The sequence below is a fragment of the Saccostrea cucullata genome, unplaced genomic scaffold, assembly GCF_032062105.1.
Source record: "Saccostrea cucullata isolate Sc308-1 unplaced genomic scaffold, CSIRO_AGI_Scuc_v1 ctg2705, whole genome shotgun sequence".
NCBI classification, from domain to species: domain Eukaryota; kingdom Metazoa; phylum Mollusca; class Bivalvia; order Ostreida; family Ostreidae; genus Saccostrea; species Saccostrea cuccullata.
The window spans coordinates 9463-81551 of NW_026921835.1; the positions used below are offsets into that span (position 1 = coordinate 9463).

The window sequence follows — 72089 nt, forward strand, 5'->3', positions numbered from 1 at the left end:
AAGTTATTTTAGGGTTAGTTAAACGTGTGATATTTTCAGTGCGTACAGTGTAGAAGGCGTGAGGAGTGTTTGGGGAAGTTCCTCGACGACTACCTATATGATACCTATACGTGGTGTGAAGTGACAGTATGGATGGTCATGCGGGTGCTGAGGGTGTATGGTTTTAAGGACCTAAGACGTTCTTTCCAAGCCGGAGGGTGAGACCAGCGAGTGCGGGCCTCCAACTAACGTGGTGAATCATCTTTAGGCGATTGTCCGCATGTGTGTTTTTAGGGGCGGATCAGCACGTGGTGGAGGCAGTCCTTCAGCGTGACTAGTGTCGTGAATACTGAATTTCAGTGAATGGTGTTTCTAAATAAAATTTGAGGAAGGAAATTCTAAAAACTATTATACTGTTTATTTATTAAAGTGAACTTTTTCTATTTCTAATAAAGAACAGCTATTTGTTAATTTTTATATGTGATACGTGAATTGAACAAAAATGTTGATTTAAAGTTATTTCATCTGTATCAGATATTTGTTAAACTTATTTCTGCTTTATTTCATTTCTTGTTTGAGTGTGGTGTGAAAGGAGGGAGAGAGAATATTATCATTTGTTTTTGTTTTGTTTTTTTTTTGTTTATTTTCTTAATATTTTTTTTTATAAAGTTTATAATTTGTTCTTTTATCTCAGCCGTACAAAATTCCAAAGAACTCATTACAGTCAAGTATTCACAAAATATATTATTTTTTCAACAAGTAAATTTGAAAGAATGATAAGGAGATAACGAACAGTATTCAAGTGGCCTTATATTATTTTCATCCACAATATCCTTTAAATATAAAAATCTACGAACGCGAAAGTATTGTTCTCCCGCCTACCTCTAAGTCAATGCTCAAAAGTTAACATATTTGAATGATTTTCCAAGTTTTTTATAGATATTTATATGAATGTTCAAAAAACGTTTCCTCTTTGGGATACCAAAGAGAGATAACTCTATGATTTTGGTAAAACCTGTGTTTTTCACTATGGGAATCAACGGAAAACGAAAAAAATTAAAACATTTTCCCCCTCCCCCTGAAACAAAAATTCCTTTTCACATTTTATATGGTCTGTCATTTTACAAATTTATGCCAAAGCTTTTTGTGTTTTATGGAGAAAACATATGTTTGTGGACAATAAAAAGAAAAAAAAAATGGTGAGTTTTCACAAATTTTAAAGCTATTTTTAACTAAATAATTGTATTTTATTAATTTATATATGTTGTATTTATTTGCGTAAAACATAAGAAAAGATATGAGATACATTTTATCATATTTAAGACTATTTCAAAATATGGTGATTCTTGAAAGTTCGATTTCACTAGAAAATATCGTCTATCCCCCTTTTTTTCAAGACCTGGAATTAATGATAATTTACTATCTAGCACTGGAATTGAAATGATTATTCAATTACCATAGAACTGTTCTTTGGATTAAACAAAGATTTAATGGCCAAATTGCCGTTAATATTGAATTTAATGGGTGCAAAATGTAGGCGGGAATCAAAATTTAGAGTTCGTAGTTCTTCCGGCGTTATACCAGTTTTCGAAGAAAAGTAACTTGTTTTGTAATTAAAAATCTTTTTTCCCCATATAGAAAAGTCTGGTTTAGTCATTTTACTTATTTCTGTTGAGCTCTTAGATTCATTAAAAGCTTCAAAAAATTCTCTATAAAATATCGGAAGACGCTTAAGTATATTGTAATTGTTTATTGCTAACTCATTAGTGTGTAACATGTAGATAATAACTTGCTTTCTCAAATTAAAGTTTTCTTAAATCATTTTAATATTGTTGTTATCGTTAGATATTAATTTGGAAATCCAAGCACATTAAATTTAGACTATATATCCACAACTCCTATACCACCCTCCTCTATGTCTCCTATTACGGTTTTTCGTTTTATTCTGTCTCTCTTATTCCAAATAAAGTTAAAGATAATTTCATTTATATTTTTATGATGTCAGCACTAGGGCATGGTAAGAGTGAGAGGTAGTAAATTAATTTGGATACAGCAAGGTTGTTAATGATGCAAGTTTTTTTTTTTTCCAAATATAGTTAATTTTGTTTTCTTACATGATTCGAAAAGTCTTTCGAGCTCTTTTATTCATTTTCCCCATTTTTTCTATATACATTTCTCTATGTCATTACCTTCGTGAATTCCTAAAACTTTAATACATTTTTTGTTAACCTTTATCCCATATATGTTATATGTATGAGCTGTATCCTTCAGACTGCCTAGTAGCATGCATTTAGTTTTGCTAATATTAAGAGTCAACCCAGATATATTTCCAAAGTTGTTTGTACATGTAATTGCTTGTTTGAATGATTCTTTATCGCGGAGTGCTAATGTAGCATCATCAGCGTATTGTATCATTTTTAATTCAGTTGACATCTTAGGAGTTTTAAATCCAATAATTTGTTTGTCAGACATTGTTTTTATTGATAAAATTTCAAATAGGAAGTTCATCGAAGAAATAGGGCATCCTTGTCTTATGCCCCTTTCCATTTTGCACGTTTAAAAACCCATCCATAATTTTTAAGTTTAAAGATTTGGTCTTAAGATTTGGTCTTTATACAAAATTGAAACTACTGAAGAAAATTTCCCCCGAAGTTAAATCGTTTCTAGGTTTCAAAAATGAAATTCCATTCAACTGAATCAAAAGCTTTCTGAAAATCTAGGAAAAGTAAAATTCCATCGTAATTTTAATTTTCACAATATTCAAAGATATCTAAAATTGTTCTTGCATTTGTTCCTATACATCTTCCTTTGTATATGCAGACTGATGATTACTAATTAGTATGTCTATTACTTTTTGAAGTCTATTAGCTAGTATAATCGCTAATATCTTATAATCAGTATTTGTGAGACTTATTGGTCGATAGTTTGCTAGGTCTGATTTATCACCCTTTTTATGAATAAGAGTAATTAAAGATAGACGTTGAGAGAGTGTCATACATTTGTTTTTAAAGGTGTATATTAGATTATTGTAGAAGTGCGGCTTTAGTTCATTCCAAAAAAATTGAGAAAATTTACGTGGTAACCCATCCAGGCCTGGCGATTTATTGGATTTCAACCGCTTCATCACATTCTTTCATTGTCGAAAATTCATCTAATTCAATTTTCTGTTTATCATTAACTACCTGAGTTATGTTAGTTGCTTCTAAATAAGTTTTGATTTCGTTATTATCAATATTTGATGATTTGTACAATTACATTTTCAGTATTACAAGAATGTTTGGCTATCCATTTATTAATTTTAACGAAAAAGGACTTTCGTTCTGCTTGATTGTTTAGTGCATATATATTCTTTATTGTAAGCGTTTTTTCTTCCAAAATTAAAATAATAAGAATCATTCTTCCATCAAAGTACTTGTGAATATCTAATATTTTAAAATTTAAACCTTGTCTAAAAAAAATGAAGTTCCTCTACTATATTGTGAGTCAGAAAAGTTGTGTATACTTGTACCAAACCATCTTGCATTATAGCATGCCTCATATTTTTCAATGAAATGTGTTTCCTGTAATAATATAACATCAGCTTTTATGTCAGATAACCAAGTATATAATTTAGTTTTTTTCTCTGTAGAGTTTATGCCTCTACTGTTTAATGAAAATACATTTAAAACATTCATGCAAACTTTCAGTAACTAACTTAATGGGTGTTGAGATTCTGGAGAAAATATCTTGATTGTTATTTTGTCAAACTACCTGTATTGCCGCATCAAGACGGCTGGTTACGTTGAGGCATAGCACGTTCTCGTTTTGATCTGGCGATGCTGGTAACAATGCGTCCCATTACATTTTTTCCCGGCCAGGAAGTGGCAGAAGAGTTGTTGGTGCCATGTTTGTCAAGCCCAGATCCCCAGTAATCATCATAAGCCGCTTCTACGAATAGGGTTGATTCACTGGATTTAAGGACGCTTTCTTTGAATTCCAACACCTGGTCAGATTTTCCTTCAGGATCTCCTTCATGACGTCGTCACGCTGAAGTAGCTAATCATCAGATGTTGTAACCTTGGCTCCCATACTTTGACCTTTAAAGCGGTGGTGGTATTACGCACTGCGGAGGCATTGACGACGTCTCCAGACTGCACAGCCCTACTATACTGGAAGACTTGCTCGGCAGATCATGCGATATTCCAAAGATGTTGATATCACAAGGATAGAAGTTAGAAAGAATATCCTCCTTTCCGCTGAAAGCGATGATGTTTTTCTCGCCATTTTCAGAACTTGAATATTTTGGGTCTCCTGGAGTGTGGCCATGTTGTTAACAGATCTTGCAGCAAGTCTCATACTCACAATTGAAGCGAAAATGATCTTCGTCCCAACAATGTGTGCATCTCAAGGATTGCTTCTTTACTGGTTGTCCCTTATGTGAAATAGTGCATTTTAGCCCAGCACATTCACTGGTTTTTTTTTGGTAGGAGTTTGCCATTAAGCATTGGTTTATATACAAAAAACGATTACCATTTAAAACTTCTGTCATTCTAAGGGTAGTTGGGTTGCGGATTTTCTCATATTTAATTTCATACGTAAGCTCAGCTCCAAGCTTTCAAGCATATTTATTACACACAAATCCTCTACAGAAAGAGATACTCCCCTGACTGTAAGCCTTACAACCTTTCTTCCGGTTTTTCGGTCCCTGCAGAGAAAGGGTAAGTGTCAAAACATAGACACTTATGTTCTTTAGGGTGAATCCGTTAGAGACGAGAAGATTTCGGCTCTCTACAGATGCGACATAAATACGCCATAGATCGCGATCTCTTTGGACATAGATAACATTGGAAGCCACAGTGTTCACAGCACAGGCGAGGGCATAGTCGGATATTGGTTCCTTTTGTTTATTTGTATATCCCTATTTCTTAGGTACACTGGTTTGATTAATCGTTTGTCTCCCATATTTTGATTGTTGATTGTAGGGCACTCTAGATCACCTATGCGAATTAAGTATCTAGCAGTGAGTGAGTAGATACTCACACATAACACAAACAAATGTCAAATTATTTAAGAAGTTTTCACACATCCAAAAACACTGAAATATCACAATATAATTTGTCCTGATAGTTAATGTCAATATAAAAATCACTATACACAAAAAAATTGCAGAAGACACTGAGAATTTTCCTGAAAATTGTCAAAAGAGCACGGAGGGTAGAAAGCATGTCTTTACCTCTCTGAGTCACGTGACTACTTGTCAACTCACACTAAACTTAAAACATTCCTTATATTTACATTTACACGTTTAGAAGCAACTTCAATATACTCAATATTTGAATCCCTTGCTGCCTTATATCGTTGCAATTTAACTAACATTCCTGAATATACACTAAAATGGTTTTCAAATTAATTTCACAGTTGGCTTAGTAGGAAAATACAGGGATATGTTAATATGTACAAATAATAACAATATAGACGATGTAAACGCGATATCGTATCAACGTTGTCAACATTGCGATGTAGACGATGTCGTCATGTAGAAACAATAACAATGTAGACGATGTAAACACGATATTACGGAAACGTATAACTGCCTCGTTTTGTTGTTTTAGAACGCGATATTATGATATAAAAATGTTGTCGAATAAATTTACTTCAAGATTTGGCGATTTAATTATTACAACAATTTCTGATGAATAATACTTTTATGATATGTTTTAGACGACTTATACACTTCGATATATCCAAGTTGAATTCCTCAATGTCGCACATAAAATAATCTGTAAACATTATGCCGCTTAAATTACATATCGCAGACATTAGTGCAATAAAACATATCTGAAGACTTAGCGTAGACGATTATTTTTCATCAAAGAGAAAATTCAGCAAAAATCGAACGACTCGTAACATCAGATTTATTAATATAACGTATTGCATTGCATCGATGTCTGATTTAATAAAATAATTCAAATTATTATACATGTAGCACTACTTACAGACTTGTGGTGCATGTCTAGACAATGCTTTCCTCTTTTTCTGAGTGCATGCTTTTCTTAGCTAGGACCCGGAACACTCTTTGAAAACCGTAGCTTCGTGTCTGATTTTTATTTCTCCAAAATTCATTATTATAAAAATTAATATAAAAAATTCAAATCAAAAATTTGATGCTGTCGGTAATTGCAATGATTCTACTCAGAATAAACAAAAGGAAATTTACAGGTTTTACAGTGTTATAATTCTTTATGTAAATGCCTTTTTAAATGTGCTTAAACAGCAACTAAATAAAATGTATATGATTGTGTAGATTATAAGAAAAATCTGAATTTACCAAATAAATCAAAGCATGATTTGGGGAAATATTGTTTCTGTGACAGCACTAACTAATTAGCTTGTGTATTAAAAACAAAGAGGACAAAATGCAAAATATTTCATTCATTTTATCAACCTACAAATAATTTTAAAAATTAGAGGATGTACAGACGTACGCTCGATTTTTACCCATCAAATTTATCAAAGAAGATATACAACTTTCTTGAAATTTTAAATTTATAATATTTTGAGGTCATAATTAATGCATGACATCACATCAGACGAAAATAATTAATGCTTATATGTCTGCATAATATGTTCTCCAAGCTTAGAGCATATCAAAGATATAGTCATCATAGTTTTTATTGAATAGTTGACAAGTATTACCAAATATAGTGACTGTCCTTTGAAGCAACATTCATAAGATTTATTATTTAGTGAAGAGCCTGCAAGATATCTTATAACTATTTGAATTATTTTATTTAAAACAGACATCAATTTAGTGCAATACGTTATATTTAGGATGAAATTCATTTTTTTTTCTCGTATGTCTTCACCTTAAAGTACAAAGACTTGAACTCATAAATATTTGTAAACTTAAATGTAAAAAAAAAATTCAGTGTCTATCTTATGAAAACCAATTTTATTGGTTCATGACTAAAGAAGACCTTGACATCCTAAGATCACTTCCTAGATTCCTTCGTAATCTACCATAATTCAGGATATTTTGAAATGCATATATGTATTTCTTTCTCAGTTTCTTGCTTTTGACTAAAGTATTATTATAACATATATGTATATACAATACATGTGTGTATAGTCAGTATATCTGATATATACGTTTTGATCAATTACTCTCATTATATGTAGGATCATGTTTGTTCTATTAATTAGATTCTCCTCCTTCTTTTGTTTGTAAATCTTTTTACTCCTCAAGGGGCCCAAATGGGACTGATAAAATAATGTATCTTGCATAAATCTTATGTTACAAGTCGCTCAGATTTTGTTGATTTTTTTCTCTTTGATTAAATCGTCTAAGCGAAGTTTTCATATATGTTATATTACGCTAGTTACAATACTTTCGTGAGATATTATCAGTGAACAACCTAGCGCATATCCAGATTAAAATATTCCATACATCTTTTACATGAACATTCTTGTATGGCTTTTAGCCCCCCAAAATTGTGACAATTATTATCGTACTACTTTGCACGATTTTGGCGATATTAAATATTCTGACTACTTTCATTTGAAGAATAATTTAGGCCTCTTTTTCTAATCTATTTAATGATATGACTCTGCCTAAATGAGAAATCACGGGCAAAGGTATTGCTAGACGTCTTATATTGAATTTAGTTTGCATTTCAAATTTTCAAATGCTCAGTTGAAGAACAAACTACAGATAGAGGGGAAAAAATTAAATATTATATGTATGAAACAAAAACAAACAAACACTAGAATATTAAAGTGCAGAATTTGATAGAGAAGAAATGGTATATTTATTGTATTTAAATCAGAGAACAATATATAAGATAATCAACATCATATAAAAATCTAAAAATATTTATATTAGCATCAAAACATAAAGTGAACGTAGGTAATTGTCTAAAAAATATAATATCATATAGCCACTAAAAGCAAATTAATTAGTTATTCTTTAGCAATTAAAGAAACGATACGGAAGATAATGAGCTTAGCCGATTACGAATATCATATAATCAAATAAACTATATGAGTCATACAATTGTATACACTGTCCTCACATAGGTAAGGAAGGGGTTATTTATTCCTTTTTAGTTTACGTGTTATATAAAGCCCACAGCTTGTTTACCAGTTATGGAATGTAAAATTCCATATTTAACACACAACAACGATTTGAATAGGTGCTGGAATATAAATTCACCTGAATATTATTTTAAACCAGAAACAACGAAAGATACATGTGTGTAATTTTACAAACTGAAGATCAAGTTTTAGTAGATCTAGGAAAAAAGACAACATGTAATGTTTTCTCAAATATATGTAATAAATACCTGACATGATGCTTTTTAACACTAGCTTGGTCAAATATGATGTTTCAGGGCTTAATTTGTAGGTAAACAAGACCCCCCAAAAAATTAAGCTAGCATTTTATAAAGAACATATGAGGCATGGGCCACATTAATTGTTCACCTGAGTAGCTTTGATGATGAAGTTCTTTACCAGAATTCCCCTCTTTCTATACCTATTGTGCCCCTATCCTACACTACCCCATGATGCTTCCACATAAGTGTCACCTTTTCTGGCCACGTAGTTGTTGAGAAGAGCATTTTAAAAGATTTTTCCGATCAGCTTTTCTGGCCCTTGGTTCTTGAGAAGAAGGCTTTTTAATGACCTCAAACTATTTTTCGTATTTTCTTCATTTAGCTCAGGTGAGCAAAAAAAAAAAAAAAAAAAAAATTTGACATAAGCTTTCAAGACATTTTCTATTGGGAATGTATCTGTACATTTAATCATCCGTGTCATCTCTTCCAGTTCTTTTTGAGAATTTTTTATACCGTAGATTTTCGTCACTGTCATACGATGACATCTCTAGATCAAGGATTGACTGTGATAAAGAAAAATAAACACATTTAGAGAAATAAAGTTAAAGTAAGGGAATCAGTTGTATATTAATTTTAAGCTTTTTGAATCTCTGATATTTTCTATTCAATACATATTATTTTCTCATAATTTAAAAACTAAGCCTTGGAATAACTAAAATAGTGCTCCTATTTTAAAGACATTCGTACGTTTCAACCAAAGATTACTTTTATTGCACACTATATGTAGACACACTGATACATGTACATTGTAAAAAGACTTCAGCTTAACGCATATAAGTTCTAAAAATTCCAATTCTTTATACCATTTCTTTGCTAACAATCAAAACAGAATGTAACCACTAAAATAAAATCGACTAAAACGATATTACACATGAAATTATTCAACAATTTAACTCTTCAAAAAGCCCATGCTATTGAAAAATGTTCGCTTACAATATGCATGGAGCAGCGTATATGTACGGAAATTGTTACATTAGGACTATATCAATATAGTAAATATCTAATTTCTCTTTCAGGTTAATTATCAAGCAAAAATATTGATAATTATCTTTTCTAATAGCTGCCTTTGGGACGTAAAAAAATATTTGTTTGAATATCGTCTTGCAGTGGAACTATTTTGTTAATCGGTAGCGTCTGCTTTGACGCTGCTTGTTTTTGTTTTTGTTATGTTTACTTTTGTACACTATGCTATCTATACTAGGACAGTCGATCATGATACCTTCGGCCAGGACTGGATTCCGCAAAGCCCGGCTTACAAACACGATAAAAATGTCAGCGGAAAAGAAAGATCTTCAATTAATTGACTACCAAAGAATTTTAAACCCAGAAAAAAAAATATTTGATATTAAAACAAGCTTTTAGTTTTACCTTATTTCAGATAATCTTTTAAAGAAGTCGGTTCACTTTATGCATAAAATGGCCCTGTAGATATACCAATTAATTGACTCTATTTGAAGCATTAAAATAAAATAGAGACTTGGTGCTTTCATATCCTATTAAAAAAATTCTCCTCAAAGTACAGGTCTTGGAGAATTGGCTTTATGAAATTGCAATGTTCTTGAATTTTTAGGTAAACCGGTATAATTGAGTACTTTCAGTGAAGAAAAATAATATGAGCGCACCCTCTGATCTAAAAAATAAAACATGTCCATGAATCCTCAGAAACAGTTCTATCATTTACTAGTTGCATATTTTAGATCAGAGGTTGCGCTCTATATCAAATATAAAAAATAACTTTAAAAATAGGCCGTTTTTGGTAGACTTTTTCGGAATATGAGGAAATTGACGCATTTTGTGACGTCAAAATGCATTGACTAGCCAGAAAATGACGTCATTTTTATAGGATCGTAGTCACCAAAGATCTAAGTGATATTTTAATGCATTGTTATCCAAAACTATGCTGTTTCAGTTTTTTTTTAGAAATTCACAGGGCCAAATAAGGCAAAAGTGAACCTTGTTCTTTTGTTGAAAACTTTCCTATGATCTCGATCTCTACAATTATAATAGAATTGAAACTAAATACTTTTGAAAGAGGACGATGCTTATTGAAATACAATAATATCTTATTACATTGTAATAGATAAACACACTTAAACACCCTAGCTTCTCAATATTGAAATCTTTCAAAAAAGATTAAACAATTAATCTCATGTTAAAATTGATGAAAGTTTTTTTTTTGTCCTTCGAATAAAAATAAGAGGGGCACCTATTTACTTGTTATCATTTAGAAAAAGAGAATAAATTCAGAAAGATCTCCATACTCGAGGAAATTGCAAATAAAGAGCACTTGTTTAGATATATTACCGTACATTTGAGTTCATCTAACAATGTATGCCGTTATTATTGCTCTACCCTTTTATTGTATGTCTTCATCAATCTTTTTTGTGAATAAAGACCTGATAAATAAGTTAAGTCGAAATTTATTTATCCATTTATACAGTGTCGGTACATAGTATGTGTTTACGAATAATCCCCTCTTTTCTATCCATCAATGAAAGTGACAGATCAGTGGTGAAGGGGAGGAGATCGAGGGGAGGAGGACATCTTTGAGGGCGTCACCTACAAACGGAACGCACGCTACTATATATCCGGAATAGGCCCGCGGTCTACACAGCACGGAATGATAAACTTTCTTAAGGACAGAGGTATTTCCGTTTCTTTGTGTGTGTTTTTCAAACCTAAACGAGAAGGCATTCGACGCAACGCTAAAATCAACGTGGCTGTGCGTGATGCTACCATTATAGAGTCTACTGGCTTCTGGCCTAAAGGTATCTCGTGCAGACCTTGGCTTAGCAACAAGCAGTGGCAGGACAAGATCGCGCGTACTGACGATGCAGACTATGACGCAAATTACGGTGATGAAGACTGGAACCCTAAGGACCACAGTGATGATTAAACAAACACTTCTTGTATTTGCTTATTTGTGTATTTCATCATTATCTATACACATGTCCGGCAATATTAGTGTTTTATCTTGGAATGTCAGAGGCATTATGTCATCTTCGATTAGTCTGTCAAATATGCTTGATTATGTTAATTGCGATGTTGCTATTGTATCTGAACACAAGCTTAAGACAAATAATGCAACATATCTTAACTCGATCAATTCTAATTATCTAAGCTATGTACGTACTGAACCTATTGTTGAAAATAACCAGTTTTCACGTTACTTAGGTAGAGGTGGAGTAGGAATTCTGTATAAAAAAGATTTAAAACTGTCTGTATGTGAGCTAACTGAAATAGACTCTTCACGTATTATAGGATTAGAAATCAAACAATTATGTGGCCGTTCCCTATTCATACTTGGTGCCTATCTTCCAGCAGACAATGTTATTCAGTCTTATGTAAACGAGTTAAGCTTACTTGAAGACCTGATAGCTCACTTCTCATCCATAGGCGATGTTGTTGTTGGAGGAGACTTCAATGCTAGTTGTTATGATATAGATAACGGTCATGTTAATGCATGTAAATCGAATTTGCTCAAACAATTTGTAATTCGCAACTGCATAGGAAGCCCCCGCGTCGATTTCGACGCAACCGGTTCTCAATTTACCTTTATGCAAACTAAGTCTACACTTGACTATATATTTTGTACTAACTCTCTGTGTAAATATGTTAAAACGTATCATGTGTTTGAGGAAGGTTCAATTAGCTGTACATCTGACCACCTTCCAGTTTTCATGGTTCTTGAGTATCATGCTAAGTATCACACTATAGACAAAGGTTTTCATTGTTTGCCAGCATGGCATAAAACAGACTCCTGTAAAATCAATGCATATCGCGATTTTGTTTCAAGTGAATGTAAAACATTGCATCATAGAAACCTTGATTGTGTTAATGATATTGATACTTTTTGCTCTGATCTCTACTGTCTGTTACACAATGCTGCATCCCAGTTTATCCCTGCGTCTAAATATAAATCATACTTAAAACCAGAATGGACCCCAAAAGTTAAAGAACTCCATGACGAAGAACGTGAGACACGCAGGATTTGGATGAGTGAAGGTCGACCGCGTGGTATGGGCCACGAATCCTATAGGAACTACAAGCGCGCCAAAAGGTACTTTCGTAAAGGGCTTCAATCTGCGCACGACGACTTCCTAACCAAGGTATTTAAGGACATTGACGAAGCCTCAGGGTGTGATGTGCGTTTATTTTGGAAGCTCATCAAACGCCAAAGACCCCGTAGCTCTCGAACATATCCTGAAATAGAACTTGATGATGTCACATACTCAAACCCAGATGATATATCCAACTGTTTCGCACATCACTTTGAACGTATATACAATCCACAGGATAACGGTACCTTTAACCCTGACTTCTCCCAATACATTGAAAATTCTTACACCAATTTGAAAACAACTACCAAAACTCTGACCGACAAATCCTTCCCAGGCGGAGATGTCACCATTGACGAAATTTCCCTGATCATCAGTGAGTTTAAACACAGAAAAGCTCCTGGGTTAGACAAAATTCAGAACGAACATATAATCTACGGAGGCTTAGAACTTAAACTATGTATACAGCATCTTTTTAACTCAATCATAAAAACAGGTCAAATCCTAGACTCCTGGATAAAAGACATTATTGTCCCTATACACAAGGGAAGCAACAAGCTATGGAAATCCCCGGACAGTTATAGACCAATAGCCTTACTTCCGTGCCTTCTTAAGATTTTTGAAAAACTGTTATTAGGCAGGATAAAATCTCATGTTCTATCTGCTATTGAATTTCCAAACACACAACAACATGGATTCCAGCAGAAGCTCGGCTGTCTCACCGCATCTTTCAACCTACAAGAAACTATATATCATAATATAGAACTTGGTAGTCCGGTATACGTTGCTTTCTTGGATACCCAGAAAGCATTTGACACAGTGTGGCGACATGGTCTTATGTACAAACTGCACCGCCTAGGAGTATCTGGTCGGCTCTGGACTCTTATAGACGACTGCCATACGAATACCGCCTGTTCTGTTGTGGTAAATAACGCAAATTCGAACTGGTTTCCCGTATCTCAAGGAGTTCGTCAAGGAGGGGTACTCTCTACATTTCTTTATTTGGTTTTCATAAACGATCTACTTCAAGACATTCAAGATAAATGTCCCAATATGGGTATCTACAACATCACAAGTTCTAATCCTGCCCTTGCAGATGACATGTCCTGTCTAGGATTATCTCCTGCAGCAATCCAAAACATTCTTTCCACAGCATATGACTATTCTAAAAATTGGAGATTCAAGTTCAACGCTGACAAGTCTAGTGTTCTTCGATTTTCCAAAACATCTACCAACTATGACGAGTCCCCAGTATGGTTTCTTGGTCCAGACCCTGTGTATTTATCTAACACGTACAACCATTTAGGAATTCTTCTCCAATCCAAACTCATCCATACCGAGAAAATTCAAAATGCATGCAGGAAAGGACGACAGGCTTATTTTGCCCTCCAAATACAAGAACACCTTAACCCAGTCACCATATCACGGCTTTACACCAGAATTGTACTCCCTTCGACCTTGTACGGATGTGAACTTTGGTCCAACTTACGTCAAAGGGATCTGCAAACCCTTAGCACTTTTCAACACTTCATTTGCAAGCATGCTGTTGGTCTACCAAAAGACACCAGATCTGTTATCTGTGAATCCTTATTTGGACTTCTTCCGATTTCGTCTGAAATTGACAAAAGAAAACTGCAATTTTTTGGCCGCTTATGTGAACTGGATAGCAAAACTCTAACTAAACAGATTTTTCTCCTTCGGCTTTTATTTTACTTACAGTCTCCCGAACTTAAACATTATGGCTTTATCAATGACGTCATGGCTCTTTTGCATAAGTATGACCTCCATCAGTACCTCCTTATATACTTACAAGATGGTTACTTCCCCCCAAAATACATGTGGAAAAGATATGTTAAAGCAGCTGTCACCAACGTATATTTGGAATCAAGACGTAAACGGATGTACTCTGATCCGTCCTTTCTTCTCTTCAACACTATAACCGCAGGGAAATCTCCGCAAACTATCTGGGAAATTCCAAGCAACATTCACGAAATAGAAACTTGTTAATTTATTGTCAAGCTATGGACTCTTTCAGACTCTCCTCCAGAACCTTGTCCCCTCTGCGAAGAAAACTTCAGGAACATTTTCGAGCACATCTCTACAACCTGCTTGGGCACAACCGCCATCCGCGAAGCGTGGTGGGACACTCTGATCGAAGACTTTGATATTATATAAAATGCCGAAATTTCCGGTCTCAGTCCACATGACCTATACCTTTTTCTATAGGTGCTAGATTAAACTCAAGCACCTTATCTCATTTTGATGGTCCCAGCTTACATATGTTGAATTTTCGTTTCCTCAGGGATACTGCAGCATGGTTTAACAGACAGTTGCGTAGGGGAACAGAGTGACGTGTCTTTACTTACTGTTAGCAACCTAGTTTTTTTCTTTCTACCTTGTATATCACTCTAGTCAGCAACCTTGTTCTTTCCTAATGTAATATAATGTACACATTTATTTATTTTTTTTTCCTCCTAACTGATTTGTATTTATTTTTTCTATTTTACTTTTGTAATGTTTATATGATTTGAAATGTTCATATTCATGCAATCTCCTACGGGGGGAAATAAAGATAGAATGAATGAATGTACACTATGCTATCTATACTAGGACAGTCGATAATGATGCCTTCGGCCAGGACTGGATTCCGCAAAGCCCGGCATACAAACACGATAAAAATGTCAGCGGAAAAGAAAGATCTTCAATTAATTGACTACCAAAGAATTTTAAACCCCGAAAAATATATATTTGATATTAAAACAAGCTTTTAGTTTTACCTTATTTCAGATAATCTTTTAAAGAAGTCGGTTCACTTTATGCATAAAATGGCCCTGTAGATATACCAATTAATTGATCAACACTTGATTTTCTATTTGAAGCATTAAAATAAAATAGAGACTTGGTGCTTTCATATCCTATTAAAAATTTTCTCCTCAAAGTACAGGTCTTGGAGAATTGGCTTTATGAAATTGCAATGTTCTTGAATTTTTAGGTAAACCGGTATAATTGAGTACTTTCAGTGAAGAAAAATAATATGAGCGCACCCTCTGATCTAAAAAATAAAACATGTCCATGAATCCTCAGAAACAGTTCTATCATTTACTAGTTGCATATTTTAGATCAGAGGTTGCGCTCTATATCAAATATAAAAAATAACTTTAAAAATAGGCCGTTTTTGTAGACTTTTTCGGAATATGAGGAAATTGACGCATTTTGTGACGTCAAAATGCATTGACTAGCCAGAAAATGACGTCATTTTTATAGGATCGTAGTCACCAAAGATCTAAGTGATATTTTAATGCATTGTTATCCAAAACTATGCTGTTTCAGTTTTTTTTTAGAAATTCACAGGGCCAAATAAGGCAAAAGTGAACCTTGTTCTTTTGTTGAAAACTTTCCTATGATCTCGATCTCTACAATTATAATAGAATTGAAACTAAATACTTTTGAAAGAGGACGATGCTTATTGAAATACAATAATATCTTATTACATTGTAATAGATAAACACACTTAAACACCCTAGCTTCTCAATATTGAAATCTTTCAAAAAAGATTAAACAATTAATCTCATGTTAAAATTGATGAAAGTTTTTTTTGTCCTTCGAATAAAAATAAGAGGGGCACCTATTTACTTGTTATCATTTAGAAAAAGAAAATAAATTCAGAAAGATCTCCATACTCGAGGAAATTGCAAATAAAGAGCACTTGCTTAGATATATTACCGTACATTTGAGTTCATCTAACAATGTATGCCGTTATTATAGCTCTACCCTTTTATTGTATGTCTTCATCAATCTTCTGTTGTGAATAAAGACCTGATAAATAAGTTAAGTCGAAATTTATTTATCCATTTATACAGTGTCGGTACATAGTATGTGTTTACGAATAATCCCCTCTCTTCTATCCACCAATGAAAGTGACAGATCAGTGGTGAAAATATCCCTTTATTTTTTGTATAAGAAATATTCCATAAGATTAAAATTTCAGTTTTTAATGTAAAGCTTCCTTTGAAAGACCTAGCATGGATAATCTTGTTATCAGTAACATTGCTCGATTGCAATTATTTTATTGGTTTGAAACAGATCGATGTGCCACCTCTTTATATTTACACTGGCACATGGTACAAAACATTACAATATGGAAATTATAATCAGTTTTTTTAAGAAGATTTGAATGTAGAAAATATTACTTAGTTAAAAAATCTTTTTAAAAAATCTAACCTTAAACTAGCAATGAAATTCAACTTAATTCAGTGCAATTTATTCAAGGTCAATAAACACCCGGTAGCCTATATTTACATTGGCCTTACTTCAGGGGATATGAAAAAAGGGAATATGCCTATAATTCTTACAGTTAACTTTTGTAACTTTGAGTTTGTCACATTATTCAATTTTCTTATAATATTCAATGACTCAAGGTAAGAAAAATTAATAATGGCTAAATAGATTTTTAGTCAAAAATTGTTTTTTGATGTACGCATTACAATGAACAATTCCGACTGCAAAATGTGAGGGACAAAGGCACCATGCTAACATAGTTGAATTGTACATTGAGTACAAATTTACATAATAGTTATATTAGGGTCAGCAACATTCTCACCTATCAGGATACCAATTAATTCTTTTATTAAAGGACTTTACAAGGATGACAACATTGGACTCAACCAGAACAATAAGAATTGTGCATAGTTATTTAGGACAACAATTGTTCACTAGTTAAGAGAGGTAGAATTCCAATGATTTAATTTTAATTACCTAGATATATAGCAAAGCTAGCTTCTATTGCGCTTGTTGGTATAAATCAAAGGGTTCAGGTTAAGTAAGATGGAGTCAACGACATTTCAAAATATATTCAGTGTTGACATTCAAGATCATACAAAAAGGAAATAAAAGACGGTCATTCTGGAGGCGTTGCCCAATTATATAATCACGAATTTCTCTTACAGCGCTTGTACCTGAATTTAGTAGGTCCTGTAACCAGGGACTTTTTTATATACAGCTCAACGCACTTTTTAAGCTTACATGGTTTTTCGCACAAATTAATGCCACATTGTTATGATGTAATATTGTGTATTGAGGCATCAAAATACATAAACGTGATGACTTGAACTTGTCTATCGTCAACTTCCCTTCCTTATGCAGCGATATACCTTCATCACCTGCATACGGAGTATATACATCTCAGTTGATTCGATACGCAAGAGCATGCTCTACGTATGAACAATTTCTTAAACGAGGTAAATTATTGACACGTAAGTTGATGATACAGGAATATCAGCGTTACATTTAAAGTCATCATTTCGTAGGTTCTATGGTCGATACAATGACCTTGTCAGCAAATACAATTTATCATTGAGTCAAATGCTGACTGACGTTTTTCATACCAATTGTTAGTCCATTATTTATACACTGAATTTACGACGGATTTTTTCCGTTATTTCCTGATCATGACAACGAGCACACGGCGGGTGTGAGAGGTCGGCAGGGGATGCTCACTCCTCCATGGCACCTGATCCCACCTCTAATGTTTCGGAGGTCCGTTTTTGTTCTGCTCTGATTTTGTATATTGTTTAATGGGCTTTGAGATTGAATACTTTTCGTTATCTCCATATCCTTATTTTAAAAGCATTTGTTTACATTACTTGAGTTTAACCGGGGGGTATTTCATTTACTAAAACATAATGCACACATATCGATTGGTAGAACTTTGATATTTTCATGGCTGAAAAATAACAACTACTCTTATTTGAATTTTTGTGGTTTCTTGCCAATTGCAACTGTCTTTTTATCCGTTCTTTTGAAAGCAATAGCTCTTTGCAAAAACGTAGACCACGCATTCTCAATTTATAGTGCCAAATCAACTTTGGGAAAAGTTAAAAAAAATGTGAGCTGAAACTAACATTTTTATATTTCATTTGAAACATGAAAGTGTATAGTTATTAAAATTCACAATTTGATTTACAGACTTCATTCTGTGTTTTGTTGACCTCCTTCGAAATGAATGCGGTTGGAAGGCTAATTTTACACAAAGCTATTTTACGTGATGTTGTAAATCCATATTTGGAAACGAAATATTTTTTTTAATACAAAATTAAGATAATACACTTTAAATTTTAACTATGAATATTTATGAAGCCGTTTAAGCACATTTGTAAAAGGGTATAGAATATTTGATTCAATTATGAGTAGAAACAAAGCAGGCATAATTTTCATTTTAATGAAATTATTTTCTTTTCATTTTATAAAATTTTTTATCAAATCTGATGATAAGCTAAATAATGACAATATTCCCTAAAATGCTTCATTACGTGAATCTTTATTAATCTGTTAAGAGAAACGCACATTATTTAAGATATAAGAGGGAAAAATCTTTCGCCATTACCTGGTTACGCAGTGAGTGTTAAATATCACGTAAATATCGCACATAGATATCATAAAAAAAAAAAGTATATTCGGGGAAATTTGATTCTTTATTTCAAATTATTGAATTTGATGAATTTTCTTATCTGTGTTCTTGACAAAGGGTTGAATTAAAAATGCAAGTTATGACTTATGGTTTATTCCCACTTTCAAATCATTTAATTTATCCCCCTTCCACCATTTAATCTATTGATATTTCAAATGCTTCATTGCTTGTGAAAACTTTATCGTCAAATCTCAAAAACAAAATAAAGTTACCCCCACCACCCTTAAAAAAGTTTGTTAATAATTACAGTTGCATATTACATGTGCTCTAAGGAGCAATACACATTCTACATTATATAACGTCAATTGAATTTTCAGTACCATCAAATTAAATGGGGAATATTGGGTACACAATTTAATATATGTTTTTCTTGCAAAGCAACAAAAATGGAAATAGATTCAATTTCGACCACTTTCTTGACACCCAACACCCATAGCCATTTTTTTTACCCGATGTATATTTCCTATGAAAATGACTTTTTTTTCTTCAAAATGTTTAGCTTGGTATACAATTTAGGTGTAGAAACCACTTTTCTAAGTTGACAATACACTATCAGTTCAAACAAACAGCAAAATACAAGCTTTAAAAAAAATTAAGAAGGTTTTGTTTCAGATTTACGTTCCAAATGATAACGTGCATTATACTTAAAACTATGCAATATTAACTAATTACTCAAAATGGAAACATTCGATCATTTAACCACAAGGCTACTTTTGAATAATATTATATCAATTCAATTTTCAAATCAAACGGATGCATAAAATATCGAGTAAAAAATGGTCACCTTTGCATGTGCACTTCCATTTGCATTTCTGCACTCTTGTTACAGAAAAAATGCCATTTTAGGACACGGTGAATTTCTTCATGTTTTTAGTTTTTAAATCATTAAGATTCACTCGCAAATATGTTCAAACAGCTTTAGAATTTAATTCTAATTTACTTTAAAACATGGTAACGTAAATATCGGTAAAGTAAATATCTTTCTGAGATTTATCGTAACTTCTAGTGCTGTTGTTTAATATTTCCACTGTTAATTAGAGGCATCTTCTAGTCCTTGAGTGTAAGTCAATTTAACCCATGAGAAACAGTGCAGTTCTCTTACTTAATTTGTGAATAAATACTAACACGTAAATATCGATGAATTTTTAAACCATTGGACTCATCAACAAAGGGGGGATATTTTTAATAAATACAGATAAACAGTGTCTTTTTTAACCATTACATGCAATAGAAGAGGTGTTCATGATGTTAAAAAAGTTACACTTTTTCCTATTGAGTCAGTTCAGCAATCTCAAATAGAAAAGTTTCAATTTTGCGGCGAAATCAAAATCTGATAAACATATTAAAATTTAAAAAAAAAAAGTGTGACACGCATATGTGCAAAGAGTGTGATCCTTCCTTTTCATAGAGGGAAATTACTATTTAAAAACATAAACAATACTACATTATCCTACTCTTTAGTGTAGTTTCCTTTTTAATGTTATCCCTTTTCGGCGCTACATTTCGACAAAACCAAGAGGACTATGGTAAATGAACAAAGAACTTAAACCAGAAGTCTCTGTCGAGACTGTAGCTCTACTGGTTTGTACTTATAACAAAGGATGAGAAAAGAAGCCATTGCCATCAGAAAACTGTAGGATGACTAGCGTTTTAAAGGAATATCAAAGAAAATTCAATTTTGAGTAACCATGGCAACATCGTTCATCGAAATTAAAATCCAATGCACTATGTATCTAAGTGTAGTCTACTTGTGTGCCAAGTAATATTGAAATCAAATCAAAACTGTTGGAGAAGTAGAGTTTTAAAGAAATGGCAAAGAAAATTCTATTTTTAGTAACCATGGCAACACCGTTCATCGAAATCAAAAACTGATGCACTATTTTATGTATCTTAGTGTAGTCTACTTGTGTGCCAAGTAATATTAAAATCAGACCAAAACTGTTGGAGGAGTAGCGTTTTAAAGGAATTTCAACGAAAATTCTATTTTTAGTAACCATGGCAACACCGTTCATCGAAATCAAAAACCGATGCACTATTTTATGTATCTTAGTGTAGTCTACTTGTGTGCCAAGTTATATTGAAATTAGAGCAAAACTGTAGGAGGAGAAGCGTTTTGAAAAATTGTTTACAGACAGACGGACAGACAGACGGACGGACGACGGACACCTTACTATCGCAATAAGCTCTTCTGGTCTCTGACCAGTAGAGCTAAAAACTACTAACCCTTTAAGAAGAAAATTTACAATTTTCAACTACATGGTATCAAGGAAAGCTTGTTTTATACAATTGTTAAAAACCTATGGTAGAATTGTATAGTAGAAACATCGTACCATTTATATGTAAATTCCCCTTAAAAACATCCACTGGAAACTTAAGATAATAATTTTAAAGTTATTTATGTTTTCACATTATATATGATATATAAAGTAGGAATATGTCGTACTGTAGTTTGAAAATGGTAATTTTTCTTACAATAATGTGACCTTAATTTGTGCGAAAAACCACGTGAACTTAAAAAGTGCGTTGAGCTGTAGTTGTGTTTAGTAGATAAGAAGATCTGTACCATCTGTACTTAAAAGAAAATCAGTATAAACCTATTTTACCAAATTATATAGATACACATTATTTCAAAATTTTTGTTTGGGATAATAATCGATTATTCACATAGAGATTAATTTCAGCATGAACGATTTCATGAAAATGTTCTCAACGCTATGAGTCTGGTCACCTGTTTAATGTTTATGGAAGAGAAGTAAAGGTATTTTAAAAAAATTTATAAAAACATGTACTGCTACAAATGTCAAAAGATATCTTAGATTATCATGATAATTAGGAAATTAACTTTAATTTCATTTAGTCATCTTTTTCATTAGGGAAAGTGATCCTTAAAATATGAAAAACAACTTTAATTCCCGGACGTTTTTAGAATTTTACTCAAGTAATTTAGTTCGGCAAAGGGAATAGGCAAATTACAGACTTTTTAAGGTGATATGTGTACTGTCAACGAATGTTCATTTGGACCATTCTTGCATGTTATTCCTTTTGTATTTTCCTTATGTTAAAACTGTAGTCATGCAATAAAAATTAATTGTTGAAAGGTTGTAATGAGACATGATGTTAAAATTGCGGCTTAATTTGTGGTAAGTGTTGGTTTCAGTTGTAAAAAATGATTTGTATTTCACACAGATAAAAATAATTTAGTTTAAATTCTAAATCCTTAGCTCTTGAATTCACAAAGCGTAATTTTTTTTTTTTTTTTTTTTTTTTTACATAACTGGTTATAATACATCAGGAATCATAAAATTAAGGGGGCGGCCTGTGGTTTTACTGTGCAAAAACTATAATAGCAAAATTTTTCATTTTTATACCATATATAACTTACATTAACTTCAGTGTACATACAAAGTTTGGAGAAAATCTACCATCCAGGTATTTTTAAGGGACCGTCTCAAAATACAGGTACATTTACTATATGATTACATAGGAAAATGCTTATTTTCAGCACTATGAAGCAAATTATACAAATACTACAATAGACTTTTAATATTGATGAGTTATACTATATTATACAATATATGTAAGAAACACAAAATACTAATGTCTTGTTACCAGAGGGGACATCTCAAAATGCCAAAAATTTACGAATTTTCCTGTTTTTATAAAGTACTACAAAATATGATGGGCTTAAAGGATTCAAATCAAAACATTACGAAAATAATTGAGATATTCTCAAATTTCTATGTTTAAAATTTCAAGAGCGTATGTTTATTAATTTTCTTTGATCAACATTTTTATTACCCCCTTCTTTGAGAGCTTCAGTTTATCATAACATCAAAAACACATCGTAACCACGTCAACTTACCTATCAATTACAAAATTAGTTTAAAAATCAATTAATTAAAATAGTAGTTACATTTTCATACGTAAAATTTAAAACAGTAAATACGCTTCATTTTACTATGATGCTCGAAAAATTGCGCAATGGAAACCATAGTCCGCCCCCCCCCCCCCTTAACTAAATGAACAACTAAAGGCAAGAAGACTTTTTTCCTTTTTCGTTATCCGTTTAATGTTTTAAACTTTTTGTTATATTTTTTTTTATCTGCCAAATAATAATTACTTATGCGCTCTATTTTCAGAAACATCAATTTAAAGGACCTCAGTATTTTTGCAAATTTGATCCCAATATGACGCAAATATAAGCACTCCATTAAATCCTTGCGACAAAGTTAAATTTGTAAATGGAGACCCATGCAAAAAATTGATGAACGGATAGATGGATAGAAAGTACCTTTTTGAAGTCCTCTGTATACAAGATTTCCATTTCTCTAAAAAAAATTGAATGAATAAAGAAAACACATGAAAAAGAAAATGTGAATGAAAAGAGCAAATATAGTAGCATAAAAGTTATCCACTTGGTTATGAAGATATATACGAGAGTATCATTTAAACAAGAAATGATGTATCATTTTGAAATATATACTTGGACGTAAGGGTCGCGTGATTAGCTTTTTAAACTTAACTGTTCGTTAAATTGATGATTTAATGATTTTAATTATTACTCTATAATCTGGGTTCTCCATGGGCTGTTTAACGTGGTGATCCCACAACAGTTAAATTTCTTTGCCTCACAGTTAAAAGATCGGCGCCATAGTTCCACCACAGATTGAATATTAGCGCCACAGTAAGATCGTCGTTGTCAGTAGGATAAATATATATATTTTGTTAATCAAATAAACCTCCAAACCTCAAAATTATATACCTTTTTCAATTTGTAATGCTAAACTAAAACTGCTAAAGTGTTATAATTTCTTTAACTACGGCCAATTGTTTGGCTTGTAAAATCAATGTAAGAGCGTTTGCCTTAGAGTCGCAAAGTAAGGAGTCAATCCTTACGTCGAGGGTTCGAATTCCCTTGTGGGACGTGGAGATCGGTCCTTCGGATGAGACCGTATAAACGGAGGTTCCGTGTCCCAGTCGGTGCTAGCACGATAAAGATCCTTCCCTGCCCAATGGTCCTGAGTGCCGAGAATAGGACTTTGCAACTCTCCATCGGCATATGAGTGAAAAATTCTCGAGAGGAACGTTTAACAATATACAATCAATCAATCGGACATTTAAAGTCTTTTTTCACTCTTCTCGATATATAATAACAAAGGTACTTTTAAATATAAATTAGTTCATTTTAATAGTTCTACAGTTAGCCTTGCATCTTACGTTTCACTTGCACAAAACATCTTACGTCTTATGTGACCTACCAGAATTTCCTCTGACCTTTAAAGGTCACTCTACGTGTATATTAACCTATTGTAAACATTTTCTTTTTTTTTTTTTAATTAAACCTGTTATAATTGATACTTTTTTCAGATTCTATAAGCAAATATCTACAATGTAGTATTTATGTAGTACGTATGTTAGTTTAAGAGTGGTTGGTTGGGAGGGGGGGGGGTTCTTTTTGACATTTAACATGTGGACATATTTTAATTTTTATTTAACATTTTTTTTTAAAAATCGAAAACAATTTGTTATTATTTACATCTAATTTGTCAATCATTTTGCTTAAAAATCAATGTTATTTGTTTATGTACCTAACATTTATTCTAGGTGATTGTATTTTTCAATTTATTTCGAGATTCCTTCGAAATGACCAAGAATATTAAATATGATGGAGAACCCTAATAATGTTTTTTTTTTTGTTTGTTGTTAACTTTCCCAGGGATACATACAGGAAAACGCCCCTTTTTAGGTCACCTGAGTTAACTCAGGTGACTTATTGCTATCCGTTTTTGTCCGTCGTCGTCCGTCGTCTGTCGTGCGTTAACATTTGAACATTTTCATCTTCTTCTCTGAAACCACTGAACCAATTTTAACCAAATTTAGCATAGAGCATCTATGGAAGAAGGGGAACAAAAATGGTGAATTTTATGGTCCTTGCCCTTCTGGGGTCTTGGGGGTGGGGCAAAAACCACTAAAATTAGTGCAATCTTTAAAAATCTTCTTCTTTACTCCTGGACATCAAGCAGTCAAACTGTTAGTATGATTGAAATCAGCATTGAGTCCTCTACTATAATTGTGAAATTCATGGCCCCAGGGTCAGGGGTTCTAGTACTATGGCGGGGCTAAATAGGTTACATAGTGAAAATGCATTATTTCTTTAAAATTCTTCTTTTCTGCTCCTGGGCATGAAATAAACTAACTAAGTGCATACACAAGACGAAAGTCCACCTTTCAGCAATCGCTTAATTGTAGCTTAATGGTGACTTAATGGTGGCTTAAAGAAGTTAATTCCTTTAAGCCACCATTTAGCTGCAACTTACAGGCGCTTAATGTCCAAACTTCATTAAGCTACCATTAAGCCACCATTAAGCTGAGCTTAATGGTGACTTAATGGTCAAACCTCATTAAACTTTTACGCATCTTATATAGAATCTTTAAACTAACTGTTAGTTATTTTAATAGCATTTAGGCAAAATCTATTCCAACCCATAATTTTGTCTCAATCATAATTTCTACGATTTTTTTGTCAACATACATAAACTTGATCACTGAGAACAAAGTTAGCTAATAGCCACAGGGGCTTGCTCGAGGTGTCTAATTTTTTTAAAAAATCAATTACAGTGATAATAAAACAAGACATCCTTTATCAGAACCGTAAATTATTTTAAAAAAATATTATTACATGCGTTTTTTTTTATTTGTAGTGTTTATGATTTTTAAAAATAAATAATTATTACACACTGGGAGCAAGTCCTTGTGAAATATCCTAAATTTTCTATACCAAAAATCATTTTTTTCTTAAAATTATCTTTATCCATGAACACAGAATATATATTACTTTTTAAAAACAAAATGGTATAATTTTTATTTCATGTGTTAAAAGAAACATTCCGATACAGAATTCACAGGAATATAACTTAAAGTCATATAATTTCATGAAAAAAAATCTCTGTCTTATTATTATTTTTTTTTTTTGGGGGGGGGGGGGGGGCTACTGGTATACAAATGTTTAGTTTTCAAAGATTTACTTTTTACCATAAAAACTTTTTAATGGCTTTTACATCATGAATAATTTTAATTAATTCGTTATCTTTTTTTAATAATGCAGCGGTAAGTATCTTTTAAAATCTAGTCTGTCTTCAATGATTGTTATTTCAAAATCGATTTTCAGATCAGCCGATCAGACTAAATATAACATCCGACCAGATGTATACATTGAGAAACGGAGTAAGATTAACAGATGATCAGTGTACAGTAAACCGACTGGTCAGATAATAGACCTTAATTAGGTGTCCCCCCGTCCCCGGTTAAGTAACAGGAAACTATACACACACAACGTACACTGACAGATTTTGATGATCAATTATTTTTACAAAATTTAAATTTAAGGCAAGCATATAACAAATTAAAAATTATGATTCATCGTAAAAAGTCAATTATTTTGATACCCATAATGAAACAAAAAGAATTGAAACTGAATATGATATTCTAAAAAAAGTTTTTGTAAACGTAATTAACCAGGTATATCTTACGCGAGGATTGTCACTAAATTGTTGTCACAGAAACCGTTAATATCCGCAGTATATCAAAAAAATATAGTAGAATCTGTTTTTTCTTCTTTCTTTTTCGATGATAGATTTTTGTGTTTTATCTATAATTAATTGATTTTTCAATCATGATTTAATGCTTACATGTATAAAGAGGGTGTTGCAGAAACTCGCGATTATTCCCTATATATCGAGAAGGACATTTAAATACCCTCGTTATGTCTAAATATAGATACAGCTACGTAGAGGACTATGTTTACGGCGGGTTTTTCCTGCTTGATACAGCAAACACTTTGTTCATTTTGCACGAAAAAGGCCGGAACAACAAAAAGCACAATGGCTAAAGCAGCATTTTGAAAGATTTACTGTAGACATCGTACGAAAATATTTTTCATGAAATAAAGCTGCGTCCAATAATCACACTGTCGGTGCTACATTCAAAACATTTCATTTGTTTCAAATCAGACCTTTGCTACTACTAGGAGACCACAATTATTCAAAGTTTCAATAACCACAGTATGTAAAAAATAAATCATTTAAATACAGTAACTTTATTTTCCAAGACAAAACTAAATAATCCATTAGTTTTAAGTCACAGCATAACATTCAAGGAAAACTATTTAATCCTGCATTTCTGATATATATTGTTATCACTCAATTAAATTCTTTTAATTAACATTCTCTCTCTCCCCCCTCTTTCAAAATATATATAATTTCATTGCACTACCATTACATATAAAAAAAAAAATGGCAAAAATTATCCATTCCAGGATTCGAACTCATTCTCTGGTAAAAGTATTATTTGGATGCCCACCAGCATATCCACTAGACTATTTCGGACACAATGATTTACCGTTTTGCATTTCGTTTAAAGAATAATTTTTATTCAATTTTTGCGTTTTGCAAAAATGTGCCTCTTTGAAACAAAAATCGGAAATGGCAGTTTTGAAAAAAATTCCTGCCTCTTTGTGTATATATCAAAATTATTCTGTTTCAAGGAGGCACTTTTTCAGAACGATGGGGATTCCCTATATAAAAAACGGAAAATCTGATATATTTTGCCGTGAGACTAATTTTCACATCATTTAATGGCATTTAATGGCTAATTGGAGGTCAATACACACCTTCCAAATATTGTTTCTCATTGTACTTTATATATTGTTGCATTTGAAAAAAATTATATGAGTTTCTGCAATATAATTTTTTTTCTTTTAATCTGCTACACATGTAGGGAAAAATAACAAAAAACTGCAACACCCTCTTTTCGAATAACAGAGCGAAGAACTCATTCACATTACATCAATCTAAAAGCCAAAATCAATGGTTTAGAAATATTAATGTGATATAAGCCTTTCAAAAAGATCCACAAATAAAATTGTTTATATTTGATTAATAAATCAATTCAAGATTTTTGGAAACGTTCAACAAAATTCTAATAAATACTTTTATAAGTCCAAACAAATTTTGTTAAAAAAAAAAAAAGGTTAAATATTTAATATTTTCATCATTAATCAAGAGCGGCGATGGCCTAGTGGATAAGCCGTATGCCTTTTAATCCTAAGGTCATGGGTTCGCGCTCCGACTGTGGCGATTTTTTTTTTTTTTTTTTTTTAATTTTGAATTTCGTTCTTTTTCATTATTTTTACCAAATCAAGATATGTGCGAACTTTATATTTATAATATTGATAACAAATCACTATAAAAGTAATTTTTCACCCATATAAACAATGTTATCGACTGCGTAATGGTGGCTTAATGGTGGCTTAATGGTGGCTTAATGGTAGCTTAATGGTAGCTTAATGGAGTTTGGACATTAAGCACCTGTAAGTCCTCCTTAATGGTAGCTTAATGGTGACTTAATGGTGGTCTAAAAGCTACCATTAAGGACCTGTAAGCCACCATTAAGCTACCATTAAGCTACATTTAAGCACCCATTAAGGACTTTGAGATGGCTTAATGGTAAATGTTACTTAAAGGTGCTTAATGGTGACTTAAAGACAACCATTAATCCACCATTAAGGACCTATAAGCCACCATTACACCGGACTTAAAGGGTGTGTTTCATCTTGTGATATAGTTGAGTTGAAAATGACTGCCTCTTCCAAAATTGTGAATTTCATGGCCCCAGGGCAAGAGGTTTTTTTTTTTTTTGCTAGGGCGGGGCTATATAGATAATATAGTGAAGATGCAAAAATTCTTTGAAATTCTTCTCTGTTCGTGGGGATTAATTAAACTAATTAAGTGCATAGGTATGTTGAATAAGACTGCCTCTTCCAAAATTGGGAATTTCATGGCCCCAGGGTCAGGGGCTCTGGTGCTAGGGCGGAGCTATATAGATTATATAGTAAAATGATTTATTTCTTTGAAAATCTTCTTCTTTGCTCCTGAGCATTAAATAAACTAACCAAGTACGTAGTTATGTTGAATAAGGCTGCCTCTTCCAAATTTGTGAATTTCATGACCCCTGGGTTAGGGGTTCTGGTGTTAGGGTAGGGCTTTATTGATTATATAGTGAAAATGCATAAATTCTTTAGAAATCTTTTTTCTACACCTGGGTATTTAACCAATGAACTATGTACATAGTTATAAGATGGAAGGATGCCTCTTTGAGATTTGTGAATTTCAGAGCCCCTGGGTCAGGGCTTCTTGTGTTAGGATGGGGCTCTAATGTTTATTTAGTGAAAACGCATGAATTCTTTCAAAATGTTTTCCTTTTTTCTTGGGTATTATGCCAATGATCTTAGTATATATTTATGACGAAGAAAGCTGCTTTTTCCAAAAATGGTTATTTTACTGGCCCCTTGGACAGAGGTGTTTTGAGGGGGGGGGGGGGGGTACATAGTTTGAAAATTATTCAATACTTTGAAATCTTCACTTTGGTACTAATCAACAACATTATGGAATAAAATTTAAATGCGCCTCTTTCAAAATTGTGTCAGAATTCCATGGCCTCTGGTTTAAAACATGAATCAAATTTAATTTGTTGGAAAGTTGTTGCATGATACTCAGGTGACCTATAAGGCCCATGGGCCTCTTGTTTCTTGTTGTGAGCTATGAATTTTGACCCATACTCGACTCATTCTCGACACTCTGGGCCTTTGAGTAATAGAGAATATTTTTTTTTGTGCCAGCACCTACTGCGACACTCGACCACGATTTATACAGTCCAATTCCAAGGACCATTCTTCATGACCCACAGTGGGATTCAAACCTACGACGTAAGGATAGACTTCTTATATACTCTGCGACTCTAGATTATTTCAATATATGCGTGAACGTGTCGACCATTTATGGCGACATAATGGTTTTCAGTAAATGTACAACTAAGCCTTTTTTTTTACTTCTTACTTAGATATTGTCAGAATGAAGGAGAAACATACAGGGTACTGTGCTACAATATCTCTGAGAAGTGGACAGGTGTGAATCAGATGTGGATACTTAAAAATTCCATGGAAAATTCCAAAGAAAAATAATCTGATCATAAAAACAAGTACTCTGAAGTTGACGAAAGGGAATCCTTGAGTTTATAATGATTGGTCGACGCGCTAAGTGGTTAATCGTTGATTCTAATTGTAAGCTATGTAAAGAAGTATCGAACGCGCGTTCGCTATCTGGGACTGCTACTGATTTTAGGGTTCGCTCTCTGGGTCCGCTTCAGGTTCGCTCTAGGTTCAGCCCTATAGCGGACCCCCAAACGAACCCAAAGCGGACCGAGAGCGCAAACCCAGGGTCCACTCCGGGTTCGCTTACTATTTGGTGTGTCCAGTTGGTACCATATGTCCGCGCAATTTAAATTTTTATGACAGTTAATCGTCTATTAGCGGCATGCTATATTTCACATGAAAGAAGATTCATGAATTTCTTTTCAAGACTTCAATAGGTTTGATTTCTTTTATATAGGATAAAACAAAAAGTTATGTAACATTCATTGCATTCTGTTTGGAACTGTTTTACCGCTGGGAATTCCATCTCGACATTTATAAATAATGATTCAATGAAGCCACATTAATATTTGCGATAGAATACTCATTATGTTCATATCGAAAATTAAGCTGCATATATCGGTAAATATGCACAAAACCAAGTATGTATGTTAATTTTTAGAATTGAATTCTTTTATGGTGGTCCTGGAGGTACTGGGCACGAATTGCCTTGCTACCTCCAATTACATGGTATACATCACAGCACCCGTCGTGACGTATACCTATCTCCTTCGTGTTACAAGCTGTAGAGAACGGACGTGTCTCTGTTAGCTCCGTCGTTGTTGTATTTCATATATGTAATAACTGCGGGCACTAATAATCATCAATTTTATCATAGTGTGTTTTCTATTCCGCCATCACAGTAGATAATATAGAGAAACGCTATATTGACGCTGCGACCCAGGGTTTTTTGTCTGGACAGCGGGGTGCCGACCTAGCACGTGTTAGCTAATGCCGTCGCCATCTTAGATTTTTTGTACCTTTTCATTATGTAAAATATTTTTATAAGGTTAAAGTCTCTTTTGTATTTTGTTTATTGTTTTATACTTACAGCAGATTAGCCGCGAGGTAATTTATCTTGTGGTTTGTGTGTGTATAATGGACCGTGAGATTAGCTCGTTTGGTCTGGGCAGGGGAACTTTGAGACCCGAGGGGGACTGGTACGCTCGCGGAGGGGGAGTAGACCGGAGTGGTCTGATAGGTACCCCGTTAGAGTGCAGTCCAGGGAAAGTCCCGCCTGTCAAGAGTGTCAAATTCAAGAGTGTCAAATTTGCCCCGAGTGTTGCTAGTACGCCGATACCCCAGGGGGGAGTGCCCCGGATAATGTTACTCAGTATGGGGAGGGGGACATGTCACTCACTCAGGGAGCTATTTCAGAGGGTCCAGGTGACACACCCGGATGGTCCACATTTTATTCCCTCCTCCAGGAACGACAGCATATACTTGGGGGAGCGGTTGACCGTATCCAAGGGGAAATGGGTCAGTTCCGAGGGGATATTGGTCAGATTCAGGGTAATATTTCCCAAGTTCAGCCCCTTGGTAAAGTAAACAGAAGGGTGGATACCCTAGGTCAAGATATGGGGGCCCTGAAGGGGGATATTGATGCCCTGGGGACCAGTGTGTCTGCGCAGCTGGGGTCTATGGGATCCAACATTGGGTCTATGGAGACAACTATGGGGGGCCAATTAAGTAATATTACGCAGATGTTGGCTGGCATGATAAAGGCTAATTAGCCCTAGTCACCCCCATCCACGCAGGATATTAAAGTCAGTCAGCCAGTAGTGACAAGTAGCCAGGGGAGTCCTTGGGTCCCTAGCACACTACCCGCACATCAGATGCCTGCAGTGACCCCAGTTGTGACCGCACCTGGCGGAGAGTTTATGTCTGTTTCGGTGGGGGGACACAGTGTAAACATGTCTGAAGATAATTCCTTATCATCGTTTGGCAATGACAGATTAGCCTAGGGGGGGGGGGGGATTACCAAGTGCTTCCCAGCACGGACCCAACGGTCGCGGGTCATGTTGAATGGTACACCCGAGTGGGTACTTCCGCGACCGTGCCCTTAGCGTCCGCGCATCCTAGTGTTGCTAACTGGAGGGGTCAGGGGCGCTGGCCACTTTGGTGGGTTGGTTGGGCAGTCAGCTACATTAGGGGGTAGTCCGTCGCTCGTTCCTAGTCATGGGGGTGTTACTTCTCTTTTCCCATTCAATTTACTCATCTGCCTGGTGCCATACAGGGTCATTCGCTAATGACCACCACGAACAAGAGTCAATTGCCATGTTTACTTCCTGCTGGAATCCGTAGCTGTGTGAGTAAGAATATTCCGGCTGAGGTCAAAGGGTTGAGATATAACGGGGATGTTGAATGGGGTCCGTTCTATGCCAAGTTCTCCACTATCGCCGAATATCATTAGTGGAGCGATCCTGACTCTCTGTTTGCCCTAAGTCTTAAGCTAGAGGGGGCAGCTCTTAAGTACTTTGGTATCCTCAGACGACGAGGCGCGCTGTTAAGTTTCCGAGAAGTCGTTCGCCGGATAGAGGAGAGATTCGGTAAAACTTCCCTTAAAGCCGCCTCACAGCTGGAATTTAATTCTATCTGCCAGCGAGCGGACGAAGCTATAGAGCAATGGGGGACCGAGTAATGGTCACTGCCCAGAAAGCGTTTGGTAGTGGAACTTCGCCAGAAGTTTTCCAAGAGATGTAATGAGGCGAGGCGGGGCAGCAGTTAATGAATAATCCCCCGGGGACTATAGAAGAAGCGATTAAGCGAGTCAAAACTTGTCAACTAAGTCGCAGAGCTTTAGCCTGCCGGCCGAGAGCGGTAAGATCCCTATGTAGAGAGCGTCAAAATGACCGGAGTCAGTCGCCCAATCCGGGCCATTATCGTGCCAGATGAGATTCTGGGTCTCAAGATCTTTGAGTCGCACGCAGGGGGCGCCCAAAGTCAAGGGACCGATTTTGCGTCGCACGTAGAGACGGACCTGATCCGAGGGACCTTTGGGTCGTATGGAGTTTCCCTCTGAGACTGTCGATAAGTTATGACAAAAGGTTTGACGTGCCAGCATGGACCGTTCCGAGTCGCCGAATCGGGGCTCGTATAGAACATACTATTCCAGCGACTCGGAGAACAGCACTCGAGGATCTAGTCCCGAGCGAGGGTCCTCGAGGGATCCGTCATCAATTAGGGGACCTATGTTTCGAATTCCTAGAGCCAGGGCACTTGCGTCGCGACTGCCGGGTCCGCCAGCGTAGGCGTAGATCGGGGATCCCTAAGCCTTGTCTTAAGTTGACCAGTAACAAAACTAAAGACAAACATAGTCCGTAAGACCGTGAGACCAAAGTCAAGTTCTATGAACCGAATGTAAACGCGACCCATGTAATTCCGTCTGTTGATCCGGTAGTCAAACCATCGCTTCAGGGGCGGCCACGTATTCCGATAAGAGTAGGAGGCCAACAAGTGAGAGCAACAATTGACACAGCAGCCGACATAACGATAATATCGAGCGAAGTTTACAAGTCCTTGAGGCGGCAGCCCGAAGTTGTAGGCGATACTAATGTACGGCTAGTTGGTGAGGGAGCTGGTATGACCGCTCAGTACCTCGGTAGTCTTAACTTACGCATCGGGGATTATGATTTCGAACACCCGATCTATGTTGGTCCTCTGGAAGATGAGATGCTCTTGGGAAACGATTTCCTACGAAAGCATGGTGTAGAAATTTCATGTGAAGCCGGTACTTTAAGGGTCAAGGGCAATGACACTGCATTTGCTCCGAGTTTTGATGAGTCAGTACAAGTACTCGATGCGGTGTCAGGTGAGGGTGAGGTGGACAGATACGTACGGGACCTCGAAAAGAATGTTCTAGGCGGGCACGACATTGCCCGCAAGAAACTAAAAGTCGCGCAGAAGGCAATGAAAAGGTCGCATAACATTCAGGTCCGTAGCAGCAAGTTCAAGGTCGGAGATTTGGTATACTGGCGCTGCAATGAGGGAAAAAAGGTAAGGTCAGTTTGGAGGGGTCCTGGGGTCATAATTGAAGCCAAGTCAGACACAATATTTGTAGTCAAATCTCGGCGCGAGGTCAAGGTTGTGCACCATGACAAGCTTAAGAAGTGCGAGGCCAGGCAACTCCCTAAATGGTTAGTCAACTACCAGAATAAGTTGCCTGGACAGTCAGTAGACCGAGATGGGGATAGTTCTCTTATACATGACGTGGTGGCACCGCTAGGGACCGCGGAATCGGGAATAAGTCCTGAGAGCCCGGGGGGTGGGGGTCACTCGAAAGATAGCCCCAAGCCAGCAGAATCAGCAGGTACGTATATGGGAACTCGTAAACGGGTTAGGGAAAGACTAGATCAGTCCATACAGCCCATGTCGCCCAAACGACCTAGAGCCACTAAGGGAGCTAAAACCAGAAAATATTGTGTTTGTTTGCAGTCTAATCAAAAGGGGATGATGTTGCAGTGCGACAACTGCCAGGACTGGTTCCAACCTGGGTGTGCGGGGATTAGTGAGGATTATGCTAAGACAGTGCCTCAGTATATCTGCCCTAAGTGCAGTCCCGTCGATCTTGGTAAATTTTGAACGTGATAAAGCCTAATTTATATTAAGACTACACATACTGTTAATACATGTAAATAAAATTGAAGATGAAAAACTTTTAATTGAATATTTAGGCCTATTTCAATGCTGTGTCTTTTATCGTTGGAATGATGTCACAGTAAGTAAATATATTTAAAACATACCTACACATTTCTTCGACATCTTATATTTTTTTAGCATTCAATGAATTATGATACCTGTCTCAGTTGATGTTATGGTATTAAAATTAATATATATTCAAATATTTTTACCTATCTTCAAATATCTGTACCTATCTTTAAATGAATTGAAGATAGGTACATTTTAATTAAAGATGGGTACAATTGTATTAAAGATATGTACAATTGAATTAAAGATATGTATGAATAATTATACCTATCTCTAAATAATTATACCTAGGTAGAAATGAATTATACCTATCTTTAATGGAATTACAAAGATAGGTTCATTTGCTTTATACCTGTCTGTTATTCATTTGAAGGTAGGTATAATTAATTTTAAGATAGGTAAAATTGATTTGAATATACAGCTGTACTACGCAGCACTGTTAAGGCCTACTATGAGAAATCAACGGAAAATAGCCGCGGAAATATGGGGGATTTTTTTTTAATTGAATTTATTTTAATTTAGATGTTTTATTATCACAGAACTTGAATACCTATGGAAATAGCATAGGATATCCCACTCTGTACTGTATGAAGTGTAGTCCCATAGATGGATAGTCACGTGATGAATGCATAGTTCGTGTACCGAATGTAGGTCATTAACAAATTTCAATATTGCAAGGGCATACCCAAGGTGAAATTTAAAATTCAAGCTATTTATTGTTTCTGCATACTTTGTAGTTTCTGAAAAGTGCTGTTGCTTTGAATAGAATTTGCGTTTTAATAGTTAAATTTTCTAGTAAACAGGCCAATGTCGAAATATGTGTGACTTATACCAAATATTTTGTGTACTTATAAAATCACGCCCTAGATTTAATGAAAGCAGCAGCACTTTTCAAGTTAAGGAAAATATTCTTTATCTATATTCAAAAAACGGTTCAGATCTATGTAGTGTATGCCCTTGCGAAAGTATGATTTTATGAGACATCTCTATGTAAAATATACGTAACCTGTACATAAAAACACGACATAATTATTAAAATACATTTTCTTGGTAGTAATTATCGCACCAAACAAAGGATATACATTTGTATTAATCGACTATTTAAAACCTGTAAAAAATATTCCGTTTAATAATAAAATGCATTTTTCATTGTTTTAAAAAAAATTCCTCAATCTGCCTCTCACAGCACATGAAATACGTCATTTTCACCAATATGACGTCATGTTTACAAGTTCATCGCGATCAGTGCTTTGCTTATAACCAACTACATGGGATTTAAATAGCAACTATTTTTAATACATTGATAAGTTATATTGTTGTTTAGTATGCTTATACAGTTAGAAGTTGCAAATTATTTCGTTTCAGGTATTATGAGAAATACATGAAAGTCATATTTTTGTGTGACGTCAAAGTAAACTTTTCCCGTATAAAACTAGGCCCCGTCCCCTTTTTCAAGCCTTAACATTGCTGCGTAGCTTCAATCAAGACATATTCACAAAGGATTTGAAGATAGGTGATATTCAATTATACCTAGGTTCAATTCGTTTCATATTGTTCTTAAATAATGAACACTTCCCTGGAGACAATATTGAGTATGGAAGGAAACGCAAAGAACCTACAGATCTAGTGGGACGACAACAATCATGAAGGGAGAAAAAAAGGTTAATTCAAAATGTGCGAAAAACATCATATACTTATATAAAAATACACATGTATTTCATGTAGGTACTGTATATCTTGTTATTGCAGCCAGATGAAGATTCCGATAAACTTTCGGGCCAGCTGTGATGTATCGGAAATGACGTATGATAAAGGGAGAAGTTGTTTTTGCCAATATCTAAGTAATTAAAGAAAGATTCAATTCAATTGTACCTATCTTACCTATCTTCAATTAATTGCATTTGTACCTATCTTCAAATCGATTGTACCTATCTTCAAATGAATTAAAGATTTGAAGAATTGTACAAATATTTGAATATATGTTAATTTGGCGTTCCATAATTTTTTTAGGCTTTGTACGTATACATCAATTCCTTTAATTGATTAGGTCACGTTGAGGTCGGATCATACTTTGGTCGAATAAAGAAAGTGAATTGAAATTTTGCAAGTTCTTTGTCTTTTGTCATCAATTTGTATAAATAATATCTTACCCTTTTGTCATTAGTGCTGCTCGGTTTTCATTTTCTATTGTTCCTGACATTTTTAAGTCGTACCTGCTGTTGTATAGGAAAACTGTAAAATAGAACATAATTAAACAAGGCAACTGACATCTTACTTCAAATACTAGCAATGCTTTTTTATGCCGACCCGTTTGATAATAAAGGAGTCAGGTGTAACAGATTGGAAGAAAATACCCTAGTGCTGATATTGCATATATAACCCTTGGGTTTCTCGTTTAATGATGATGTTTATTTTTCATTACACTCTAATGTATTTAGACTGAATTAACGCATTATTTTACATTTTCTCCTATGATGTAATGTAATAGTATTCTATTTAAACAGTTGAGTTTTTATTTCTTCTATGAACACAATTTATTAGAGGTATGATTAAGGACATTATAAAATATGTAGTTAGTAGCAAGCTTCATTCTTATTTTGCTCCTAATTTTTGTTGTCTTAATTCTTCAATGATCGATAAACTTGATAAAGATGTCTGATGAAAACATTTTGTTTTGTTTTGAACATATTTTATTGGTAAATAAAAGGATAAGAAAAAAGTTGTTACAACTTACTTGTTCTTCTCCTTAAAAAACATAATTGTCATGCAAAATAATAACAAAAACGTATAAAAATAAAAGTCAATAATACATCTAGCTAAATCTTCAAGATTCATTTATGAATTGATGAACAGCGGCAAAAATGCAGATGTTTAATTCAAATGAAAGATTTTCGTTGTCCAAAAGCAGTAGGTGTACATCTATGATGTCTAAATCAAGTCGAAAAAGATGATCGAAAAGATTACTTCGAGCATTAAGATATTTTTTACAAACAAAAAAGAAATGATAGGCATCCTCTCGTTTACCACAAGAGAAAAAAAGTTATCAATGATATTGCGTTTGAAAAAGTCTTGGTTCAATACACAGCTGTGCCTTAATTTCGTACGAATAATATTAGTAATTCATTTACCAAATAAAAAGTAAAGGGCGCTTTTAGATTATTATCACTTATATTCTTTCGAAAAGAATTTACTGAGTTGGTTCTCTTGTATATCTTGTATCTGTTAATAAATTCCATTTAACAGCACCAGGAATAAATTATTTGTTAAAAAGTTCTAATTTGCCTCTTGGGATAGTTAATTAATCTTTATTTTGTTTATTTTATCATGATGTGCGTTCGCGTTTTTTTTTTTGGACTATGTATCGTATAATTATATACCGATACATCATCACAATTATTAATTTTGAACATTGTAATCATTTTTGCTTGGTAACGACGGTTTTTCAAGGGTACACATCCTGTTTAAAAATGTTGTGATTCTCTTGAAGCCTACAGTCAATGACGTTATGAGTTACCTTAATGCAAAGAGTGAGTCTACAGTCAATGACGTCATGGGTTATCTTAGTGCAAAGAGTGAGTCTTCAGTCAAGGAGTCTACAGTCAATAAAGTCACCTTAGCTCACATAGCAACAGTTGAAGAATGATACTATTAATATATACTATCAAGGTCACCTGAAACAGTGTAAAGTATTGCTAAATTTAGAATTAGCAAAATATTGTACCAAACATGGTTTAAAAACGCGGGTTTTTCGTAGGACCACTCCTTCAATATGAAGGCAAAATTCAGTATAAAAGGTGCAAAATTCGAAACATTTCTTCACTTTTTTTTTTTGCATCAGAGAAAGAATCATTCATCAACTCTATACAGTAAGTAAACTGTCATTATCCTTTAACAAAGTTTTAAGATTCTCAATCTTTATAGCACAGATACCTTTATCTCAACACCAACATGTGTCCAGTGACTTAATTGTGGCCTAACGCATGCGTCAAAATTTAATTCGAATAAGCTTCGCTAAGCGTTCACACGCAATCGCAACTTCTCGGGCCTTTCCGACTAGCGGAAAAACTACCTTGAATGTACTAAGAAGACGCCATTACAACTCCCCCTTTTCACGATCTTTGAAATAAATGCATAGAGACCTTTCATCTGTGGAATATGGAGTTAAACTTTATTCAATGTAATGATATTACCTAAAATATACCATAGATGGAACTTCTATCTCCGTCTATCCTATATTTGACTAAACAGGAAGATGTATAAATTTTTAACATTCGGTGATGTTAAATACATTTGAGGTTGTTTTTGCCGACCTCTGACGGAAAGACCCGAGAATATGCGATTGCGTTCACACGAAGTTAAGGCGAAGTAATTTAATGGGCAGTGAATTAATTCGAACTAAACAAATTCGCATTAAATCCTCCGTATGAACGCCAACTGTAGCTAATTCGCAGTTACTTACGTTTAATTTTAATTAAACTCTTTGTGTGGACTGGGCATTAGTCATTCTCCTTGAACATTTTGAAGTATTTAAACACGCCCCTTTTTTATTGAGACTTAGATGTGCATGGATTAGCTTGAGTTTTTAAGAAATAAGTGTTAATCATTTTAAATGCAGCCCCCGAAATAATTTATTTTTTACATATTATATGATAATATTAGAAATTGTTATTTTGGCATCTTTTACCACCTCCCAATGTAGAAAAGATTGTTTCATAATGTAAGAATTATTTAACTATTAGAGACTATCACAGTATTACAATCTTTTGTTAATGTTATAAACCTGTTGCGACCTATAAAATATCTAGTCCTATTTTTGTGTTTTGATATGCCCCCCTTTCACTGAAATAAGACTAACTCAAATTCTATTTCATTAAAAAAAACAGGAATGAAAATTTCATGATATATGTAAAAAGAATTCATCATCCCGTTTATTTTTTTTTAAATTGTCAATTCATTTGTTTTTTGGGCAGTTGAAGTATGTAATCGTGTATGAAAACACACAAAATGGTAAATATCTTGAAAGTGTTCTCATTTGATTACAATAAAGGCAAGGTTACAAAATTTTATTTAAAATTTTCGTAGCATAATACATGCAAATATTAATTTTCTTTCAGTTTTCGTAATTTCCAACTACGTGTAGATTGGACCTCGTTACGGATGTATTTATATTTATATATTTTCTTTAGAGAAATCCTTTATTTTTTTACGTGAAAAAAATGGACTGTATCTCCTGTGAAGATATTTTTACTTAAAGCTTCTTTACCTTGCAAAATGATATAATATCATTCAAGACCGTGTAAAAGTAAAAAAAAAATAAAATGCTGTGAGTAATCATTGATAACAAACCTTGAACAAATAGAGGGTGCTCTTCTTTCTTATTCCCAGATTTTTGTCCAGTTCCAACACATGGTGATTTAAAGCATTTGAGCATGCCATTATGGACCAATAATTTTTTAATCCATGCTAATGCATAGACTGAACAGACCACAAGGGATAGCAAGCACATATGGACAGGGAATATGGATTTCACGCCAAACTCATCCAAAAAATTTGTTTGAAGTTGTGACCAATACAATGTAGATTTTGTATGAACCTTAGAAAAGGTATTACTGAAACAAAAAAATTACCTTACACCTCAAATATTTATAGAAGAGAAAAAAAATTGAAATCCATGTTACTTTAACAAATCATTTAAATATCTAATTAATTTTCGAAATGAAGTAACATCAGATATCTAGTTATTGTGAGCCTCTGATAACATATTTTAAATAAAATACCTGTACATGGCAATCAACAAATTTAGAAGCAGAATGACAGTAATCAACACATAAACAGCTTTCAGGTAGGGGGCCAAAAATATTCCAAGTGCAGATGGACAACGTTCCATATTTCCACTGGTGTATATGCTGTGATTAAATGTGCATTCGGGTTCTCTCACTGGAAAATGAATGAAACGTAAGACGTTATTAAATAGTCTGGAATTTAGGTGCTCCCTGATTGGTCTGGATGCTTTTTCTGAGATGTACCTCAGAATGAATTCACCTCATATGAGGTTTATTCCTTCTTGACCAACCATAAATTTGCTTACAGATTTTTTGTCCAATCCGATTGCATGTTTCAAAGCATGTGCAGGTGTGAATGTAAACATGTCAGACGCCCGTATCAAGCAGAATAAACACTTTTGAATGAAAATGGTTGAGTATTTATTGTTGGATTATATTGTTTTGATAATATTGTTTTCCATGTTAATTACTAGTTGTTAAGGCAGGATTCTTCTCTAGTTTTTGACTAAATGAAATATTCAAAGTATATTTGCTTATATGTCTTTTATATGCATATGTAAGAGATTTAAAAGATCATTTTTTTCTTTCCTCGTCACAATTGTGCAACCTTATGTAGAAATGGTTAACTGCGTTTGAAAGCTAGCAGTGGCTATATTTTTGGCGAAATGGTGGCGTATGAAAATATCTTCTTTTCTGCGTCGCAAAAATATTTTAGAATTATGAATAAAGTTATAATTTTTACGCAATCAAAGATTGAAGAAATTTTCAAATGTAAATTAAATAGTTATAAGGGACAGTCACTATAGTTTCAAAATATATCAAATAAATAAGATTTTTTAAACTAACTAGAACTGTGTTGGCTTATAAATGCTTCAAATTCAGGTACAGATTTGAGCCAAAAATTCCAAAAAAAAATTGTAATTTCTCTCTTACTAAACAATCAAATATTTTTTTGTTTTTGTGTCATTTTGTATCTTTTTGCGACAGCTTTACTTTGTGTGAAAATGAGGAAAACTTAAATATATATAGCATATTAAAATAAATAAAATGTCCCAAAAATTTTAGAAAAGAAGATAAAATTCGGATTAGCTTATATCCATTTTTGTTAAATTATTTATGTCAATTTCGTAAATTCATCTTATAGTTTTAACATGGTAGTATCTTTTTGTGCAAAAAGAAAAAAATTCATTCTTTTGAAATACAATGATTGCATGATTGGAAACAGTAATTATTTATTCTTAATGTGAGTGTAAAATGTAATGACCTTGGCCTGACCTTGCCTCTAATATTGAACGGTGAAATTTAATCTTACTGATACCATCACTAAGTGATATTGCCCTCTTGATTCTGTGAAAATTTCATTAATTTTTAAACACAAGAAATGTGAGAAGAATCCTACCTTAAGCTGTTGAAGTACATGTATACCAATATGTAAAAAGTGTTGTTGCATTTTGCATAATATCATGAGTGTTTATAATTCATGGACACAAGATTGAAAGTGTCATTAGTGTTGTAAAATTCCCTATCATTTATTGAAACGGTTATTGACTTTTGAACTCGGTCTACTCGTGACTATACGGACCCGGTCAGGTATTGGTTAACCTCGGTTTTTGGCATCAGTAAATCAATACATTAACCTGACCAGGTCGGTATATTCACGAGTAGACCTCATCAAAACTCATTAATTGTATATTATTTACCCTTCTATCTTTCTAAACACTATGAAAAATGTTGAATTTTTCGATTTCATATTTTAAAAATACTTTTAATATATTTTCAATTTCATTTCACTTTTAATTATAAAAAAAATTATAGAAAACTAAATATGTCAAAACATTTATTCATCATTCATAGCATTTTCTGAAAATAAAATTTTACTGTTTAATATTATATGCAGTAGCGTAGAATAGATCAAACACCTTTTCACGTCAAAATTTATATGAAATTCCTATATTACAGATATTCAGAGACACCAAATGAAGGGATATAATGTTGAAATGAAATAGATTTTCCCGGAATTCCCTACAAAAAAGGATGATTTCCCGAAAATCTCATTTATTAATTGGTTTAAATACAATTTGTTTTTTTTATAGAAAGTGAAGAAAATTTTGAGCACGGTGATTTTAAAATTTATATTTAAATAACCCGAGGAAGGGGGGAGGGTAAATACACACTATATGTATCTTTACATTTGCCAGGTTATAAATGTATAATGTTATTTGGTCTGTGATCAAGTTCAATTTAGTAATTTTACAAAGTTCAATATATTGTAGAGTTGCACACTCTGTTTACTTATAAAAAAATAACAAAATTGTCAGTAATTGATAAAAGCTATCGCAGTAAAAATATTTGTACATGTAATTACTATTATTAGTAACATTAAAAATAAATAGATTTTGTTATGAAAAATTATTTATATACTGCTACTGCATGTGTTTGAGCTCTATTTGTTCACATGTGTACTAAATGGTTGACGGAGGACGTTTTGCAAATTAGAGATGAGAATCCTTTCTCTTATCGCTTCTTTTTTTCATTTATTTGATTTTGAATGTCTATCATTAGTTTATCATCGTTTTTTTTTTTCGACTGGTAGTCGATTAGTCGACTATTTAGTGATGTCCCTTCAGAAAACTAAAGGGTATTACTGCTATTCTATGACGTATTTTATTAAATGGTAACATTTAGAAACAAAAATCAAAACCTTGTGATTTGTACATATTTCCCAATAAATAACGGGAGTCAAATTAATCCCGAGGCATGTTTGAAGGATCTAATAGAAAGGATGAAGTTTATATGTTTGGATATACACAGGAAAAAATGCCAAAAAATTGCATACATTTATCGCGATCCAAATTAAGTTCCCCGAAGAGCATCCAATATCCGTTTCTTGCAATTCTTTCCAATTCATCAAAAGTGAAATCAGATTTCTCGGCATAGAGTATAGAATAGTATGATACGTCGAAGCACATCAAAATCACAAACATGATTGTCATAAAGGCAGATGTGTCTAGAAACTAAAAAAAAAACAGTTGATGAGAACAATCTTAGTCGGACAATGTGTTTTTCCCGCTTAAGGGAATCTGCAGACCATGCACTGGTCTAGAGGATCGAGTTCAGGATTTGGATGAGAGGGACGCTTTAAGAGGGTTGGAGGAGGTCATATGAAGTTATGGGATAAACATTCTTATATAAGTAAAAAATGTCTTTCGGGGAATTGCTTGGAAATGGATTTACACCAAAACAGAATGTATGGATTTTCGATCTTGACCATTGATTTTTGCCCAAAAATGAATACATTAGGGAGTTGTGCAATAAAAATTTATTGCATAAGCAAAACACGTCTGAAGATATCGAATGTGCTATTTATGTATTTTTGATACAGCTGTGAGACCTTTGACTTTTTGAGTTCCGAATGATAGTCCTTTCCTCTTTGACAGGCCAAATGGTGTTCTCAGGAAGAATTTCCTTTCAAAAGTTCAAAGGTCTCTCGAAATATCGATCGGGAACGATGTTTTAATATACTGAAAGAAAAACAGACGGACTGATGGAATGACGGATTGACGGACGGACCCAAATAAAGATGCACCACTGAAAGTGGAAGACAAAAACACGTCTTTATGTATTTAAAATATAAGCGTGAAAATTGAATATTGTGATTTTCTTTCCTTAAATGTTTATTGTTTTTATTACTGTTAATAAGAGAAAACGAATCATTCATACATACCATTTTCTGGATCATAACAAGTTTAGGACCAAGCAATTCCGAAACACAAAACATGTGAAGTATCCTTACGCAAAACAAGATGTACGTGGCAACCAATAAAACCTTAGAAGCGTTCAAATAATCATCGGTTTCCCCAAGTTTGACAATCATACCACACAGATATAAAACTATGCACAACCAATCCAGAACATTCCATTTGTCAGTGAGGTATTGAATCAATTTCTTTCTCATCTTTGCCACAATCACCTAAAATGTAAAGTGAGAGGGTATGATTTGAACAAACTTGAATGTTAACAAACTAAGGATAATTGTATATTTCTTTGACTGCATGTGTCTGTATTTCCTTTTACATTTGATCTTAGAAGATTTCTGTACCGCGCTTAATTTTTTATGGTCTCCGTATTTCTGAACAAAATTCTAACAAAGTTGCACAACATGAATCTGAAATAAAGCGGAAAAAATATACACATCAATTGAATTATTTTCACTCTCATAAAAGGTCCATGAAGAGATAGAAGGTTGGAGTTACATATTTTAAATATCTGATTTTGTGACTGCTCCGGGTACCCCTACTATTGACGCATTTATATACCATTCTACATAAGATTTTTAATATTTGTAAAATATTTTTTGCTTTTATTAATTCTTTGTGTATGTCAAACGTATCTGCCAATTTTTACCGAAAAACGTTCATAAGAAAGCAAAATATACACAATGTCTAAATAATTTTCGAACAGCCCTCGTACAAACTTGGATTTGTGGTTCCAACCTATCCTCAAGGGGGCATGATTTGAACTAACTTGAATCTACACTACCTTCGGATGCTTCTATATAATATGACCAATCATGACTTTGCTTTTCTTAAGAATAATATTTTTAAAAAATGCTTTCCTCTATATTTCTATTTAAAACTTTGTTTGTATATATATATATATTAGGGATGTCAGTTTCTAACCGGTTAATCGATTAATCGGTCGGAACGATGGTAATCGATTGCAAATTCTGTAATCGGTTAGTCGGATAAAAAAAATTAAAATATGCGTATTTTTAGCAAAATTTCTCAAGTTGTAAATTTTCATTCCTAATCTCGAACTGTTATTAAACGGTGTCAAAGTTGTCCAATTATAAAAATTTGGAGAAAATTACAGTCAACCCTATAATTGACGTCAGGGTTTTGGACGGTTTGAGAAGTGCTAATTACTGTTAAAACACCGACCTCTTTCCGACATGAACATAACTGGTGTCTCTCTAGTTATGCTTGAATGATATTAATTCACTACTGAATACTGTTTAAGTTTGTGTGTAACAACTTTTAATGTGTAACTACATGTACTAACTACCTTTTGTCATTGAAAATGCCACCCCCAACGACATAGCATGCTTGGAAATATTTTAAGAGAGAGCTAGATGGAAAAACTGTAAATAGTCAAATTTGTTCGACGGAATTAACTTACACTGGGGGGACATCAAATATGCTTGCGCACCAGAAAGTGAATTATCGCAGTTAATGAACGAGAAAGAAACAAAAAGCGTTGATCCTTTGAAATGATGGGCTGAACATGAGACACAATACCCTAAACTCGCCGACTTGGCAAAAAAATATTTATCAATTCCAGGAACATCCGTGCCCTCGGAAAGAATAGTTTCTACATCCGGAATTATAACCAACAACTTAGGAGTCGTCTGTCATCAGCTGTTGTCGATCAAATAATTTTCTTAAACAAAAATCGGCAACTCATTTCAAATACAAATGACATCGACAACAATGAAGAGTGTATCACGATTGTAGATTGACTTTTAATTGAATGAACTACGTAAAGCATGTTTTTTGTGATTTCTTTATCCTTTTTCGTCTTGTAAAAAATAAATTCACGAATTATTCTGATTAAATATTAACAGTTTATCACTTTTTAAAAAATAATTTCTTTCTGTCTCCGAAACAGAGTTTTTAGAAGATTAAAAAAAAACAAATAAAATTATCAAATAAATATGTATTTTTGATACGACTAACCGGTTAATCGGTCGGAACGTTTAGCGATTAACCGATTGGCAATTCTGTAATCGATTGCCATCCCTAATATATATATATATATATATATAACTTCAATCGGCCATTGTGGCCTCGTCCTACCCCCGGGTCATGACTTGACAAACTTAAATCTACATTACCTAATAATGCTACCATTTAAATATAACTAATTAATGGCTTTGCTGTTCCTAAGAAGAAGAGTTTTTAATATAATTAAGGTCTTCCGTTTCCAACGGAAGACCATCTACTGATTCTGATGATTAAGATTATTCTTATTTTTGTTTTTTTTTTCTTTCTAGACGCCAACTTTGAAGCCTCATTGCTCACTTATTTCTCAATGGATTTTGCACAAATTTTCAGACATTATAGACGATAATAAACTCCATCAGGGTTCATGATTTGAACAAACTTGAATCTTCACTACCCGAGAATACATTCATGGAGATATTATCAATCATGGCTGTGCTGTTCTTGAGAAGATTTTTAAAGAATTTTCTGTTACATTTCAATATAAAACCTTGATCAGCCATTTCGGCCCTGCCGTGTCCTTGGGTGTTATGATTTGAACAAACTTTAACCTTCACTGCACAAGGACGATTCCATATAATATTACTTATCATGGCTTTTCTGTTCTCGAGAAGATTTTTAAAGATTTTTTTTAAAATATATTTCTATGTAAATCTTTGATCGGCAATATTGCCCAACCTTCCTCTGAATGTCAAGGTTTGAACAAACTTGAATTTACACTACCCGAAGATGATTTCATATAAATATAACTAATCATGGCTTTGCTGTTTTGAGAAGATTTTCTAAAAGAAAATTTCCTATAATATTTTTATGTAAATCTCTGATCGGCCTTTGTGGCCCCACTCTTCCACTGGGCGTCATGATCTAAGAAATCTTGAATCTATTCTACACTATCTATAAAGCACGTTTATCATGTTATATTTTGTTTTAAATCCTAAAATGGCAAACTTGTGAGATACAGTGTGACGTTGGCCACTCTCACAGTCCAGTTGAAGTTTTTGTCGATGCCTTTCTTCCCATCCCCTTACGTAAAAGCATTTAGAGAAGTCTAACTGTCTAAAATTCCAATTTGCAATTTGTAGACAAATGTCAGATATATTCTAGTTAACTACATTTTTAACATGCAGATTTTGAATTTAAATTGGCCATTTCTCGAGCATTATACCAAAATTGACAAAAATGCCAAGCTCCGTCATTACAGGAGGCGTAATTTTTACATCTCTTTTTACAAGAATTGTATTGAAAAAAATGACTACACTTATGTTAGTAAAATCTTAATACATATTAAATGAACATTTATAAGACACATTTGGAAAATTTTCCAAAAAGATCAGGAATTTAGAAAAGAAAAGAAAAAAAATGGGATTCCGCACGTTTGTATTTCAAATGTATGGTGGTGATCCGTATCTCTCAATCAGCGATATCAAAACAATGATAATTGTAGTAGAAATTTTAAAAATCCACACATTTTGTTCTTTAATTTATTCGAATCTTTAGGAAATTTAAACATGTGTTTGCTATGTTTCAAACCACTATTCTACACATATTTCTATATGAAAGTATCAACAGTAGGCTTTTTTAAAACTCAATACAAGTACTTTTAAATATGATTTAAAAAGTAGGATTATGCATCTAGATTGTGGAAAAAGTCAGAGAATGTTGTTTTTTTGTTTTTGTTTTTTTTTTTTATAATTTATCTTAAATGACTTAACATTATTTGCACCTGGTGAACACAGGCATTTTTAGTGTTTACACACTTTGTTTTAAAGTTAGTTATCTAAGTAACTCTTTCTGAAAAGACTAATTCTAAGTTTGCAAATGAGTTTGCAGCATAAGCGACAAATGTGATAAAATGTTAACAACTAAAAAAATCTTATCACAGAAGGATAATTTTAACAGAGATATGGTTAACATTGATTTATTCATACTTTCAGCGATTCAAGTATCACAGCATTGGAGGAACACAAATAATGAAATGAGTTAATTTTTGATAAATGTACTGGTCAAGCAAGATTAATTAAGAACTGTTCATTTGAAAGTTATGAAATAAAAATCGTTAAGGATGACGTTTACTCGGGTTTCAGAAAACAGACCTGAAAATTTCTAAAGTATAAAATGTTTCACCAAAAGTGTTCTAAATGTATAAAATAACCAAGCTTTAACTCAGTATCAATTAAACATTTCATTTTTTTTTTTTTGAAGTAAATATGCAGGAACAAAAATTAATGTATGGTTATGCAGAGGAAATTAGGACTAAATTTTCAAATTTTCATTTTTTTCAAAATTTTGTATCTTTCCCAAAACTCGTTTCTTTCGAACACGGATATTGCGATTTCACGGATATAGCGAAGTTTTTGTAGGTCCCCGGGAAAATTCCTAACAAATCTTTGTAAAATTTTAGGGTTATAACGAACTCCGATATAACGAATTTACGGATATAGCGAACTGATTTTGAGTCCTCTTGGGTTAAATATAATGAAATTTACATCTTTTATAACGAACTTTCAAAGATTGTAAAAAGTTTGATAAATTGAACTGACTTTACTTCCGTTTAGCATTTGTATATATAATATGCAATTCATGATAAAATATTAGTTATCGAAGATATGATTCGTAATTTTTGCTTCCCTAACATATTTGGTAGTAATACCTGAAGGTAATCATGCGTATTGCGAATTCGCTATAATGGTAATACTAATTTCTTATACGGATATAACGAATTACGGATATAGCGAATTAAATTCACAGGTCCCCAGGACTTCGCTATAACCGAGTTTTACTTTATTGATCTAAATGTAAAGATTAAATGTAAATCAAGATATCATTTTGTAAATATTATATGTGTTACAGCTCATAAATTATTTCAAATATTTGAATGCCAGGAAATAAAGAAATTCAAAAATATGAATCAAAACCATTCCAGACAACAAATCTCAATAATTTGATCATTGACCCCACATAATATTTATACCGTAAAAATTGGGGCAACAAGAGTAATCTAAGAGTTTTTATCACTCAGATTTTTGTAATATTCAAGAAAAAATTGGGAAAAATTATAAATCTGCAGAGGAAATTCGGACTATAATAATTATAAAATTTATGGCCCATACTCTAATCGCTTCTTAACATGAAGCACCACTGTTCCATTACTTTAATATTTTATTATTAAAAGAGCTCTGTTCTTATAATATTTTGTCAGTGGAGAAAAAATTGGTCATAGCGTGAAAAATTGGGCCATTTCCCGAGAAATACTCGTGGGCCACTAGCATAAAAAGTAGGTCATTGACCTAGTTATTTTTAATTGAAATTAAACACAAGAATCATAAACGTACAATTTGGATAGGTGGTTTTTCGTTCTAATCAGTGGAATTTTTAGTCATCTGAGTAAAGGTATACTTTAAATACTGTCAGAGCCTGCATATGAATACTTATTTTGAGTTTTATCAATGCATAATACACATAATACAGAATGTCACTTAGGACAATGGTTTGTCTTTTATGGTTTTTTTTTTTACTTTTTCCATGCTCTCGCAACTGACATTCATGTTTTTTCCAATTTTTATCAGAGCCTGTTTTTTTTTTTTTTTTGTTATTTTATTCACACTTCCAGTATTCTGTATTCAGTATTCGGAATTGTTATTGAATGCCCACTAGATGGTCAATGAAAAGTATGTTTCAGGTGCCCATTCCGTCATCTTTTAGTTACCAATCAGTCGACTGAATGACAGTTATATGTTTCATGTCCTTGCAGTCATCGTTTGATAGTACAGAACCGACCAGACCCAACCTGACACAAAGCAGACCCAGTGCAGTCCCGGGGACTGCTTTAGCAGTCCCGCAGCAGTCCCAGAGCATTCCCAAAGCGGTCCCACAGCAGTCCCAGCGGTCCCAGAGAGCAGTCCCAGTGGGCGGGGTTTATTAACTTAAAGGGCGGTGCTTACTCAGAATAACAATGGAACTATAAAGGGCAGTAGAAATTGATACTGGATAATATGCCAAGAATCCTTACATGTACATGTATGCGAAGGTCATTTATGAACAGTACGTTCATAGAAACAAATTGAATTAATATTTATTGAAGGAAAAATGTTTTCACACGTACATGTGTGAATTTAACTGAACATGAACATTTTATCACAATTATCGGGTGCATTGATAACTCAAACTCTTCATTTTCTGTGATTTATACTGTTTCCATTATCTATTTTTTGGAAAGAAATTAAACATGAATTAAATATTTTCCACCAGTAATTATAAGAATTAGTTTTAAATCTCATCATTTTCCATACTATCAGGATACTCAAAAGGAATTTATGGGGCTTTTAGGAAATTCTTTGTTAATTTTGTTAAGTATCATTTTTCGGTCATGATTATTTTCACTGACATGTCAATTTAAATTATTGTTAATTTCTTTATCTCTATAATACTTAGTTTTAAGTATTTTATTTGTAAATGTAAGAATGTACATTTGTAAATCCCCAAATAGGAATCCTCAGATTATGTTCCAAATTAATTAATCCTGAAAAAAAAATTCATATACATTTCATTCATCAATTTTATTTTTGCATTACAGAGCGGTAGATTGAAATTAGGGTCATTGTTGACCAGCATGTTCAAGGATGTGAAACGCTGATACGTATACCCAAATAAAATGCACTGATTTTCTGCCCTAGGACGATTAAAACTGCTGGTATTGATACCATTTAATAAACATTAAAAGGCAAGGTACATGTAAATACAAGCAAAAGAAAAAAGAAATAAATCACAATTCCCGGTATTTTCAACTATTTCTTTATAAAATAAATTATGTACTCTTTTGATAACTTGTTTATAAATTAAAAACTACCGGTAATTCAATGACAAATTCCCCAATGGGTTTACATTATATACCGGTAATAAAATATACCTACCTGTAGATATTTTTTCTCATAAACCTCTAGTTTACTTTTAGGGATAAAAAATCTTCTCCTGACTTCCTTTTTTAATAACTTTATTTAAAAAAAAAATATTTTAACTACATTTCTGTGAATATACAGGTCTCTGAAAATATTATTTAACTAAAATAATAATAACTTATCAAAATATTATAAGAAATCCTTGCTATTTTAATAGTTTAAATTCCTCTCTGCTGCAATTTAACAAAACAACTGGGAGTCTGCAAATTCAGAAGACACAAGGGGGCGGAGCTATTATGTCACTCAGAACTTCTTTCACACATGAGAGAACAAAACAGTCCCAGAAAGCAGTCCCAGGGACAGCTGGGACTACTTTTTAGAGCAGTCCCATAGCGGTCCCAGAGCAGTCCCACAGCGGTCCACAGCAGTCCCAAAGCAGTCCCTGGGACTGCTTGGGTGTCAGGTTGGGTCTGGTCGGTACTGCATTACTTTATTGGATAATGGCTTTATTTTTTAACTTAGAAATTTCATTTAAGGTTTTTTTGTAATAATTGCAATAAATTGATCTATTTTCGCATTATTGTTTTTTTAATATAACAAAGAAAAAGCAGGGATAAATTGCATGATAGGCTGTGGACTTAGCCATTACGCTATGAGTACTCTAAATCTCGTGTGAAGTGCGCATGCGTGAGATAAATCGGCAGTTTTAAAAAAAGGCTCCGAATATTTTTCAACTTTTTTCGTTTTTAAATCGTTTTAAGCCAGTGAAATATTGGGATTTTGTGTCGTATATCCATCGGAAAGATGATGTTCGGGAATGGAGCCTGGAACCGTGATGAAGATGAAGAAAAGAAAGAATAAGAATGTAAACATCAGTGGTTAGAGTGAACAGAAAATTCGTGTGAGTACTAATCAAGCTTCGATACCAAGAATCCATAGTATGGATTCCAAAATGCTCAAATCCATGCAAGTATATGCAATCCTGCCATTATATAATACTCAACACCTAATGCAAGTTCAAATTATCAAGGAACGGTCAAATCAATCAGTTCAACCCGTATGGGCCCCCAGGTCCTCAAGGACAGTTCGCTGGTTTTGTCTCACCAATAGCCAGTCAACAGAATCAACAACAATTCGATATACGTGACGCTCTGAAAGCTTTGACAGATAAATTGGAAAACATGTCAAACAAACTGAACAAACTGGACCTAATTGACAAAAGATTAGGGGAATTAGGAAAAAATGTGATAACCACAAACTATGAGCTGACGAAAATGAAAGCTAAAATGGGTGACATGGACGAGGGCCTGCATTTCTTAAGCAAACAATATGAAGATCAACGTAGCGAAGTTAAACAAATAAAAAACTCGGTGGTCCAGATCAGGAAAAGATCAGAGGTCATAGTTGAAGAGAAAAAGACTGTAATATCTGAGCTCCAGACAGTGAAAAACAATCTATTTGACCTGAATGAACGACACCTTGATCTTCAAATGCGCAAAATGCGGGATCCTAGAAGCTCAAGAAGAAGATACAGAGGCAGTTTTGAAAGAATTTATCCACACTGTAATGGGAATCGAGGAGGAAATGCAGTTTCACAGAGTACACAGTCTTGGGAGGAAAATTCTAAATAAACACCGCCCAATTATAGCAAAATTTGTGTTATTTAAAGAACGCGAGAGACTAAGAAGAGAGGCCCCCGCCACGTTAGTTGGAAAACCATTTGGGGTCAATGAACAATTTTCAAAAGCTATAAATGACAGAAGGAAACTACTTTACCCACACTACAAACAAGCAAAGCGAGAAAACAGAAAAGCGGTGATGGTCGCGGATAAGCTTTTTGTCGATAACGTTAGAGTCTATCCATCAGAAACTGCCCGATGACAGGCTGGTACCAAACCGAAGCCAGTATGCAACCACCATCCCCATGGAATCCTCTTCTAAATACAGATCAAATCTATGCCTGAACCTCACGCCGCAATCCGCCAGCAAACCAGATTTACGCGTTGCGAACCCGGAAGACTGGGAATACCATTGAGAGCAAAACACCGAATGTGTAAACATTGTAAATACTGACAACGACTCTCTCACCATTCCAGCAATAAGAAGTAATTCAGTATTAAAAATTATTAGTTTGAATGTTTGTGGGCTCTTATCTAAACTTCAAATTGTATTTATTGAATTTATCAACCAGTATGATATTGTTTGTTAAACAGAAGCAAAAACTGATGAAGCGGACCATATCGATATTTCTAATTATACAGTATTTGGTAAACATAGGTCAGAATTAGCAATACTGAAATCTGGTGGCATTATAGTATATATTCGAGATACTCTAGCGAAATATGCTACTGTAATTAATAACGAATGTGACAATGTACTCTGGACTAAAATTGCAAGTAAAATATTGGTAACATAGATGATTTGATAATAGGAACTGTTTATATACCACTTTCAAATTCTCGCTTTTCCTCTGTTGAAATTTTTGATGCACTTGAAAGAGAAATATCAAACATAGCAATTGCAAATAAATGCATATGCTTAGTTGGTGATTTCAATAGTAGAGTGTCAACTGGTAAAGATTTTACTTGAAGAGTTTGTTGATGTAAACCTATTGGAAAAATACAATTTAACTGTCGTGAGAAAATCTAAAGATATAGTTATTAATCAATATGGAAGAAGACTCCTAGATGTTTGTAAACAGTGTACTATTTTTATACTTAGTGGTAGATCAAGAGGTGATAGTGATGGGGAATTAACTTGTAAACAAACCAGTGTTGTGGATTATTGTATAGCCAATATTGATTTTATAAAATATGCGTCAGATTCCAAGATACTACAATTTTGCACACTTTTTTCAGATGTGCATAATCCTATTGAAGTTTCATTAAGGATGACTTTTACTCAGGTTTCAGAAATCAGAGAGGAAATTTTATAAAGTATAAAATATCAAATCAAGAATTGTTCTAAATCGATAAAATAACTACGTTTTATCTCAATATCAATTTAGAAATTTAATATGTAAGTACTTAAAGAAAATATACAGGAACAAAACTCAATGTATGGCTATGCAGAGTAATTCGGACTAAATTTTTAATTTGTTAATTTTTTCAAAATTTTCATTTCTTGAAATATGAATCACAAAGTAAAGGTTTCATGTATATTAAGACATCATGTTGCAAATATTATGTGTTTAAGCTCATAAATTATTTCAAATTAATGAATGCCTTGAAATAAATAAATTCAAAAACATGTACAAAAACCACTTCAGTCATCATATCTCAATAATTGGATCATTGACCTCATATAATATTGATACGATGAGAATGAGGGTAACAAAAGTAACCTGAGGCTATAAATAATTTAGAGTTCTTATCAGTCAGATTTTTGCAATATTTGATAAAAAAAAAAAAATAGGGAAAAAATATGAATATGACAGAATAAATATTTCATTATTTAGAGAGTTTTGTTGCTTGTAATATTTTGTGAGTGAAGAAGAAAAATGGTCATAGTGTGAAAAATTGAGGTATTTCCCGAAAAATACTGAGGGGCCCCTAGCATGAAAACGAGGCCATTGACCTAGTTATTTGAAATTGAAATTGAACACAAGAATCATCGGTGTACAAAGTGAAATAGGTGGTTTTTCGTTCTTATCAGTGGAATTTTTAGTCATCTGAGTAAAGGTATACCTTAATACTTAAAATGAACATTTTATAGGGTGTAGAACTGATGATCAACCTCCTGGCCCTTGTTATGTAGTTGCTAAAAACTGGAATATTGATAAAAAGTTGAACTACCAAAAATATGTTGAAAAAAGGGTGATTGTAGTTCAAGTCCTTGAAAATGATATAAAAAAACTGTGCAGTTAAAGATGCTAATTTGGAATTTATTGATAATATTGTAGATGGGTTGGTGGAATCTTTGTAGAAAGTGCTAAAGTACTTGGCACAAAACAAATTTATACAAACTGTAACAAAAAAAAAATCAAAAATTGTAAAGTTAATAAACCTTGGTTTACGGCTGATTGTAAATGTGCCAGGCAAAACTATAGAAAAGCAGAGATTGTATATAAAAAAATTGGTGGTTCTATTTTCAGAACAAACTTGTATGAAAAAGAAAAATTGTATAATCAGAAACTAAAGCTTACAAATAGTAAACATAGAACAGAAATGAAAAAGAAACCAAGATACCTAGGTACTTCAAACCCTAAAGAATATTGGAAAATTTTAAATACAAATATAAACAAGCAAAGATGTATGACTGACCTAAACGAACTTTATAATTTTTATAAAGACTGTAGCAATATGCAATTTAATGAATCAAACGAGAACTATGTTTTGAATAAGGAAGATCTCCTTCTTGTATCTGATATGCAGTTGAATCACTATATTTATCAACCAATCATTGAGCCGACCCTGTCGGGCCATGAGACGCATACAAATACTGGTACCGGACAAGAATCAGAGTTACCCGATGCAGGTATAACCACATGTGTAGCCAGTGCGGAGGAAAACACCCTCAAGTTAAGTGCCTGATTTTGACCTCTTGGGGTTCAAATTTCAAGGTCAATATTATTTCGACAAAATGCTACCCTTTGGGTCTTCCATAAGTTGTTCATTGTGGGAGAAATTTGCATCATTCTTACATTGGCTTACAAAACAACATTCGGGCAATGCTCCTATTATTCACTACCTTGATGATTTTCTTTTTGTGGCCCCAAGTCTTCCGCGGTTTGCGCAAATACATTGCATCATTTTAGAACCCTCTGCTCAGATTTAGGCATACCGATAGCTGAGGACAAGACTGTAGAACCAACCAATGACTTAGTTTTCCTAGGCATCAGATTTAACACTTGCAACATGACCATGTCACTACCTACAGATAAGATTAATAAATTACAAGAAAACATCAATACAGTGTTGCAGGCCAAAAAGGTCACACTTAAACAAATGCAGTCACTATTGGGACTTCTAAACTTTGCTTGCAGAGTGGTAGCGCCAGGTCGAGCATTCTGCAGACGCCTCATTAATTCTACCCTTGGCATCAAAAAACAACACCACAAAATCAGAATAACACAAAACATCAAACTTGACCTAATCGTATGGACAACTTTTTTGAAAGACTTCAATGGAGTATCAGTTATTAACACCCCTTTGGTTGACAGTCACACCGTTCAATTGTTCACAGACAGTGCTGGGGGAGAGCGGGGTGGATTTGGGATATATTTTGGTGGCAAGTGGGCTGGGGGTCAATGGCCACAACACTGGGGTTCAGTGGGCATTCTTAGAGACATGACATTTTTGGAACTGTTCCCTGTACTGGTGGCTCTTACACTTTATAACAAAGACCTACAAAACACTAGACTTCTTTTTCACATTGACAACATGTCAGTGGTACACATTATTAACAACTCTACCAGCAAATCAGATAGAGTTATGAACATTGTACGCAAACTGGTACTCATTACACTGCAATACAACATACAAATTAAAGCTTCAAAGATCCCTACTAAAGCAAACTCAATCGCTGATGCAATATCTCGTTCACAGTGGGCCCGGTTCCGACACCTCGCACCAGAAGCAGATTTCTTCCCCACACCGGTTCCAAACAATGTATGGGATATCTAGAAGAAAAGGCATCAAGGCTTTTACATGACTCTCTATCAGCCAACACACAAAAAGCATACAACACAGCACCTGAGCATTTTCAAGGATTTCGTACACAATATGGGTTAGATCAATCTTGGCCAGTCTCGGTAGATCAACTTTTACACTACATAGCCTTTTTGTCCCTCCATAAGTATTCATACCGAACAGTATGTTTGTACTTAAGTGCCATTTCTCATCATCACAAAATCAACAGTCACAACGACACAACTAAAGTATATGTAGTATCAAAAACACTGGAAGGCCTACGTCGATCAGCCGGAGTAAACAAAGATTTACGAATTCCCATCTCCCTAAACATTTTCATAAAAATTATTCAGACCCTTCCGGCTGTGTGTTGATCTCCTTATGAAGCTTCACTTTTTGCTGCATCCTTCTGTTTAGCTTATTTTGGTTTATTGAGAGTAAGCGAAGTTCTGTCCATTCAGCTATCGGATTTACATTTTGTTTTAAAAGATCATCTCACAGTTAAAATACAAAAGTCTAAAACTGATCAGATAGATCTCTCGACTTTGGTCAAATTAACCAATCAACCTGACTATAAGATCCGCCCTGTTAATCAGATCAGAGAATATATCAAATCTAGGTCAAGCAACTGCAACTTGCTGCTTGTGCATGTGAATAACAAACCCATTACACGTTTTCAATTTCAATCAGTTTTGCAAAAAGCACTCAATTTCTTGCAGGTCCCGGGTCATTATAGGTCACATAGCTTTCTCATAGGTATGGCCACCGAATTGGCAAAACAAGGGGTATCAATCAACCAGATCAAAGCACAAGGGAGATGGAATTCAAATGCTTATCAAACCTACATTCGTACAGATTTTTAAGGTCTCAGCTAGGAAGAACTTTAAAATCATTAACAATTGTAGAATTATAGTTCAGTATGTTTCAATTTTATATGCTTTAAATACTCTAAACAGTTAGTCCCTTTCTAATTTCAACAAAGCTTTCCAGGTGTGTCCATCTGGATAATTGGATCCTCAATACCATATTGGGCAGGAGTAGCAGCAGAACATAGGCCTGGGGGTACTAATTTGAACTTGCCAGCTTCAATAACTTGGAATGGTGTAAGGGGACTTCAGTGGCATCAGGTTGAACAAACCATAGCAACTATGTCTGTTAAATTTTCTCCCCCTGATTGGTTAATTTTTCATGTCGGATCAAATGATCTGACTTCTGGTGACATTACCTCAAAATCTTTCTCACATATGGCACAATGCACATTATACAGATACAATGCACTGTGGCCTAACACTAAGCTAGTCTGGTCATGTTTACTCCCAAGGCGTTATTGGCATTATGCACCTCTTGGGGAGGGGTCAAAAATCAATAAGAAAAGGGTCAGAATAAACAAGCTAATGAAAAAATTTATGGTTAAGGAAGTACAGGGATGTGTTATTGAACATGATCATAATATCAAAGCAACAGAAATTGACCTCTACCGTACTGATGGCACACCCTTATCTAATGTAGGCAACCAAATATTTTTGAATAATCTTCAAGCAGCAATGCAGTTTTTCTTGCAGAACAACCAAAGAATTTTTCCTGCCACAAGCCAAGAGCAGAGATTTTCTTTCCCTATGTGCAAACAGTAATAAACACATGGACTGTTAGAGCATAGACATTTATATTCACCGCTAAATAATTTACTTTTTATGTTAAATACAGAACATTATTATAATTTTGTGGGGGACATTGTTAATGTCTGTGGCGGGACTGGGGAGTGCGTTGCGGTAGCTGATCACTAATTCTGCTCCAAAACCTGTTGTCTCCTCCTACTAAAGCAGGGGGCATATGTTATGTTTACTATCAAGTTGGTTAAAAAAGTTAGTAACAAAAGGCAGTACTTAAAGGTTAATTGTAATAGAGAGGCTCACAGCTAGTCCATTGCTGGTGCCTCATCCACCTCCCTACCTAGGGAGGGGATGCTACAGGCTGGGGCATGTTCTTTGGGGGGCAACCGTAGGGCAGTCTACTGGGTCCTCCCTTTCATGCATCATACCAGGTAGCTCTCAGGAGACGGGCGAGAAGGGCAGGCATCACTACCCTCCTCAGAACGCGGTGACTCGTTCAGGCTCTGAGCACCTATGTTCACATAGGGCTCCCGGTGGGTCCCCTACATTGGGTAGTTAAATTGGAACACTGGCCGCCTCCCCAGTTCCCCACAAAATTTTTGTATGCGACCTTTTCCACCATATTTTGATTTATTGTTTGTTTTCTTTGTCTGCATATTAAAAGTTATAAATGTGCAAGTTTCCTTATGTTGTGAATTCTGCCAACAGGCAGCTCCAGGGAGTCATAGTGTACTATCTCAATTGATACAGTTTTGTATTTTACAGTAATTGTTTGGTGGTTTAAAGACAGTAACTATCTGAGTAATGTATATTTTGAAAAGATTGAACAGTTAATGTATCAATTACGGTATAGTACAAGATAATGGTAAATCCAAGCACAGGGAATAAAACAAGTTTCAAGCATGGTCAAGGCTTCATATCTAAGCGCACTGTAGTCAGCTAGTAATTCAATTTAAAAAAGTAGCCAAGTCTATAATTAATATGCAATTCAATGAATCAAACGAGAACTATGTTTTGAATAAGGAAGAACTCCTTCTTGTATCTGATATGCAGTTGAATCACTATATTTATCATCCAATCACACATGATGAAGTTCTTAAAAGTATTAAATTATTGAAAATTAATAAATCTAGTGGTGATGACAGAATTATAAATGAGTACATCAAGAGTACGTATGACTGTTTACTAAACTTGTATGTTGAGCTATTTAATAGAATATTTGATTCTGGAATAAATCCCTCACAGTGGACTAATGGCAATATAGTCCGAATATATAAATATAAAGGTGATAAATCTGATCCTAAAAACTACAGACCAATTACACAAATAAGTTGTTTGGGTAAATTGTTCACTTCCATTATGAATGAGAGACTTAATAACTATGCTGATAGAGCTCAACTTATCTTGGAGAACCAAGCCGGTTTTCGAATGATTTTTCTATTCTGGATCATATTTTTGTCATTATACTCACTTATTTAACTGTTTAAATTATATAGAAAGCAACTATATTGTGTTTTTATAGATTTCGAGAAAGCCTTTGACTCGGTCTGGCGATTAGGTCTCTGGAATAAAATTTTATTAAACAATATAGATGGCAAATGTTTTAGAGTTATAACTAATATGTATAAGAATATTAAATCAAGAGTAGTAGTTAACGGAGTATCATCAGAAATGTTTTCCTGTACTGTTGGAGTAAGACAAGGTGAAAATGTATCACTATTTTTATTTGCATTGTATTTAAATGATCTTGAAGGTTTTCTGTTTGACAAAAATGTAACAGGTTTGAAAAATCTGTATGAGAAAATTGAAGATGAACTTCATATATATCTGCGGCTTTATGCTTTACTATATGCAGATGATACTATTCTATTATCACAATCCCCTGAAGATCTCCAGTATCAACTTGAGATGTTTGCCGAATACTGTAAAAATGGTACTTAAAGGTTAATAGTGCTAAAACAAATATTGTTCTATTTGGTAAAGGTAAAAGATGTAATAATTCAACATTAGAATTTGAAGGTGTTCCATGAGAAATTGTTGAAAATTTTAAATACCTAGATTTAAAAAATCATTAACTTTTGAGAAATACATGCTGAATTTACCTCCTAAACTTTCTATGAAATATTGAATTTTTAGAACTGGAAATGCTAAGCTTCCTATTGAAACAGGTAGATGGTATAATATTGCAAGAGAAAACAAAATTTGTCACATGTGTTTATGCAAGGAAATAGGAGATGAATTTCATTATTTATTTACATACACTGATCAATACATTAAAAATTCTAGATTAAATCTTTTGCCCAAGTATTATTATACAAATCCTAATGTTTTTAAGTTTGACCAACTATTTAATTTGAACAGCAGGGAAAAATTAATTAAGTTATGTAAATTCATTGGAACTATAATGGAGAGAGTCGGCTCTCTTGGTCTGTGACATTGTCATTTTTTTTCCAATGTTGTTGTTGTTGTTTTTTTCCCCTTTTTTCTTTGTCTCACACTCTTAAAAAAGTTTTACTTAGTAGTCATTTTTTACTTGAAATAATAAAGATAAGTAAAAGATAATTACTAAGCATTTACTTAAAATTTTAAATCAATTACTAAAATATATGTCAATTACTAAATTCAAATGTTTTACTTGATTTTTTTATTTTAAAGAATTGTTTTACTTAAACACTTAAAGGTTTTACTTAGTAATTTATATTTACTTAAATTTGTGTATATAAGTAATAACATTACTTGGCCTTTACCACTATTTACTATATAACTAATATCTTTTTGCCCCCGTAAACGAAGTTTTTTTCGTGTCCGTCTGTCTGTCTCTTTGTCTGTCTGTCTCTCTGTTTGTCCGCAAAAAAATTAACCTTGCCCATAACTTTTGATTTAGCGGAGCTATGACTTGTATATTTCACATGTCCATTCCTTTTGACAAGACCTTTCTTTGAGTATCGCCAAATTTGAACTCTTGACCTTGGAGTTTGACCCACTTTTACAAATCCCAACCAATTCTTTAGCCATATTTTTTAACAGTAAATACCAGGACATTAATACTTCACATATATATTCTTTGATGAAAGACCTTTCATTGGATACCAACAACCATGACCATTTGACTTTTACCTTGGAGATTTCATCCTTGTGAAAAAACTTTAACCTTGGCCATTTCTTTTGAACGATAAGGGATTGGGCTTTCATAGTTACATACTAGTATATGTAATTCCTGTGAGAAGACCAGCCATTGGATACCAAGAACTTTGACCCTCTGACATTGACCTTGGAGTTTGACCCACTTATAAAAAGCAAACCTTGACTTTAACTTTAAAAGGGTTAGGGTTAGTGCATTCATACTTTACAGATTTCATCCTTGTGACAAGACAATTTTTTGGGTACCACCAAATCTGACCCTTTGTCCTTGACCTTGGAGTTTGATCTACATTTAAAAAATGGTAACTTTGACCATAACGTATGAAGGGTTGGGGCTAGTGCTTTCATATTTCAGATATTTTTTTTGTGGCAGGACCTTTCATTAGATACCAATAACATTGACCATTTGACCTTGACCTTTGAGATATCAAGAAATACCAATATATTGAATTTGCATATAAGGAAAGTTTAACCTTTGGTATGTTGCCATAAGGGGGGCATCAGTGTCTTGTTTAAATTGTATTTAATTGATTTACTTAAAACAATAATTTATTAACTGAATCAAGGAGAATTAAGAGCAGTTTCAATACAAATAATTACTTAAAAATGGTAGTCTACTCACTATCAGGATTGAATTCTTGAAATGTAATATATAATTTTGGCTTCCATATTAATTGTCTGTGAGGAGGAGTTACCTTTCTCTTAAATATTTCTTCATGTAAAAAAAAAGTCATACTAATTAAAATGTTGTATAAAGTACTTGAAACTTTAAACCATTTTTAAAATGGTCCTTAAAAAGATACAACTTATTCAATTTATAAGGCTTTTGATGTTGGAATTAAATGTTTTATTGTTAAATATAATAAAACAATTACAAAGAAATTGGCAAAAGAAATAGAAAGTATTGTTACCGTTCAATGTAGATTTCATCTAAATGACTACTCAGAAAGCTCAATTAGACACTGTGATCAAGAAAACTGTGATTAGTCTTACATTATGTACTTTCATAGTTACAAGTATCTCCTTTATCAGAGGATCGATACCTTGCAGTTTTTCTTATAAATAATGTCGATTTTAGTAAATATGATAAGTATTTCATTTACTTAGCATTCTCTTAAGTAATAATATTCTAGATTTTACTTAATTTCAGAATTACATTTACTTAGTATTAATTTATAAAATCTAGTAAATAAAAAGCATATTATCTCTAAATTAAGTAATAATATTTTACTAAAAATGAGTAGTTCATTTAGTAATATAATTCCTATTAAGTATTGATACTTAGTAAATCATTTTATAAGTAAATGAATTCATCCTTATTACTAATTATGTTTACAATTACTAACCACGATAGTCATTTACTTGCTATTCTGACTAAATGGATTACTAATAATTACTAGTTTTTCTTAATCTAATATCTTATTTTAAAAACAACAAGTAAAACTTTTTTAAGAGTGCACGCATGCTTAATTAATAATTGTAAATATTTTATGTAATATCCTCTCTATACTGTTTTGTACAATTTATGAGAATAAAGTATTGTCTTGTCTTGTCTATCTAATGTTAATTAAAATTTGATCAATTTGTAGAAATCAAAATGGAACCCTAAGTTCACCTGTTGTATTGAGGATCTGTGATGTGTATGATTTAAAAAATCTATGTCAGTTGTGTAGAGATTGGGAGGGCAGACTGATTACTAAAAATATCTAGTCAGGATCATGATAATTTTCGGTGTCTGTGACGGGCACCTGTATCAAAGAAGTCTTTTTGCGGAAAACATTATTTGTATCTTCTCTATCAAGAAAATTTGTGAAATGATTCTAAGACAATATTTTTTAAAAAGCTAAAACATTATGCATTTTTGCTATTATTATGCTATTATTGTGAAACAAAATTCAAAATATCAAGTGTCTTTAGCAACATGCAAAAATTAATTATCGATTACATTTTTCTTAAAAAAAAAAGAAAACGATATTTTAAAAATCCTAAAATATCCTCCAGTTTTCCAAAATCAGAAACAAAATTAACAATATGAAATTTCTCCTAGAAAAGAAATAAAATTATTCTAGATTATATTAAAGCATTCTCACCTTGATTTTTTTGACATTGATTTTTTTTATTCATTTAATAATTAAATAAAGTTGATAATTGTGTATAAATATTAGAGATTTTACAAAGAAAAACAAATCAAATTTATATGCCATTTAATTTAATTTTCAAATGATATTGATTAATATTTTTTCTTCAATATCTGATTCAGTGATGATGAGAGAACAACACAGTAAAGATGTGAATGATTTTGTTCAAAATATTATAAAAGAATAATTACTGATTCAAAAGTTATGAAAATAAGCCAGTGAAAGAATAATGCTGAATTAAGAAAAAAAAGGTGACTAAAGAAAACATAAGGGTAACTGAAAGACGATGAAAAGGACACTTTAAATTGCTGAAAAGGTCACTGAAAGATAACGTAAATGTGGCCGCTGAAAGGTGACTGAAAGATACCTGAAATATAGCTGAAAGGTAACTGAAAGGTCACTTAATTGTACCTGCCATTCAGTGACTAAATGGTCAATGAAAAGGTCACTGAAAGCCACCTTTCAGTTCTATCTGAAATTTTAGTTTCACTAAAGGGTCTTGCTTTTCTTGTCAATGTTGATTAGTTATGAATACATGTAATTTTCAAAATCAACGATAACTTTAAACAATGTTTGCATACAAATTCATGCTTTTTTTGTCAGTGAAATGAAATTTTATTCAACCCCCTTCTCCTTAACCTATAACCTTATATACCTGCTTCACTTCTTCCGTAACGAAATTGGACATCCAAAAAATGATAAATACATCAGCAGTAGAAATTTCTTTCTCAAAGTCAAACAACAGCATATAAGCATATCCAATCAGAAGGGCAAAATGGCTGAACTGAAATAAAATTAAATGAATGTATATATACCAAAACGTGATCTTTTTTTTAAAAGTTAAATTATAACAATTTATGTAATTTTATTATATTTCATTATTCCATATCTTATCTATTATACGACTCAACGGTTAATTGATACCCCCTAATTAAGCAGACACGTCAAGGTTCCTGTTTACATTTGCCGAAGTCTTTACCCTACCAGCATTTTCTTTGATTAATCTCTTAAATAGTTAAGAGAAGTATAGGGGATTTTCTTTTACAAAATAAAAAGATTTACATAAAAGGGTTTTCGATCCACTCTGCTCCATGTGGAACCTACCAAAACACCTTGCCATTGGGAGATTGTGTGCCTACTCAAGGATGATTGATTTTATACTGTTTAATGTCCTTCTCAAGAATTTTTCACTCATATGGAGACGCTACTACTTGCCGGTGGCAAGCTGCAGTTTATGTCCTGTATTCGGCAATAGGGCCTTCAAGCAGGGAGGGATATGTTTTTGGCCAACACCTACTGCGACACGGGACCTCCGTTTTTATTGTCTCATCCGAAGGGTCCTTCTCCACGTCCGAAAGTGGGATTTGAACCCGCGACGGAAGGATCAAGTCCTAACTTTGCGACTCTAGAGTAGACGCTCTAACCATTCAGGTAGGAGAGATTTATACAATTGGTTTCCCTATTTTCTAATTCTTAGTGCTTTAATGCTATGTTCACTTGAGAACAAATTTGAAATACGTTTCTTTTTATTTTCTTAAAGTTAATAATACTCAAAGCATACTGAAAACTTGTTTATCATTAAAAAACAGAGTATCATCAAACCCCTATTTATTTCATAATCTAACTTAAATAACCATTGACCTTTGTAGTAATAAATTAAATAATGCAGCTAAAGCTGAAAGAATGTAACTAATTTTCATGCCGAAATCAATACTTACCAGATTAAGGCAAACTTTCATGAACGGAACTTTGTATTGACTATAAAACCTACGAGAAAAAAAAACATGTACGTTAATATTATGTAGATATTACGATATTTTGACTGTTATTGTGTAAGGACACATACAATCATTATTCGTTTAAACGTGGCTCGGAGATATTACTTGTCTGATACGATCTAATTTTAGGTGACGTACACTTGCTTTTTCGATAGTCAGGGCCTGTTAGAATAATGACAATGATAATAAAGATTTGCCTCCATACCCAGCTTCAAATCACGATAAATATTTTCTTCAGAAAGAAATAACAAGTGTTATAATTTCAATGGAAATGAATTGGGTCAGTCACGTGATTAAATCGTTCGAAGACCGGAGGTCTTCCAAGAAGATTTATCATGAAGATTTAACTAAATGTTTACAACCAATTCTTGGATAAACGTTTGAGACTCTACAACTGCCAAAAGTGACATAAAACTTGTAAACAAATACTATTCCAATTTTTATAGGTGTACATGTATTCTCTATGTACATGTACACAGGTTAAATCGATCACTAAAAACTGCACATGTATTAAACTGTTCCTTTTTTTTAAATTGTAAATGAATCAATTATGAAGCAATCCTTGGGAAGCGTAGATTTAATCTTGCTTAAATCATGACGGCTAGGGTTGGGTACGGGTCGGCACATACTTTAAGAGCAAAAAGACATAGTTAGAGAAATATGCAGGCATCCTTTGCTAGTTTAGATTCAGGTTAGTCCATATCATATATCTGTCCTTAAGCCATTATGCTCAGAAGTGTGATATCTCTACTGAATGAAAAAATGCTGAGAATCCCAAATTTTACTGATAATGTTTGATAATAACTGATACGGTGCTGTTCTTACTGATTATTACTGATATTTACTGTTATTAACAGTGCGACATTTAAGTCCGGACACGACAAAGTCCGGACTTTTAGGTACCCTATCGAAAAGTCATAATTTAAACTTTTCCTGAAGTTTGATGGGATTTTTTATTCTCATCTCATCATGTCAATTTCAACTTCCACAATGTTGTAGTTTTCTTACAAACTTCTCTCAAAACTAAAAATCCCATGGGAGATGGGGGGATTTTCATCCCACCTAAAATCCCACCAAAATCCCATGGGAGAAAAAAGAACTGTGAGGGATTTTTCCTCCATGGGATTTTTAATCCCGTCATGGGATTTTTTTAACCCATTATTGAAGAAATTGGATTAAAAATCCCATATTAGCTCTATAAAGTGAAATTTGGGAATTTTTATCCCATAGGATTAAAAAAAACCTTAATATAAGGATATGTGTACTTCACAGAATGCTTCGTTAGATCACAGTTTAGTACATTAACTAGGTCATTTTGAAGCATCCTCATTGGCGTTGTCGTAAGCTTTTCACAAACTTAAAAAAATAATATACACTCCCCTTGGATCCATCACTTATGTTTAGATCAAGATCACACATGACATATAAGCTAAATGTTTGAAATCAATAAGTTATAATCACTTTTATCCTTTGGTCCACCACAAACTTAAAAAAAAAGTAATATCCACTACCATTGGATCCACCACTTGTAAGTTTAGATCGTTATCGGGCATGAAAAATTAGTTAAGTGATTGAAATCAATTAGACATAATGATTTATATTCTTTAATCGACCACAAATTTTAAAAAAAATATACCCGCTCCCCTTGGATCCACCACGTGTAAGTTTAGATAATGATCACAAATTACATACACACAGTGAGATAAATGGTTGAAATCAATTAGCATAATCATTATTATCCTTTGATACACCAAAAAAATTTTTTTTTAATAAATGTAATATCCACTCTACTTGGATCCGGCACTTATAAATTTAGATCATGATTACCGGTACACATGACATGTAAGCTGAAATGTTTTAATCAAATAGCCATAAACTGTAATTTCCTTTGATCTGCCACAAATTTTTAAGGAAGATAAAATCCATTCCTCTTGGATCCAATACTTGTAAGTTTAGACCATGATCACACATGACATAAAAGCCGAATGGTTGAAATCAAACTTAAATTTACACTAACTGAGAATGCTTCCATATAAATATGACCAATCCTGACTTTGCTGTTCTAAAGAAGATTTTGATAAATTTTTCCTGTATATTCCTATGTAAAACTTTTATCGTCCATTGTGGGCTGTCCCTGCCTTACCCCTGAATCTAGGATACCTGAGGATATGATCAATCATCTTCCTGCTGTTCTCAAGAAGAAAGTTTTAAAAGTCTTTTTTCCTATATATCCCTATGTAATTATTATCCATTGTGGCCCCGCCCTACCCCCGGGGGTCATGATTTAAGCAAACTTAAATCTACACTACCTGAGGATGTTTCCATATAAATATGACCAATCATGGCATGGTTGTGCTTGTGAAGAAGATTTTTTTAAAAAATCCTATATATTTCTATGTAAAACTTTGATCGTCCATTGTGGCCCTGCCAAACTCCAGGGGTCATGATTTAAGCAGACTTAAATCTACACTACCTGAGGATGCTTCCATATAAATATGACCAATCATGGCTTTGCTGTTCTCAAGAAAAAGATTTTTTAAAAATTTTTCCTATATATTCCTATGTAAAACTTTGATTATCCATTGTGGCCCCACCCTACCCACGGGGGTGATGATTTTAACAAACTTGAATCTTCACTACCTGAGGATGTTTCCATATAAATATGACCAATCATTGCTTTGTTATCAAGAAGAAGATTTTTACACTACCTGAGGATGCTTTCACACAAGTTTCATCTTTCCTGGCCCAGTGGTTCTTGAACAGAAGATTTTTGATAGATGCCATTAATTTTTCAGTAATTTTCCATTATCTCCCCTTTGAATGGGGATATGGCCCTTCATTTGAACAAACTTGAATCCCCTTTACGGAAGGATACTTTGTGGCAAGTTTGGTTGAAATTGGTCTAGTAGTTCTTGAGAAGCAGTCAAAGATGTAAAAGTTTACAGACAGCTATACAGCTAGACAGCTATGGACAGACGGACGCCGGACAAAATGTGATCAGAAAAGCTCACTTGAGCCTTCGGCTCAGGTGAGCTAAAAATATTGCGACCCATTTTCTTTGGTATCCATCATCATATTTATGGATTTTGTTCACCCATCTGCTCTATCTGTTATTATTATTGTTTTATCATTAGGTTAGGTATCTTCATGAATGAATATTAATAGATATAAGAATGAAATTTAATTGCATCTGTATATGCTGCTCTTTTAATAAAAATAAAACTATAGGTATTGTGAGCAATGGGCTCACTAATGATACCCTCGCCTCCCATATGATAACTGTATAATGGCAGTGTCCATATTTTGCCATGGGAAACCCAAAATTTGTGTCGGATCAAAAAGTAAAATAGGGGGTCACAATGGCAATATATATATGTAATTAAGATTCTGTAAAAGTCTCATCAATTTCATTCAGTGGTACAAGACTCAAAGGAGTTGTGGAGAAGAGATGGGTACCCCAAAGCATAGCAGACGGCTGGACGTATATATCTGGATTAACATATACCCTCCAACATTTCAGGCCTGGAGTATAATAACCTCTAAAAAATCAGGAAGATAAACAAAGCAGGGACAATGAACAAGATGAAATAAGACAACATTTTAATACATGTACTAGGCCCCAACTATTTACTACTTATGACCGTTTTTTAAGTCCATCCCTATCACGTCGCAGCAGCTCAGCTGTTAAATCTACATTTAATAACAAATTAATTAATTAAAATTACTTACATCATATACAAGATACATGTAAACTGATAGTGGTAATATGTCAAATAATGACAAATAATTTCCCTTTGATCCATCACACACCTATAGTCTTAGTCATATACCTACTATTTATATTACCTTAGAGATTTGAAAGTATCATCATGACCAAGAAGAATACACATGATATATGAGCCATATATTTCAATTAAAAAAAAAACAGGAAAAAGGGTTTCTCTGATCATTTTGGCATGCATGAAAATCGTCTTTGATGTTTAACAAGTTTTTATATTTGAAAATAATCAAAAATTCTTTATACACTGTATTTTTAATTTAGAGAAAAAGAGATTCTTGTATTAAGAAAACTAAATTTTCATCATGCATGGTGCTGTCAGGCGATATTGATCTGTTACCTAAATTGATCCATATCACTTTTTTTTATGCATAAAAACTTTCAAAATATAATTTAACATATTGTTAGAAGACCCAAGTTTTTAAAGAAAGCTTCTCTATGAATCATCATGTAATGGTCAGTCAATCCCTTTTGGTGTGTTTTCCTAATTTTTGTCCCCCACATTCAGCATATGGAGAAATGGCGTTCAGTTTATTCATGAGATTAGTACCACGTGATGTACAACTAATTAATATTCATAAGATCTTGCAAAAACCCAAAACATACCATATCTTTATTTTTTAACATTTAAACACTCTAACTTGGTTTGTTTTTATTTCTGTTAGGCCCGTCATAGTTATATTGGTACACTTTTGCGTGATTAACTGTTTACAATTCGTGAAGCCTTTGTTTCGAATAATAAGTAGGCCAGGCCTATGGATGAAATTTCCCTTTTTAAATTAAAAAGGCGGCCGTAACTCTTCATGATATATTAAATCATCTGTAATTTGTAAAAATATACATTCGTCTGCACCTATTAATCGGCGGAAGAACTCTGTCATCTTGCAATATACACTTACATTTTAACACCAAAAATGACAAAAACACTAATTCTGTGCTCTTTCCTTCAATATAACGATGTACTCTCACTTCAAATTTTCAAATCAAAAAGGCGGTCGCAACTTTCACTTTAGCATCAACATTATTGTTATTTCCGGTAGACAATATAAAGAAAAATCAAAACATCGGCCGAAGAACTTTATCCGAAATAGTAAGTATATAAAATTTTGCAATTTTTTCACGTTCTCGATATAAATTAACTCTAATGGAATCTGTCGCTATTATAGCTCCAATATGGCTGATATGTAGATGAGCAGAATGAACACCATTTCTCCATATGGAAAGCGAGGGGACATTATGCACTTATCCACTGTTTGTGTGTGGGATAGCTCTTTTATCAAACCCGCGACAGGAACTTTTCCCCGAGGGCTTTCCCGAGGGGAATAGTCCGTCAAGGGTTTGATAAAAGAGCTATCCCACTCATAAACAGTGAATAAGCGTTTTATTATATTGAAGTATAATATAATTTCTGAGGTTTGAATTTTTTGGAGTAAGTAAATACTGCAAGAATAATATAAAATCCTGATGATGTCACAATGCTACTGAATTCATAATGACATCATCAGTCAATAGATAAATCGCTGGAAATAAAAATTGGAGGCAAAAATTGCATGAAAATTCTCCGAGGGTGGATAGCAAAATCTATAACCCGGGGTATAGCTTTGCTATGCGTGAACTATAAAAGATAGTTATTTCAACTTCTGAACTTTATATAGGAAACATTTAACAGAAGTATAATAATTAATTTAATTCATCTGTCCGTCTGTAAGTGTCTGTCTGTCACTGTGACAAAATCTTTTGTCATCTTTTGAATCATGAGAAGAGATAGATCTTTTATATAACACATGTGTATCACTTGTGACAAGACTTTTCTTTTTACACTATGATTTTATACCCCGTGACCGTGACCTTGAAGGCTCTTCAAAAATGTTATTCTTCCTTAATATGACCTTTGATTTAGAAAAGATAGGGCTTTTATATTTTACATGTGCATTACCTTAAGCAATATATATAATATTTTTGAGGATGCTATGATTTCTGACCACTTGACCTTGCAAGCCAATATTGGCCTTCATGTTTGACCTAATTGAAAAAAAAAATGGTGACATATATGATATGGCATTCATAGCGAGCGTCGATTTTGTAACTGCGATCTTTGAACGCAATGCCTGTGCTTTCAAAGAGAAAATTCGGACCACTGCACAATCATTCGATAGAATCTTTTGATGCCGTAATTTGGACCCACAATGCATCACTTGTTTTAGCTACGTTCTCGTGAGACTAAAGGCAAATGTTCAACAAAAAGTTTACTTGCCATGATTTAATGGATATATATTGAAGATAAATAGTAAACAAAATGTTCTTCAATAATTTAATTTCAGCACTGTTCAGGTCTTTTCTTGGTATTGCAGCTTACATACGAGGGTTGTCCGTAAAGTTCGTGGACAAGCTCAAATTTAAAGAAAGATGGTGTCATTGATATTTATTTTAAACATATTTATAATCCTTTACTAATTATCATTTACAAAATGTAAAATAATATTCAATTTAAAATAAATAATTATAATAATGGCTTCATTATTAGACTTGGGATAGTGACCCGGAGCACCGCAAAATTTTAAATAAAAAAGTTACATATCACTATATAAATTGCATTTGTATTTTTTTAAATTCTGGGGAAATTCGGATTGCTTTTTCATTACGGCGTTGACAAAAGTTATAACTACAAACCTGCAAAAATTGAACGTTCAGATTTCAGAAGTGGCTGAGAAATCTAGGTTAGGATCTATTAAGACGGGATCGGCTTTGTTCGAAAAAGGGACGTTTTCGGAATAGGCGGAGCAGTAAGCAGTGATAAAATTCTGCGTAGACATCGGAAAAACACTAACAGGGACCCTTAAATGCTTTTATCAGTCGGGAAAATATAGTATAGAAAGCCGTTCTTTAGTATTTATGTTGAAAATCAAATTTTCAGACGGAAGGAACAGTTTACAGGATGACATGCGTGA

At 33.5% G+C, this 72089-nt stretch overlaps 2 protein-coding genes across 2 annotated transcripts; one reads left to right on the forward strand and one right to left on the reverse strand.

Moving 5' to 3' along the window:
* Positions 1-8156: 8156 nt before the first annotated feature.
* Positions 8157-44348, reverse strand: LOC134260802 (transient receptor potential cation channel subfamily M member-like 2). The gene is made up of 7 exons (XM_062743344.1): positions 44116-44348; positions 43228-43405; positions 40386-40545; positions 39955-40217; positions 36759-36840; positions 23167-23203; positions 8157-8854 (listed from the first exon to the last, which is right to left on the reverse strand). Exons 1-7 carry the CDS (start codon positions 44344-44346, stop codon positions 8756-8758), a joined length of 1050 nt encoding a protein of 349 aa, XP_062599328.1. The 5' UTR covers positions 44347-44348; the 3' UTR covers positions 8157-8755.
* Positions 44349-55922: 11574 nt separating this feature from the next.
* LOC134260800 (uncharacterized) lies at positions 55923-56690 on the forward strand. The gene has a single exon (XM_062743343.1). It carries the CDS (start codon positions 55923-55925, stop codon positions 56688-56690), a length of 768 nt encoding a protein of 255 aa, XP_062599327.1.
* The last annotated feature ends 15399 nt before the right edge of the window (positions 56691-72089 follow it).

What these genes read in the sequence shown, in the direction of transcription:
- LOC134260802 (XM_062743344.1), bottom strand. Translation starts at nt 44,346, where the DNA reads ATGAGAAAGAAATTGATTCAATACCTCACTGACAAATGGAATGTTCTG. An exon ending in TAATTTGGATCGCGATAAAT is followed by an intron (nt 40,546 to 43,227) that starts GTATGCAATTTT and finishes TTCATTTTCCAG; the next exon opens with TGAGAGAACCCGAATGCACA. An exon ending in GCACCCTCTATTTGTTCAAG is followed by an intron (nt 36,841 to 39,954) that starts GTTTGTTATCAA and finishes TCTATTTTACAG; the next exon opens with TTTTCCTATACAACAGCAGG.
- LOC134260800 (XM_062743343.1), top strand. Translation starts at nt 55,923, where the DNA reads ATGACCATGTCACTACCTACAGATAAGATTAATAAATTACAAGAAAAC.